General features: G+C 34.1%; 2 protein-coding genes across 3 annotated transcripts; one reads left to right on the plus strand and one right to left on the minus strand.

The window, feature by feature from the left end:
* Positions 1 to 26,784: 26,784 nt before the first annotated feature.
* On the plus strand, positions 26,785 to 31,826 carry MOL1 (Leucine-rich repeat transmembrane protein kinase family protein). 2 transcript variants are annotated; one of them, XM_088853994.1, is made up of 3 exons: positions 26,785 to 29,266; positions 29,465 to 30,244; positions 31,120 to 31,826. In XM_088853994.1, the coding sequence occupies exons 1-3, from the start codon at positions 27,613 to 27,615 to the stop codon at positions 31,437 to 31,439; spliced, it is 2,754 nt and encodes a 917-aa protein (XP_088710120.1). In that variant the 5' UTR covers positions 26,785 to 27,612; the 3' UTR covers positions 31,440 to 31,826. The 2 variants fall into 2 exon arrangements, with proteins under 2 accessions (XP_088710120.1, XP_006848766.1); XM_006848703.4 differs by having other exon boundaries at positions 26,785 to 30,244.
* Positions 31,827 to 32,056: 230 nt separating this feature from the next.
* ASP5 (aspartate aminotransferase 5) lies at positions 32,057 to 44,375 on the minus strand. Its single transcript, XM_006848702.4, has 12 exons — positions 44,148 to 44,375; positions 43,704 to 43,781; positions 43,231 to 43,317; positions 39,771 to 39,965; positions 39,576 to 39,614; positions 39,403 to 39,492; positions 38,957 to 39,065; positions 38,759 to 38,868; positions 33,733 to 33,876; positions 33,487 to 33,653; positions 32,811 to 33,075; positions 32,057 to 32,408 (listed from the first exon to the last, which is right to left on the minus strand). The coding sequence occupies exons 2-12, from the start codon at positions 43,773 to 43,775 to the stop codon at positions 32,277 to 32,279; spliced, it is 1,410 nt and encodes a 469-aa protein (XP_006848765.1). The 5' UTR covers positions 43,776 to 43,781; positions 44,148 to 44,375; the 3' UTR covers positions 32,057 to 32,276.
* Positions 44,376 to 54,450: the final 10,075 nt, after the last annotated feature.

The raw sequence follows: 54,450 nt of genomic DNA on the forward strand, positions 1-54,450 counted from the left end.
GTCTTCTTGAAAAATAGTCTATTTTTAATAAATAGTGATATTTCCGTCTAGAATCTTTATTTTATCAGTTTTATGTGTAAGTGACCTCATTGTCTCAAAAAATAATCCATTCTTTTTAAAAATAAAATGAAATAATTATTTCTGCTTATTATCATGAATTTTAGGCGCGATAAATTTTATGCGCACATGACCTCATTATCTTGAAAAATAATCTTCTTAATAAAAATTGTGATATTTTATCTATGTTAGAAATTTTGAATGCTGTAAATTAGAAAAATAAATTTATTTATTTTTCTTGTTTATTGTTAGAAATAAATGTGATATTTCTGCTTTTAGTAAAATTGTGATATTTCTTTCTACTGTTTTGAATATTTAGACATTGTAAAATTCGTGTGCAAATAACTGCCGTATTATTTAAAAATTGACATTTTTGCAATTGATTATAGTATTGTTGTGAAATGTTTATTTGCAAATTAACATCCCATAAATTGTGATAATTCTGTATTCTTGAATTTTTATAAGAGTTTTTCTATACATATTAAATTGGCAATTATGCTAGAATGCCTTTACAAACTGCTACCTTTCTAAATTTGAGCCCAAGATATTTGATTGGTTATTTTTGAAATGTTATATAGAGTGATTGTTATTAATGGTTTAAGTGAAATTCATATTAATGATTTTAGTGATATGTTGAGTACATGATATTGCTGCTTTCGAATGTTTAAAGAGATTTAGAAATAATTTAAGTATGCAAGTGGACTCATCCGGTTCGCCGGTGAGGTATAAGTGGACCTATCTGGGACGTCGGTAGGGATTAAGTGGACTCATCCGGTACGCCGGTGAGGTATAAGTGGACCTGCAGGGATTAAGTGGACCTATCTGGGACGCCGATAGGGATTAAGTGGACCCATCAGGACGCTGATGGGGTATATAGGTGACCTACTTGGGACGCCAGTAGGGTATTTTGTGAAATCCTTTGAATTATGTACTGTCGTTAAAAGTGTTATAAGCATTTCAATTACTCGGATTATACTTAATTTTGCAATTATTGAAAGTGAAATTGTTGATGCATTTCTATTAATAGATCTCATTTTGGAAAGTATTGATATCTTTCAATCATGATTATTTTTAGGGTTATGATGATCACTTACTGAGTAGCCAAACTCATCAAACTATGGTAAACATTTTTTTCAGGATAACTGCGGATTCATTTTGAGTGATAGTCAAGATCAACCTTGGAAGATACTGTTGTTGTACTAGCTTTCTTTACTTAATTTGTAAGACCTCGCCACTGTAAATTTGTCCTATCAATAGATGTATATATGTTTTGTCTGTCACATCTCAGGAATAACAGTATTGTAAATTCTTGGGGTGTGACATAGATGCTTCCTCTTATCCATCAACTTGCTGCCTGTAGAAACACATGCATGCGCATTGTCCGTAATAAACTGGACTACATGCTTATCTCCCACTTCCTCCACTATCTGATGATATAGTCGTACGTATAAGTTTGCATTCTTCTTCGTCCCTAATACTTCTTTGCTAGACAAAAAAGTTGTACCTTTTGGGAAATAGGCCAAGAAGTTTAAAAACTCCTTTTTGCTAACTTTATTCAACCAACAATCACTCATGAGAGTAATGCATGTCCTTGGCCAACTCTGTTTATATTCTTCAATCCACTTTGTAACTTCATCCACCTCTTCATCTAATATTGGCCCACTGAGCTCATATGCCGTTGGGGGTTTTACCCCAGGCTCGACTCTCTGGATTGCACTGACCATAGGTGGAAAATATGGGCTATTGGCTGCATCAAAGGGAATCCCTTTATCGTATAACCATTTACCAACATATCTCCCCAACATGTTTCTTGTACCTTTAACCATGCATTTTAAGGTCATTTGTTGTGACTTAGGCTTTGAGAGAAATGGGTCTTTACGACCATGACTTGCAATACTAACACTCCTAGGTAACCTAGAAACAATTTCTTCAACATCAGATTCTCCTTTATACATATTGCCACCAACCCCTCCATACATATTTGAGCTGGGCCCGCCATACATGCTCGAGCTGGGCCCGTCATGTATGTATGAGTTAGGCCCACCATGCATGTCTGAGCTAGACCCACTGGGCAATCTAAACCCACGTTCCCTCTGATATTGTTCATGTAAACTCAATCTTGTGACCATGTCCAGGTCATTATTATATTGCTCTTCTAGGTCATTATTATATTGTTCTTCTGTATCATTCCTGCTTGATGGCGTATATAAACTAGCTATCTCCTCATTCATCCTATGTTTGGCAATTTTTTTAACTTTGTTAGCATTAAGAATTGCCGCCATCTGTTTTTTACATTACTAGGGACACTAGTGCATGCAGAAACATCTCCCTTAAACCCTACCAAGTGCTGCTTGAACGTATGTAGCCCACTACTTATCACTCTTTGACAGTAATTACAAATAATTTTGTCTTTTTCGTTGGGATCAAGTCAGACCCCATATTGCCATGCAGGGTCTTCTGCAGATCTTGACATGATTAAACTGTTTTAAGATGTAAAAAGTTAAAAATTAACCTGACAGTTCAACAAGAAAAATAATCACCATGTGTAGTGATAATATGTTGGGGTAGTTCATGTAGTCATATTTGTTGTTATTTGTTATTGCAAAATACCTCTATTGACAATAATATTTTCGTACATATCAATTACAAACATTCAGGATAATATAATACAAAATGCAAGCTCCAAACATGGCTATAACTCAATTATCAAGAACATACGATTTTGTATTAAAAAATTAATAATAAAAACAATTCTTCACAGAGCCACCTAACATCAGTCATTTCAACTAAAAAATGCATTAACAGATTAAAAAAATACAATTTTGCACCAAAAATATAATAACATGCATTTTTTTGCATAAATAATCTATCAACATAGAATTTTTTCAACAAAAACTTTAACAAAGAAAATTTTAAATATGGTTTAATACCTCATGATAATAAGAACCCTACCACGATTTTCACATCTTTTCGGAAAATCATCATTTTTCAAAAAATTCGATCATGGAAAAAAAAAAAAAAAAAGTACAGCAAACTCAAACAATAAAAATTAAAAATTGGGTTTAATACATCACGATAATAAAAACCTTATCACAATTTTCACATCTTTTCGAAAAATCAACATTTTTCAAAAAATTCGATCATGGATAAAAATAAAAACAAAAATAAAAGTACAGCAAATTTTCAAAAAATTCGATCATGGATTACAAAAAAAAATTTGATCATGGATTAAAAAAAAAAATTAACAAATTTTCAAAAAATTCGATCATTGATTACAAAAAAAAATTCGATCATGGATTAAAAAAAAAAAATCACAAATTTTCAAAAAATTTGATCATTGATTACAAAAAAAAATTCGTTCATGGATTAAAAAAAAAAAATCACAAATTTTCAAAAAAATCGATCATGGATTACAAAAAAATTTGATCATGGATTACAAAAAATTCGGTCATGGATTACAAAAAATTCGATCATGGATTACATAAAATTCGATCATGGATTACAAAAACAAAAAAAAAACAAAAAATTCGATCATGGATTACAAAAAAAGAAAAAACAATTCGATCATGGATTACAAAAAATTCGATCATGGATTACAAAAAACTCTATCATGGGTTACAAAAAAAACAAAAAACAAAAACTTCGATCATGGATTACAAAAAAAAAAAACAAACATTTGGATCATGGATTACAAAAAAGTCGATCATGGATTACAAAAAATTCTATCATGGGTTACAAAAAAAAAAAAAAAAAAATTCTATCATGGATTAAAAAAAAAAAAAAAATTATGTTCTTCACAGAGCCATCTTACATAAGTCATTTTAACTCAAAAATCCACCTCTAAGCGAATAAATTACATCCAATTGAGTACATTTTCTGATAAACAACAATATAAGGAATCAAAACCCTAAATTTTGAACACATTATCATCAATAAATCAAATCAAATCAAATCGATTAAATTGAGCAAAAAAAAAAACACAGTTCTTTTATTCATAGACAACAGTCATTGAATCTAAAAAATGAAGCTCAAATTGAATAAATCAGATCAAATTGAATACATCTAATTATAAACAACACTATAACAATTAAAAACGCTAGAAATCTAACACATTATTTGTAATATATCATGAACAAAAAATCGAAAGGTGGAAAAAAAAAAAAAAAAAACAGCATAAATTTTTTTCCACAGACATCACTGTGTTCATTTAAAAATTCATGTTGTAATTGACCAAATTAAATAAAATTGAATATGTTCAATCATAATAGACACAATAAAGATTAAAAACCCTACAAATTGAACTCATTATTTTCAAAATATGCAGTGAAATTAATTATATGGTGGGAAAAAAAAAAACCCAAACTTCTTACCTGGTTTTGTGAACCCGAGCCTTCAATCTCCAAATAACTCTGTTTTTCTCAATGATTATCACAAATTCGTAACAGAAGGTTTTGATGAACAACTTTACGATCAAAATGCCTACAAATTTTGACAGATTCATGCCTTATTTGGCATGAAACACAAGGAAAGGCGGAAACCCTAAAAATGCAACTTTCGTGATCCAAAAACACCAAATTTCTCAACCATGTAACCCGTGAAAAAGCTGAATAAAGTTGTTTAAAGCCTGCATATTAGATCACATGCCAAAAAAAACAAGGAAAATGATCAAAAAATGACAAATTTTGAAGAATCCCGTGAAGAACACTGTGCAGTCCGTGTTCTTCACGGGACTCGCCGAGTCCATACAGTGAATTGACGAGTCACTGTACAGAATCGCCTGGTTCTCTCTAGAACCGGGCGATTCCCGGTTTTTTGAGCGATTCGAGACACCTCCTGTCGATTCCCGAGTCGAACCGGGCGAGTCCGGTTTGACTCGGCGTTTTGTTAATCACTGCTTTATATCGAATCATCTCGACTTGAGCACTATAGTTGGAAAAAACAATTAGGTTTTAAAGCTCTAAAAATAATGTATATTATACCAAATTATTTAGATCGTTAATTTTGCCTTAAAAATAAATGTTTGCAAATTCTCAAGATTTGTACTTTTTTTTAGTTTGAAATTTTATTTTCTGTATTGGAAATTGATTTTAGAGCCATCATAAATATTTTTGTCACCGGATGTACTTTTTGGACTAGGATTTGAGGTGAGGCTTTACTTTGTTTTCACAAAGCCTAGGCCTTGTAGAAACAAGAACGCTTTTTATGTTACCCCACCCACATATATAATATATGTGACCCCTAGTCTCGGCCATTTAAGAAGTAGCTGGCTAAGGTGGCATGAGTCACAATGTCACAAATTGACTTTTAACTGTTAGATCTTGATCGGATGGCTCAGAGTTTTTTATTTTTAATTTTTATTTTATAAATCATTTTAAAGCAAAATTTGGGGCATCAATAGATCTGACAGGGGCGCACATGATAAAAATAATAATAAAATATTTTTTTGGATGAAAATTTATCATAATACCCCTGAAAATTATAGGGGTATTTTAGTCATTTATTTTTAGAGAAAATTTTTATTTTTTATTTTTTACAGGTTCATCCAATTTTATAATGGGATGCCCAAAATTTCAGATACAATATTTTATAGAAACAAACTGAAAAATAAAACAGTATTTGGCGTGCCATTGGGTATGAACAACATATAACTTATATGTAGTTAAGGCCACGTAGAAACATTTCCGTTCATCCATAATTTTATTGTTATGTTGTGCAACTCTTACCGATCTGAACCGCCGATCTACCTGATTCGACCCGACACGTCCAATGGTGATGGGCGGATCTATTTCTGACTAGGGATTATTTAATTTTGATATGTGACTGACTTTGGAGAGATTGTGTGCACCACACGGCTAACATTCATTGCGGCTTATTCTTTTTTATTGGCTATGTTTGACACTATTTTTCTATGTACACTATTTTTTTCTATTTATGTTAATCGATGCGTATTAATGAAAATGGACTGTTTATATCAATAAAAAGTAAATAAGGACTACTTATATTGAAAATATCTGTATATTATAAAATAGTAAACACACATTGTGTCTTCATTTTTTTTAAAAAATAACTTGTATTGTGTATTCATATTAAATTATTGTATCATGTTAGCTTGCTAGGGGAATCACTACTCAATAGACAATGGAAACAAAAAACAATCACAAGGATCATAATTGATCTGATGCAATTATGAATTTTATCATTTTTATGTTTCTCTTTACACGTGCACGCACTACTTTTCCTACTTCTATAGAAGTATACTATCCATTTACTCCCTCAGGCAAAACACAAACTAGGTATATTATTTAGATCTCAAAATTTGAGGATGTAATATCTACAACATATAGATTAATCTCAATAAAAATAAGGACTCGGTTAGCATGTGGCCAAGCCCTCAAATGTGGAAATGCGGGCTTGGCAATAAATATATTTTTCAAATATAATTTGTTTCTAATTTTTAAAGAATATATAAACTTTAACATGATGATCATAAATATAAAAAAATAAATAAATTTTGAAAACTATAAATAATAATTATAATAAAAAACATTTGGACCATTAGTTACAATAGTTTTTAGATTAGATGGACCACCTATTTGCATCCATCTTTAAGATGGATGCCTTCTACCTCTTGACCGCATATTGTACAAATGTGGTCCAGATTGCAAGAAACAATTGTTCTAAAAGTGATATCTAAAATATACTAAAAAAAGTACAAATGCCTCAGGATTCAATAGAGGCCGTCCAATTTTTGAAGGGTTAGATCTAAGTGTCACAAAACTCAAAATTAAAACTTTTTTCTTTTGAAAATAATCCCTGCGTGATTCCCAAAATTTTAGAAAAAAATCTTCCTAATTAGCCTTTTTAGTGAGGGACTAGGTGCACAATATACTACTACGGGAGCATAATGTATGTGCTCATCATTTTTAGTTTTAGTTTCCAAGAAATGCTGCGATGGGCTGTAAAATCCCACACCCAACAACATAACGGAATCAATGGTGAGCTCACGTGAGATTAAAAACATAAATAACTAATCAGGTTACGGAGAGAGAACAAAAACAAAACCAGTTGGTTGGAGAGGAATGGGAGAGGGAGAGGGAGAAGGTGGCAAGTGTGATGAGCTAAAACAAAAGAAGGAGAGTTGGGAAGTTGTAATTCTAAAACAGTCACATCCAACAACGTGTGTGGTTTGGTAGCAAATACATTTAGGAGCCTCATTCTTCTCACTATAAATATCCACTAACCTATCCATCAACTGCATCAAATCATCTCTCTCTCTCTGATTAATAGTTGCACCTAAATAAAATAAGCATGGGTTACAGTAAAAGCAACTCCAAAGAATTTGCTTTGCTTTGTTATGTTACATCGGTAGCAATGGCATGTGCAGCTGCAGCAGCAGCAGATACCAATTCTTTTTCAGCAGGAGAGTTCAATGTCTTGCAATATGGTGCCATTGCTGATGGCGCCACGGACAACAGCAAGGAAGGTAAACGTTAAAGAGCCTTACATCACTTAATTTATAATGCACAAGAAATTAGTACAATTAATTAATGACGTGTCATAAAAAGTGAAACTTGAATTTAAATTATGAAACTAGTTTAAAATTTTATTAATAAAATAAGACATTTTCTTTAAAATTTTTATCTAGAGGAAATAATCATTTTTTTTTTTCCAATTATTTCTTAATATTTATTGCTCTCCCCACTATAATTGTAATATCAAATAAACCCTCGAGGCTAGGGAAAGTCCATGAACCATATCGGGGCACCACGGCCTACCCTCCAACCCTAAACTAAAAGAAACGAACCTCCCAACCTTTTTCACTGTCCATATTGCAACATTATTCTTTTTTCCTAATAACCCAATCATCCAAATGGAATTTGGGGTGTTATATTTAAACTATCCGTGAGGTTCATGGGTGAGAACAAACCATCAAAATGAAATGTGGGATATTACATTTAACCTGCTTGTGAGGTATGAGAGAGAGAGAGGGGTCATTAGAAGAAAAACAAAAACAAGAAAAGCGATAAATGTTATCCTTTAGACTACGAAAAATGTAGAGAAGGTTAAACATCATCTCTTTTAACTTGGCGGTAGGCTCTTCATGAACCTTGATATTTATTTGGGATTATAATTACAAGATGTAATTTATTTGGGCTCCATAGGCTCTTCATGGACCTCTTTTAACTTGTAGATGTATTTTTCCCATCGTTTTTTCATTTTGCATGACAATGGCCATTTGTATAATGGAAATGGACCTCATCCAATGCAGCAACATAGCAATGTTACATTTTGCAAATGTCAAGTTAGTTGTCTCGCAATGGTTTGAAAGTCTTGTAGGCTTTTGGTGCGGCTTGGAAGGCTGCATGCGAGTGGAAAGGGCCATCACGCCTTGTGATCCCTGAGGGAACATTCCTCGTTGGTCCAGTCCTTTTCAAAGGTCCGCCGTGTCCAAGTGCCTCTCTTATAGAATGCAATTATTTTCTTATAAAAATATCCATTCTAACCTTCTAAATGACCAAAAATGCTTCTATTTGAAAAATTTTGTATTACAATTCAATGGTATTTTAATATCAAAAAATGTTGAGCACTTTAAGGATCTACACCACCACATGGTGTAGCCTAACAAAATCCATATATATATATATATATAATTCTCTCTCAATTTTCTTTCTAATATTTACAAATTTTCAATTTTTCATATTTAATACTTACTTATAAGTGAGTGATAAAATTGGAAAATACAAAAAAAAAACAAGAAATAAAATAAATACAAATTATATTTATATAGATTTGAAATAATAGTTACTATGTACTATTAGTTATTTATACTTGAGAGTGCTAAAAAAACGTTAAATCCAGACAATTGTTGGCTGAAAATATTAATTAGAATAGACTAAAAATATATATTACTATAAAAAAAAAAAAGTAATACTTACATTATAAATACAAAAAAAAAAAAAAAAAATTTCTATGTTTTACTTTTAATGCCTACATATAAAGTTAGAGTGATGATGAATTTATTTCCCTACAGTTTTAATTTAATTCTTTTTTATTTAAGTGTGATCGATTATAATTTTTTATAATATGGACAAAATTTATTTATGTATGAATATATTTGCTCTAATTCGTATCGAAAGAAGCAATTATGTAGATTTCGATTTATCAAATTCGTTCTCTCTCCCTCAATTATTAAATAATGTCTTTTAAATACATTATTTTAATAATAAAATTTTATTCAATTATAACTATATCAGATTACGTGCAACGCATGTGCATAGCACTAGTTATAGTATGACGTAAATGTGGCTTATTATCATGAGTTCTTGACTTTCGAGTGTAGAGTATTAAGTATAAAGTATAAACATTACATAAACAAGTCCTCCGACTATTGGAAACTGTCTATAAACGTTGCATATACAAGTACTCCTGCAATTGGGTTTCGAAGTAATTGAAATCATAATCCATAGATATTTGAGATGGGATTTCACAAAGAAAGCATCACAATTTGTGATTTTCTTAACTACAATATTCAATTTCTTGGACTCAGGATTCTACACTAGTTTGGCTGGAGATTTCATCGAAGTCAAAGCAATATTTCATATTGAATGAATCGCACTTCCCAACTCCTATAAACCGATGTTCTATGTTGTAGATTCTCAATCCAAAACCCCAATGGAATGAGATTCATTACATGTAGAATCATGTATAAAATCGACGTGGAATCAAGATTTAATCTTTGTTGGAATCAAAATTTGATCTATTTGGGAATAACTACTTACAAATAATGGGTTCAAGGTTCTAAAGATGTATTAAAACGAGATTCTAAAATTAAGGAATTAAGATTCCATGGTTACGAGAAACGGTTATCAGTGAAGATTCTTTAATGGAATCGAAGAATCGGGTTTTCTTATCGGAATCGCGGGGTTGGCAAAGAGATTCCATTAACTATGATATGTACTATAATAGCTCTAAGACTTTATGTTTTCAGGCTACTTCTATTTCCTAATAAATATGAGGGAAATTTATTAAACTAAACCTATCATTTGAAGTATTAAACATCTTACCTATACTTTTTTTTATCTAATTTCTAGTTGCCCATCATAATTTTGATTCAGTTTCAAATACCCATCAAATGACATCAAAATGGATTATAAAATTTATCAAAAGGAAAAGATTATTAAGGTTGCAACCTTAAAACGTAGAATCACAGATGCACATCAAAAATCTATTGGAAATATTGTTTTAATGTCGAACAACCCTCTAATTGATCATCTTGACATCGAGATGTATGAATATGAAAAAGAAACGTTTTTGAGTCCCAGAAATAGTGCATCTTACAACACATTATCTAGACCGTCCATTTCAAGATTTTCATATATTTATAGATCTACTTGATTTTAGCCATTTTTGGAATTTAAAATTTTCTAATTAGATATGAAATAAATTTTAAGATAATCCTACGAATTTTTTACAACAAAAATACATGTCATGATAAAATTTGGAGATGCGCCTTAATTGGATTGTTTAAGGTTACAACCTTATAGAAACCCCACCCTTTATCAAAATACATCTAAGGAAAAATATTAAATAATTTAAATATTAGGTGTATTTTTATAATTTCGTTTTATATCAACCTGAAAATAGGAGCCCTAGAACTGATCATCAGGGTTATAAAAAACCCTTTATGTTTCCAACGACATAATTTGTGCTATTAAAGATAGGGTACATGGGGTTGTTGCCTTCTTGTTCTAAGCTCCTTGGTATTACGTTTACTTGCTTTTCCTTGGCGACTTGCTCTCTACTGCTTGTTTGTGCTGTACGTGTTGGTTTCCATCCTATACATCGTGCTGGTTTCCACTCGTGCGCCTCAACACATGTCAAGTTCCAAACTATTTTCAATCTTTTTCAAAAGCCCCAAGTTGAATTATAGTCAAGAAGGGCACAACCTGCATAGACTAGATAATTACATCGTATACAATTAAAGGGTGTGGTTTGTATAAGGCTGCAACCTTATTGGTAAAAGTAAGGTCGTGGAGTTTTACATCATCTATTTTAGTTGGTCGGTATTTTAAAACAATTTTATGAAAGTGAATTTTTTGAAACAATGTCAAATTTATATCATTCAAATAAAATATATATTATAGATTAATTGAAGGGAAAAATTATAGATACCTCCCTTGACCCTACTTTTAGGCATGTCACCCCTTAATACTTCATAAATCACACTCCTAACCCTAAAACTTTTATATTTTCAACTACCCCCAAAGCCATAAGTTGTTTTTGGACCAAGATACCCTCTCTCTTGGCCACATTTTCCACTCTCTCTAAGCCAATCTGATACATTCTAATTCCACACGGGCAAATTTTGGGCCGGACCAACGCATGTTGGCGGTCATGTTTTGGAATCATGGATTAAAATAGGAGGTATTTTCATTTTTTAAAAAATAACTTCTTTACTTGGGGGTTAGTTGTAAAGAAAAAAAGTTTTGAGGTTAATAATGTGTATCAAAAATATTAGAGGAGAGGATGCCTAGAAAGTAAAAATTGAGGGGTCTTAATACAACCTTATTTCTACAAATAAGGTTGTATCCTCATATGAAATCATTCCATATTTAAAAGGATAGCCCATCTGCATATTTTCTTGGAAAAATTGCATAAAACCTTCAAAATTGGACTTTCTAAGCAATTTATCGCCAACCAAAAGCAATTTTTTCCTCAAAACCATGTTTCCTAGCAAAATACCCCTCATTTGGAAAAAAAAAAAAAAACAATACTAAAATACGGTCCAGCACTTCACAGTGGCAGTCCGACGTTTGGAAGAGGCGTTCCAGCAATTAAGTCACTGATTTGGAATGGTCCAGCACTTCACCATGGCGGTCTAGCACTTCACCATAGCGGTCCGACACTTTACCATGACGGTTCGGAGTATGGAAGAGGTGGTTCGGTGTTTGGAAGAGGTCGTTCCGGCATTTTGCAAGTACGGTTCGGCATTTATTTATGGAATAATGAGCAGTCTGGCATTTGTGAGCTATGATCCGGCAAAATTGTGTCTGGAATAGGCGGCCCGGTAGTGTACAGTTCCGGTCCGGCAAAATGGATGGGTCCGGCAATATACAACTGCGGTCTGGCATTTCCTTTTATTGGTATCCAAAAATGATTTATTATGTAAGGGAAAGGTTTTTCGTAAAAAACAATAAACTTTTTGTAATGGGGGTATTTTCTATAAAATTTGAGTTTCGAAAAAACTATGCTAAGAAAAATGAGTGCGGGATGAATTACTTAGAAAGTCTATTTTTGAGAATTTTATGCAATTTTCCCAGTTTTCTTTCGAGGTGACACCTAGCTAAAAATGCTGAGCTCCTAGTCCGGACGTAGATGTTGGTGTGGTCTCATTTCGCAAATGGACCAAAGGCAGGAGCCACTTTCAACATTTTATTTTGGGGACCTTGAAGCTCAAGCTTTAACGGGCTAAAGTTTTCGGTGAAAAACTCCTTTGCTGCCTAAGTGCATTTTTTTTTGCCTAAATTATTTCCACGCTAAAGAATCATAAAAGTAGTGAAAGGAAATGCTTGTCTTGATTATGCTAATCAATTGCCAAATATCACAATCATTCTTGCTTTAAGGGTGGCAATGGGCCAGGTGGCAACGCCCTATCGGCCCAACTCTAAAAAAATTGAGGATTGAGCCCGGTTCGGGCCTAGCTCTTATTTTTTCATTTTTTTTTACTTTTTTTTTTCTAATTTTATCCTATGTGGACCGTCTGGAAATAGAGCCTGGTTAGGACAAGGGCTGGCGCTAGCCAGGCCCAACCCAAGGCCAACTTTACCAGCCCCTACTGCTCTTTCAAGCCTGATTTATTATCTGGCCTCTAATTATGCCATACCCTGAATGCCACCCTCTCCTTTGTCTCTCTTCTTGCACGTAACCATTCTCTCTCTCTCTCCATAGCCCCAAGGAATCGCTTTTTCTCTCTTGGGGCCCTATATGCCCCATCTTTTTGACCGTTTAAAGCTTTGATGGTTTTTTAAGAGGCTCCTCTCAAAAGATGCACTCCAACCACTTGATTAGTCGGTGTATGTCTTATCTATACAAGATCCAAAAGGACTAAATAATAATCAAGAAAAGATATGGCAGCTCTTTTCTTTTTTAATATTTGTGACGCTCTTTTATGGAGAAGGTTAATGGACCAGAACCCAAGAGAACTAAGAGAATTCATGCACTAAATAATGATTATTTATTTATTTATACAAGGTAGTTTATATATGGTTGCGACTTTATACTATAGAAATAATGTGCATCTCAAAAATCCAATAGATAAGAATTTTTTAAAGGTAGAAAGACTTCTAATTGATCATTTTAACCTCAAGATGTAGGGATATACAAAAAAAAAACTGTCTATTTTTCAAGATTTTCAAGTGTTTATATGTCTATTCAATCTACACTATTTAAAAAATTTAAAATTTCATAACAAGGGTTGAACATAGATTTTTAAGCCATCATAAAGTTTTCGACACCAAAACTATATCTTCTCAAAAAAATTAGGTAAGTACGTCTCACTTGTGTAATATAAAATGCGCACCTTATACAAACTATCTGAATGGCAAGTGGTGCCCAATATGGATTCTTGATTGATTATGAGAATTACATAGAAGTATTTATGTGGTCGAAGAAATCCTGAAAAGTAGTCCTAAAACCCTATTTGTAGCAGCTAAACATCAAATCCCAGACAACAATTATCATTCCACTTATGCTAAAGCTAAGAGAACTTTGGAAAGAAAGGGAGATGCAGTGTCACTAAACGTGTGCATGCACGAGCATGTTGGGAAAATTCATTACATCTTTTTTCACCTCGAGAAAGTAGGCCACAAATCTATGGCCATGCAACACTCCTCAAAAGGGAAAAAGATGGGGACCCATTATTAGATTTAGGTCCTGTTCTGGTTGTTTCCACGCACTTTCCATTATCGTCCCAGACAGGAAATGATGCCATGATTATCCATCTTGTGGTATAAAATAAGGAAAAAAGTTTATATAAGGATGCTACTTTATAATGTAGAACTACGGATCCCCCTCAAAAATCCATCAGAAAAGGTAGTTTTAATGTTGAAAAACCCTTTGATTGATCATCTCGACATCGAGATGTATGACTATGAAAAATAAAAATATTTTAAGTCTCAAAAATAGTGCATTTTACAACATATTATTTACATCGTCCATTTTCAAAATTTTCATATGTTATAGATCTACTTCATTTTAACCATTTTTAAAATTTAAAATTTTATAATTAGATATAAAAATAGATTTTGAGATAATCCTAAAAACATTTTACATCAAAATTATATACCATGATAAAATTTTAGGGTGCACCTTACCTCTACACCTACGGATGCATCCGTATGCAAACTGCACCCATAAAATAAATACTAATTGTATTTAGGACCCAGTCTTTGTGTGGCCAAGCCTGCATATGTAGAAATGCGGGCCTCTAAATAAATCTATTTTTGAGATGGATTTTAAGACTTAGGACATGTAATCTATAACATGGAGATCATGAATATGAAAATATAAATCAATTTTAAAAACAAAAAATAATAATTCTAGTAAGAAAACATTTGAACCATTAGTTTCCATTGTTTTAGATGGAACACCTACTTGCAACCATCTTTAAGATGGGATGCTTTACACTTTTTGAACAGCATATGTAGAAATGTGGTCCAGCTCGCATGAAACAATTTTTCTTGTATTTACCCCAAAAATAAAGGAAAATAGTTTGATAGGGCTGCACTTTTATCAAAATAAGTAAAACCTCACTTCATAACTCAAAATTGCAATTCAAGCATCAAAAGACATTTACATCGATCATCTCGGCTTGAACATTATAGTTGTGAAAAAAATAAAATTAGGATTTCAAGCTCTACAAAGAGTACATATTATAAAATTATTTGGACCATATATTTCACCCTATAAATAAGTGTTCACATATTCACAAGATTTGTACATTTTTTTAGTTTCAAACTTTGTTGTCGGTGATGGAAATTGATTTTGGATCCATCACGGATATTTTTGTTGTTGAAAGTGCTTTCTAAACAAGATTTGAAGTGAGACTTTATTTTGTTTTCATAAAACCTAAGCCCCATAAAAACTTCATCCAAAAATAAATACTGGGGATTTCTATGAGTGAGCCGACACATATGTACACGTGCAGCTCCTTCTAAAATTCAATCTTAAAGATGGATTTTTTATCTAAAATTTTAGAGATTCATGATGTAGGCCAAGCTGATCATGAATATGAAAAGAACAATAACTTTTTGAAATTTAAAATATATATTTTTTGAGAAATATTTTTGGTACCGTCCGTATGGTATTTGAGCCCTTGTGTTTTACCCGTGCATCTTTAAGATAGACGTTGAAGGGTGAGCGGCTCTCGTACCCACTGAGTCAGAGAAAAATTTTCCATACTTTTACGAGCGGGATGTAAAATATTATTTTAGGAGTGAATCAAAAAGCAACTAATAACATTTTTTTAGAGAACTTGACACCCCCTAATTTATGGAATAAAAATGGTAAATAAAAATGGATGCAGTTGGCATATGGACGCCTCCGTAGGTGTAGAGGTACGGTGCCCTTCAAATTTTATCATGGTATATAATTTTGATGTAAGATATTATTAGGATTATATTAAAATCTATTTTTATATCTAATTATAACATTTTAAATTTCAAAAATGGTTAAAATCAAGTAGATCTATAAACATATGAAAATCTTGAAAATGGACGGTGTAGATAATATGTTGTAAAATGAACTATCTACGAGACTTAAAATCTTTTTATTTTTTATAGTCATACATCTCGATGTCGAGATGATCAATCAAAGGGTTTTTCAACATTAAAACTACCTTTTTCCGATGGATTTTTTAGGGGCATCCGTAGTTCTACATTATAAAGTGGCATCCTTATATAAACTTTTTCCAATAGAAATTTCATGGGTAAAACTTAAAAGAACTTAAGAACTCAAAAAAGAAGAAAATTTTCCATGCTTTGACTTTGATTTATTTAAGATTTGATAGAGACATATCTCAAGATTATATAGGCTTCAACAACACATGAAAAAAATTAAGGAGATTGGGAGGAGGGTTTGTCTTTGAAAGAGGCATATGAAAGAATGTTTAGATATTAACTTTCAAAAAAAGATATGTTTAACTATTCTATTAATTAAATATTTCTATACTAATTAGAGAAAATATCTCTCTCAATAGGAAGTAATCATTATAAGGACTTCTTATTCAATTATTAGCTATACATATATGGAAGTGGCACATTACAAAAATTTGGAAACACTTAGTTTATATAAAAATTCATGCACAAATTTGAAGAGGTGTTAGGACTTGGTTTCTTGTAGGAATCTTCTATCACATAAGATAAAAAAAGCATTTTAGAAGTTTGTAGAGATATGGATCTAGCATTGGAAAAAAATATAAATATAGATATATTATGGTTACAATTGGTTTCACTTAGTTTATGTTTCATTGATATTAGAGCTTGCCATTTGAGTAAAGAAACTAATCTATTAAAATAAGGAAACGGTTTCTCTGTGGCCAGCCCACATATTATAGAAATGAGGGCTTGGCAACAAATATATTTCTTAAATATAATTTGATCCTAATTTTTAGAGAATATATAATATTTAGCATGGAGATCATGAATATGAAAAAAAATAAAATAAATAATTATTATTATTATATGAAAAAAATATTTGGACCATTAGTTACACTTGTTTTCAGATGGACCACCTATTTAGATGGATGTTTTATACATCTGGACCGCATATAGAAATGCGATCTAGCCTGCATGAAACATTTTTCCTTAAAATAAAAAGGAAAATGGATAGACGGCTTACTAATTTATGTATTTTTCTTTAAATAAATTTTAAAAAAATTGATGATTATCCTATTCCCATTCCTCAACTAGATCAACTAGATAAAATGGCTGCACCTGTGTACTTAAATAATTTGAATTTTTTGAATAAGTTTTGTAATACTTAAATAAATCCCAGTCTTAATATTGGAGTTGGCCATGAGATATGCTTTTTATTTCTTTATAAAGTATTTCTTATGCTTGGAATATTCGTAGTTTTCAACGTATTATTTTTTTTATTTTTTTTTTTTATACATGCAACGCACCTAAATCCACTAGTATATATGATTATTTACTCTTTAACTCTCTTTGATCATAAAATGCATTTATGTATTTAAAAATGATATTGATTGTAAATAGTTTATGTAGTTTAGAATTGGTGTTTTTATTATCTAGAAATTCCTCCAAAATTCGATTTCAATTTCAAAAAGATGCCTTTCAATTAAAAACATATAATGCATCGCTCATGGCTCATCACTACCTAAATTTTATCAGATAGCCACTAAGTACAAGATAGTGTATGAATCTTAATAGAACACATAGCATAGTTTATTTCTACTTCTTCGTCCACGTAACCAATTTGGGAAGTATAGAACCTTTTCTTTTTTTCAGTTTGAAATTTTGGGAACCACTAAAAATTACTAGATGATTGTTTTTATAAAGAAAAATAAATAAAATTTGAGTTTTTTAACCCTTAGATTTCACCCTACAAAAAATGGACAATTTCTTTTCAATCTTGAAACTTTATTTTTTTCAAGTACTTAGAGAGTTGCAATTAGGATATTTCTTTTTACTGAGGTTAAAAAATTAATCTTAGGTGGGGTTTTATCCGATAAAGTATATGAACAACATACTCCCGATAGAGAATAGAATATCTCTTCGCATCTTAATACTCTAAGGGCCTAAAATTTGGGTGTGTGTACATCTAACCATCACACACCAAAGGAAAATATTTTAAGGAATAACTACCAGAAAATAAATGACCAAACACCCTTGAATATTTTTTGGGAAATTTTGGCCATTTTTATTATTTGAATTATCCGTTATATGTGTTTTACGTGCTTCTCTCTACGTTGCACAAAACTTCAAAATTTGATGTTAATCAAATATATAAAAGATTATTAAAATTCTAACACTTAAATAATCGTGCTTGTCCGATGGAATTCAAATGGTAATCGGTCATGAGTGAAATATTATAAAAATACACTGATAAAAGTTGTTCAAGTGTCTAAAAACCTACAATTGATGATCTTGACCTCAAGATATGTGCATATGAATAAATCAAAAAAGGACTTCAAGTCATATAAATAATGCATCTTGTAACACATTATCTATCTAGATTGTCCATTTTCAAAAAATTGAATTGTTCATACATATGCTTGATCTACTCCATTTTCAAAATTTTAAATTTTTAATTAGGTGTGAAAATAGATTTGTAGGCTATTGTAAGGGTTTCCAACACTGGCACTACATCTTTTAGTAAGATTTAGATGTGGCCAATCGAATGGCATTAATGCGTGTTGTATTTATTTATTTATTTATTTATTTATTTATTTATTTATTTATTTATTTATTTACGAATTTAATTGACCTGATTTAGTAAGATTTACACATGGTGGATTTATTTATTTATTTATTTATGAATTTAAATGACCTGAAACCTAGAGCTTAAACACTTCTAAATTAGGCACAATTAATAAAAATATGAAAAATATTTCTTAAAAGAGAAATTCACTAAAATACCTATGAAACATTCAGGGATATATTTATTAGTTCAATTTTTATAAATTATTTGTTTTATATTTTTATTAGGTATGCCAAAGAAAAATAGATGTTGCTTGGGTGTGTTGTGTATCGCTTTTAAAAATAAAAATAAAAAAGTAAATCAGTGGGATTAAGGCCCCTACCCTTTGGTGAGAATAGAGTAAGAGACTTCATAAGACTCGTTGGTACTACTGTCAAGGCCCCAACCCATTCTCGTTTTATATCGCCTTAACCATATGTTTATTGCATATTTCACAATAGGGAAGTTTCTATGAGCAAAAATACTTTGCTTCGAATCTTAGAATGTCAAATATATATTGGTCCTAATGAAATTCAATACTACTTGAGTTGTCAATTGGGGTGGCAACGGGTCGGGACCCAAAAATATAGTGTGGGACCCGGACCCGACCAACTTGACTCAAAAATAAAAATATTTATATATTTAACTATATTTAAATATATTATATATATTGGGACCCGGACCCAATTGGATCCGGACCTAAACCCTAATAGTATTCGGGATCCAAGATTTGAATCCAGGCCTGACTCTTTTTAGATGCATACTTGGACCCGGACCGGGTCGACCCCTCGAGTCCAGGTCCATTGCCACCCCTAGTCGTCAAAGCAGCATTTGACAATAAAGGTGTCCTAGTTGATTCAATCAAATCTCATGATACGAAACAAGCAATCTAAACATATGATTGAAATGTCTTAGAAAATGTAGAATATACACTCATTGACAGCTGATGAAATATCTATATATTTGTTGCAGTCAAGAGAGGAGTGCCTAAGCAAGTTTATTTGCGTGTGTCAATGATCAACCTAATGCTTATGCCTAATAGGATTACTGTCTCATATGACTCATACTTCTATAAAGCTTATTCGAGAACGACATGTATCACATGATTCAGTTTGTAATCAATCTCTATGCATCAAGTCATGCTTTAAACAAAGCTCGTCTCAAACCTAAGATTAATCGTTGGACCATGGCTCATGCTTACAAAAGCATTTGTGATGAATGGTCAATATTGATCACTGTAGTCCTTGAACTTATCACGAGATTGCTTTCCTTTCTCGTTATTAGGGCTTCCAATGGTCTGGGCCCGGCCTCGAGCTTTCAGGCCTTTTACAGGCTTTGGAGCGGGCCACAAGGAAGGCAATATTCATGTGCCGGGCTGGGCCGGGCCTTTAACGGGATCCTGAAAACTTGCCAATGGCTCATTAAAACCAGAAATATTCTGGTCCCCCGATAAGGTTCGACCCAAATAAAAGCCCAGCCCAACACATTTAAAAGCCTTCTTTTACCTAACATAGTTTTGGGCTTTAGCAGGCCGGGCCGGTGACAGCCCTACTCGTTATCCTTTGTGTCTTCTCTCTGTTTGGTACTTGTGCTTCAACAAGATCATAACCGCAATATCAAGAAGACTATGTCTACTTTCATGTGGAGCCATTGAGGTACCAATAACATAGGGATACCTCTGCCCTTACTGTTGCCCCATGCCACCATGTATCCATAAACACGAACAAGGAGTGTTGAACCTGGAGTTGCAGGATTGTGGAATGGTAGCAACCAGTGTTCGCAAAATCAAATCGCAATTGTTAACTGGCCATGGGCTCGGAAGCAGTTTAACCGACCTAACCAGTAAACCGGTGGATTCAACCGCTCTAACCGGGCAAGTCCCGAGGGATCAAAAAAGTGTTAAAAAAAAAAAGACACAAAGAAAAACAATCTAATGAAAATCATAAAAAGAATGATTAAAACAACGCACATTCAAATGAAGTTGAAAATTAATGAAAAAATTGATTTTAACTGATCGATTTGTGCCTATGGGTATTTTTAAAAAAATTGAAAAAGATGAAAAGATATAAAAGTGAGTATTAATGACCAAAACAATTTTTAATCTTTACCATAATGTAAAGAATATTAAAAAATGCATTACAAATCAAATTCCTTATTTTTGGGAATTTGTATACATTTTTTTAAAAAAAAATTAAAATAACATTTGATCACCAAAACCGCCCAAAACCATAACAGGCCAGTAGTTGGTTCCAATCTAAGCAGGAGTTTAGCAGTTAGATCGTGCGGTTTTACGAACATTGGTAACAACAATCAAATTATCTCGAGCTCACCTCAGGCTATTGTCCATTTCAGAAGAGAGAGGTTGACTTGGTTTGATTGTCGCATTTGGAGATGGCTATGTTGGGGTATGAGACCTTTAAAGGCCTTGATAGATAGCATGTATAAACTATTACTATAGTGATATTGTACACCAGTGGGAGTGTGGTCCATGTGGGATTCGATAGGGATACTTCATAATGCCCTATCAAGTCACTCAGGATGGGCATTCTTGGATTGTGAATGGAGTCCAAAACCCTTTAGTCCTAGGCGTAAGGTACAACCATGGAGGGTTCATAGGGGCAGGGCTGGTTGAAGTCTAGGAGGTAGCCCGTCTTTTGCATGCAATTGGTGACTTATAAGGGCTGTGGCCAAACACTGAACATTACATTATATGTACATATGATGGCAACATTGATTGAATTGGGGCAAGACATGTATAAGCGGTGCAAGAGAGGTACCCTACAATATTATAATAATGTGCAATGTCCATAAGGGACATTGACTTATCTTTAGAGGGGAACCTGTAATCCACACATGTTGATGACTAGCTTTGATGGATTCGTAATGAGCCTTTACAATAAGTTGTGGGTCAAAGATAAACTATGAACCACATGAACTAACGTAGGTGGACTACATTAATAATTTCACATATTCTTAACTTGATGGATCTAATTCTCTTTAATTTATATTTATTAATGTTTTAAAAAAGTTATTAATCAAAAAAATAATTTTTAAAGTGCATTTCATATTTTATTTTTGCATCTTAAATTTATTTATCAAGAATAAAAGGTTATAAAAATTTATGAACCATTTTTAAAATAGGAAAAAAAAAAGCTTAAAAATTAAAGGGGCACACACCACTTGTATATGACTCACGTAAGGCTCAGTGGCCAAGGGTGCAAACGTGGGGTCCACTTTTAGGAAGGTATGTGAGCAGGGTGCCTTTTTTTTGAGAAACTGTGAGCTTCATTAAGATAATGAAAGGATTCCAAAGACAAAAAAACAAAAAAAAACAAAAGAAAACAAAAAAATAAAAAGAAATAAGATAAGAAAGGGAAGAAAGAAAGTCAGTCAAGATGTAACATCATTGGCCAAGCGATCCGTCGCATAGTTAAAACCATGAACAACCTAATGGAAAGTGACCTCAAGATCCCTAAGCATAAGAAGAATTTCATCCATGAGACCACATAGCCAACAAGGGGTGGAGTCCGGGCAGGAGCACCAAGAAATCACATTTGCCAAGTCATCTTCAATGTTCACCCTAGGAAAGGAATGATCCAATTTAGATACCCCTGTTTTCAACGCCCAGAGCTGCCCTGGCTTCATTAACTTCACAAGGATGAAGCCTCCCTGAATAAGTACAAATAATTGAACCCAAATGGTCTCAAAGAAGGCCTCTATGCCATCAAAATTAAGTTTGACCCATCCCATCGGTGGCGCTTTCCAAATAAAACGCATAGAAAGACGAGTATGTCTAAAGAGCAGCAGGTGAGAGTAATGGGTGAAGAAAAGATCTATGGGTACTACTTTAAGGGGAAAAAAGGAATATGCCGTACAACTGTGAGGAAGGCAGGCAAAGATCTGTTGCGGCCTTCAAAGGTTCTAAAATTCGGCTCTCTCCACAAGTTCCATAAACGGCTGCAACAGAGATCCTCCACAGCTTAACCCCAAAGGCAGAGAAAGGAAGGGTCCATATTTGTTGCAGCAAAGCATGGGTCTCCATATATCTTGGGCCAATCCAATTGGCACTAGCCATCAGCCAGTCCCACAAGACTAAACAAAAGGGCAATGGATGAAAAGATGATCAATTGATTCCTGATCCTTTTTACATAGCAAACAAATATTGGTGAGGATCATTCCCATTCTTCTCAGTCGATCAATGGTGAGAAGTCTTTTCAAGCCAAACAACCATAAAAAGGTTTACACTCTGTGGGGAACTTTACAATTCCAAAACTTAGCCACTGAAAGCCTGTTTTCGTTATAACGATCCCCATTGATCGTCTGGTAGCGAGATTTAAACAAAAAAACACCACCCACTTCCAAGGACCAGATGATCCTATCCGGCTTCCTAAGGTAAAAGAAAAAGGCATAAAGCGACACAAGTAAGATCTGAAATTGATCAGCAACAATGTCATTAACCCCCCGAGTATTGATCTTGACATTCCAAACCAGCTGCTCCCCATTGAAGGAAATCATATTGGCAAGCACCTCTTGTTTCTGCATTGATCTGCTATAGAGATCAGGATATAGAAGCTTCAGTGGATACTTGCCCAGCCATTTGGCATGTTAGAAACATCTATAGGGTCCATCACCGACTAAAATCCTTGAGTAGGCCAAAAATAATGGCCTGACTCCTTGAATCCCCCTCCACACAGGCAATAGATTGGCCAGTCTTATGTAGCGTTTTGCAATAAAGCCATCAGGGTCCCTTCCATACTTACCCAAGATAACCCTTGCCCAAAGTTGATCCCTGTTATTGAATAGCTCCACCACCATTTGATAAGCAATGATTCATTCACTGCCTTTAGCCTCTAGAAGCCTAGACATCCTTCCTTTTTTGGGAGACAAACCGAAGCCCAACTTACCAAATGGAATTTCTTGTTCGATTGCGATCCGCTCCAAAGTAAACTTTACATACGAGATTCAACCTTGTGAATGACATAAGCAGGAGCTTGAAAAAGAGAGAGATAATAAATGGGGAGGTTAGAAAGATTGGCTTTAATGAGAATAGATCTACCCACAAAATATAAGAATCTTGCTTTCCACCCATCTAATTTGAATAGAACTCTTTGAATGAGCGGATCCTACAAAGATCTGAGGTATCTCCCATTGACAAGTGGCAGGCCCATGTGCGTCGGGTGCCTTAACTCATGCCTCTCTCGCTCTACTCTCTTTCTGCATATTGTGTTCTAAAGATAACTTTATATATATATATATATATATATATATATATATATATATATATATATATATATATATATATATATATATATATATATATATATATATATATATATATATATATATAGTATGCATATGTTTTAGAAAGAGAGGATAAGTCTTCAAGATCTTTTGGAATTTTTATCTTTTAAGATGGAGAGGATATTTAGAATGAAATTTTCATCATCTAAAAGCTTACTATATTGCTGGAAATTATTGGATTAAAAGAGCATGTATTAAAGAAGAACAAATATGTGGTCCATCTAAAAACAATTGTAACTAAATGTCCAAATATTTTCTTAATATAAGTATTATTTCTAGTTTTTATTTTTATTTTGTTTTCGTATTCATGATCTCCATGTTAAAGATATATATACACCAAAAAATTGGATCAAATTATATTTAAAAAATGTATTTATTGCCAGGCCTGCATTTCTACATGTGCGGGCCATGCTAACTACGTCCATTAAGGAAACTAATGGATAAGGGTAATAGATCATTTCCTTTATCATGATGGCTGATTTAGAGAATGGAGGGTTGAGATTAAAAGCCTCTCTTTACCGAATAAATCACAATAATCTATGGTCCAAATTGAATCTTAATAAGGTAGCAGGCCCTAATTCAGAGACACCATTAGATTAAGGGTTGATCCTAACTATTGAAGCAGGCATGAGTTTAGCCTAAATGTGGCTGTATAGATCCCAGACAATGTATGTAAGGTCAAAATATAGGTTTTTTTTTATTTTATTTTTTTTTTTTTTTTGAGGGCGGGTGGGGTGGGGACGGGTGCTGGGAGGAAAGCAATCATACTAAAGATTACCAAGGTGCTCCATCAACATGCTGTTCATAAACCCCTTAAGGCTAAGGATAGAGGGGATTGTGATCGCAAGATTATTTGGACCGATACCTCCAACATTAGGGCAAAGAGGTCTCCTAAGCCGATACTAATGTTGCCTTTGTCGCCTTGTTTAAGGAACCAAAGCCTCAGATCCCTGGTTACCCTGTTTAGGGATTGAGGTATAATTTATAATGTCCACTCATTCATATGGTACAGATTGCAGGGCTCACACCATAGAGATTATGAGGTTTAACATATCAAACTTAGGTCCAACTAACAATAAAAGTGCGAGTCAATGTGATAACTTGTTAGTGTTGACCAGTGACTTATGGCTCATTTATATTCAATTTAACCCAGCCAAGTAACCAAAATGGTCTTTTGTAGAAAGTACTTCACTAGAATAAAGACTTATTTATTTCAAGGTTTATACATTAAATTAGAAAAAAGTTATATAAGGCCTAAGGTTTGTGATAAGTACAGTGCCTCACTATCTAAAAAAAAATGCAATTTTGCAGCTAAACCTTATTACATTTATCATCTCAGCCTTGATAATTATAGATCTAAAATAAATGCATTTTAAGCCATAAAAATACTATATCTTGTAGCACATTATCGAGACTGACCTTTTTCAGGTGTTCACAAAATCCACCTGATCACCATTTTTAGAACTCGAACTTCATAAATAGCGGTGGAAATAGATTTTCACACCATCATGGGGGTTTTTTATGCTGGAACTGTATTTTCTAGAGGGATTTGACATATGGCTTTGCTTTCTAACATTAAGCGTAGGCCTTATACTAGTTGCAACTTGCTTTAACAAAAAAATAGTATCCTTTAGTGCACATTTGGCAACTGATTCGGCGGGAACTTTGAAATTTAAGTTTTCTTCGAGCTGAAACTGTTGATATCTCGAAATTTTGGAATACTTGTCTGTTAACTTGTTGAAAGTTCTTGAATATAGAGATCAGGTGTCACAGTGATCTAAAAAAGCTTATGGCTTCATAAAGAAATGGATTAAAGGGCATGGTTAGAAACATAGGACTTACAAAACAAATAATTAGAGAGAGAAAAGACACACTTAGATAACTTAGAGAGAGAAATAATATGATTAGAGGGAGAAAGGAGTTAGAGAGGAAAATTTGCAAGATAAGAACTTCCTAAAAATATGACAAACGAACTTCCATTTGGGGTGGGGGATTTTGAAGCCGAAGGTTCTCATTTTTTGAGAACACAACTTCCAAAAGCCAGTACTTTTACCCTTTAACAAACAAGAAAGTGCTACAAAAAATGGAAACTTCTAATATCTAGATCTGAAATTTCTTGCTCAAACGTGCCATTAACAAAAAAAAATTTATTTTTGGGGTTAATCAATGGGGGAAGACGCCCCTACCCAGTATTCATTAATAAAAGATAGAAAAATAACAGCACACTACTTTGCAAAAAGAAATGTTTTTTTATGTGTTCTTCATTAGTGTTTACTTCCGGGATTCTGTATTCGAAGTTTAATCTTGTTCTTGTATTTGCCTATGGCACATGAATTTGAATAAATGATATAAACAAAATTTAAAATCATATGTTTTTAAGATTTAAAATTTACTCATTTTTAGATTCATGACCATTGTGGCTGAGATTATAGACTTTAAATTTTAAAAAGAGGGATTTTGGAAGGAGACCGCATTTGAACAAGTGTGAGCATTAGCAAATCCCCATCATTCAACAAAATAGAGCAACGCAAAGAATAACCGAATAACTTTTCTTGGTTAGATATTTAGGATCTGCTACTATTCTTTCTTAGTAACAAATTACTTACACAATATAGTTATTGCCAAAAGATATCATACTCCTGGGTAAAAATCCCAACTATAATTAATTTTAGGACCCAAATCTCAGAGATGTAACCCGTTGAACCCATAGATTAACCTCGGTTAAAAGAAAAAATATCTACTTGTACCCTCTTTGCACTTGAAAATAACATTATCTCGAGATTGAATAGAGACCATAAAATATTTTTAAATGATGAACACTAAGTGTTAAAAAACTCAAATTTCATTTCTTTTTTAAAAAATAATCATCCAGAAATTCTTAAATAGTTCCCAAAATTTCAGATCGAAAAAAACACTCCCAAGAAAGGCTTCTGACCAAGTGAATAGAAGTAAACTATGCTCCTATAAGAGCATAGCATATGTCCTTGTAATTATTTTCTCCCAGTATGATGGTGAGTATCACCATCATCATCATCTTTATCATCATAGCTTTTTTTCTACACGAATACTGATCCGTCATTCTGCTGTATTAATGGCCATACGCTAGTGAGTATGATGGTACATATTCTCAACCATAATTAAATCGCAACCAATACTAAGCAATACTAAGTATTTTGCCCGTTTGAGCCACTTTACACATTCAAACATAAGCAGGTAGCAACAACCCAAAATCTGTAAGTGAGAAAGAGAGAGAGAGCTAAGTGAGAAGTTCGGGTTTTCAGTCTAAGTAAGGACAGAATCGATAAGCAACCCCACTCGAACGAATCCAATTAGAGAATTGGTAGGCTCCTTGAGAAAAAGCAACTTTATAAAGGTAGGGCCTCAAGATTTCCCCCCTAGTGGCCAACAACCTTCAAATAAAATGGCCACCACTTTGGACCATCATGCTCCCAAAAGCAATAGAAAAAGTACTATTCCCATACAACTGCCAAAGAGCCTCGTTCTTTCTCTCTCTAACTTTTGCTAATTCCCATGCAACTTTAACCCACTAAAAAATAGCAAGAATGATTCCCGAGCAACGTTAATCTCAAGCTTCTAATCTTCATTTTGCTCTGACAGTGCTCACCCAAAGACCCTACATCAGAGAAGCCATTTTACTGGTATCTCCAAGTGGGTGTCGACACCTGCGTTGTTTCTAAAGATCATCTGCCAGTATTCAAGTTTCATTTATTGGGTTCCTCAAAAACTCAGGTACCTTCAATTATTAGGACAAGAACCATGGAAGAAAAGCGCAAGAGCTTCAGTTTTCCATTGGTTTTGGCTCTTCTCTCTCTCCTCAGTTGCAGCTTTGGAGATGCAGTAGTCATGGACAGGTGTTCGAAAGCTCTCTTAGGTTTAAAATCACAGTTCCTTGACAGCTCCAACAGTTTATCAGACTGGTCAGTTTCCTTCCATCGAAAGCCCCCAACCTCCATTGCTGCTTGCTCTTGGACAGGAATCAGATGCAATGATAACTCAACCCAAATAATCGGCCTGAATCTCTCTTTTAAAAACCTCTCTGGGACCATTTCCGGCAATTATATCGAGCTCTTACCTGATCTTGTGGACCTAAACCTCAGCCATAACTCATTTTCTGCCCAACTTCCAGCATCTATACTCAACCTCCCCAATCTCAAAACCCTAGACATCAGTCGAAACAATTTTAGCGGCCATTTTCCATCAAAATTATCCAAAAGCCAGCATTTAGTTGTCCTGGATGCCTTTAGTAATAGCTTTTCAGGGCCTTTGCCTCCGGATATAGCTCACTTAGACTCTCTTCAAGTGCTTAATTTGGCTGGAAGTTATTTCCAAGGTTCAATTCCACCTGAATATGGGTCATTCAGGTGCCTCCAATTTCTCCATCTTGCTGGAAACTTTCTTTCAGGCGAGATTCCAGCAGAGCTTGGCAAGCTCATAACAGTGACCCACATGGAAATTGGGTATAATTTCTTTAATGGAAGTATCCCATGGCAATTAGGTAACATGAGTGAGCTTCAGTATCTGGACATTGCAGATGCCAGGCTCTCTGGTTCAATTCCTGAGCAGCTCAGCAATCTCACCAAGTTAGAGTATCTGTTCCTCTTTCGAAATGAACTAAGTGGGGTAATTCCTTCTACTTTAGGTAATATTTCATCACTGATGTTCATCGATCTCTCTGATAACCTGTTATCGGGGCCCATTCCGGAGAGCTTCACAGGCTTGAAGAATCTCCGACTCCTAAGCTTAATGTATAATCAAATGAGTGGACATGTTCCTGAAGGAATTGCAGAGCTACCATATTTGGAAAGCCTTTTGATATGGAACAATTTTTTCACTGGAAATCTGCCCCCCAGTTTGGGTAGGAACTCAGAGCTCAAGTGGTTAGACGTTTCCACAAATGGGTTCACTGGGCAAATTCCAGAAGGCCTATGCGAAAGAGGCAAGTTGTACAAGTTAATCCTCTTCTCCAATGGCTTTACAGGTGGATTTCCCTCTTCCCTTGCAAATTGCTCTGCTCTTGTTCGTCTCCGAATAGCAGGGAATAATATCTCTGGAGAAATTCCTCTAAAATTCAGTATTCTTCCTAGTCTCAATTATGTCGATTTGTCAAGAAACAACCTAGAAGGAGAGGTCCCTGGAGACTTATCCCAAGCTCCCGACCTTGAATACTTCAATGTCTCATACAACCCTAACTTGAAGGGCACTATACCAGCAAATATCTGGTCTTCACAAGTCTTGAAAAATTTTTCAGCAGCTTTCTGTAATATCTCAGGAAAACTACCCCAATTCAGGTCATGCGGCTCAGTTTCTGTTATTGAATTGAACGGGAATAGATTATCAGGGGACATACCAGAAAGCATAGCTAATTGCAAGAGGCTTGAGACGTTAGCGCTGAGGGACAATGAACTGACAGGTTTGATTCCTCGCGAGCTTGCAAATCTTCATTTCATCAATGTAGTGGACCTGTCTCATAATGAGTTAAGTGGTTCGATTCCCCGAGAGCTCAGCAACTGCACCAATTTGGTGCTTTTCAATGTTTCTTTCAACCATCTCTCGGGTTCAGTCCCTTCAACAGGCATGTTCAGATTGATGGATACTAGTGCATTTGCAGGAAATCCATGGTTATGTGGGGGTCCTCTCCAACCTTGCCTTAAATCGCCCAGAAATCCAGAGGCATCTGGGCTCAACTTGAGGAACAAAACCTCAGAGAAAGCAACATGGACAGTGTTATTAACAATTGGGCTGGTTTTCTTCATCATAATTTCCAGTTTCGGGATCTTCTTTTTTAATAGAAGGCGAGCTCAGTGGAAGATGATTGTTTTTAGCGGACTCCCACAGTTCAAAAAGGATGATGTTTTGAAGAGCTTGAGCTATGGAAACTGTGTGGAAACAGGGTTACCACAACAAGCACCTGCTCCAGTTTGTAAAGCAGATTTGCCCACAGGAATAACAGTTGCAGTGAAGAAAGTTGAATGGGGACCAGGAAATAGGACGAGGATGACGGAATTTATAAACAGACTTGGCCATGCTAGACATAGGAACCTGATCAGATTGTTGGGTTTCTGCTCTAATAACAAAACTGCTCTTCTTCTCTATGACTACCTGCCAAATGGAAGCTTGGCTGAGAGGATGAAAATGAAGAGAGATCCTGCCATCAGCACCTGGACAGACAATTTTAGGGTTGTAATTGGGATTGCTAGGGGGCTCTGTTATCTTCACCATGACTGTTACCCAGCTATTCCCCATGGAGATTTGAGGGCAAGTAACGTACTTTTTGATGAAACTATGGAGCCCCATCTGGCCGAATTTGGCTTGAATAGGTTGTTGCATATGAACGGAGGTAGACATGCAGGAGGGTTCTCTCAAACTAATTTCATTATCACAGTCACAGGTAAGATAATACAGTTCTGTTCTGTCTTTGAGTCTTTCAGTCAATAGTTTTAGAAATTTCAAATATTTCCTAATGTTTGGGAATGACTGAGACGTCTAATTTTGCCAAATCTAACTAAAAAACCATTCATGCATTACATTACTAAATGAAACCTTTGGGAAACGACAGACGTTTTAGAAGAAAAAGAGAAAGATCATTCAACAGATAGAGACAACAAATATAATAATGCCATTTTTCCCCCAAAGACATCTCTATGATTTTACATTTTAATGTTCATGTGATTTATTAGACTACCATTGTAAATCACTAGATACCAGTGGACAAAAACTCATTTTGAGTTGGAAACACTCGTCGGATTCAATCGAACTCATTTAATTGGTGCATTCTTGGAAATTTATCAAACTACACGTAAGATTTGAACTACTTAACATCGTACGATTTTTATCTAATTACAAATATCTCATATTCTTTTGATCAAACCTCAAATAGCCCATCAGAGACACATCAAAGTGGGCTCTCACATTTATTGAATTACAATTAAGGTAAAATGTTAAATAGTTCAACTTTAAGGTATATTTTGATAAATTTTCCTTCTATAAATGAAAAACTCAGGATATGTTGAATTTTTTTTATATATTAATATTTTATGTTAATCTGATAAATAAATGGTGTCTGCCAGTGTCTTAATATTGTGGTGCGACTCAGGAGAACAAATAGGTTTAAGTCCCATTATAAAGACATAAAATTCTTCACAAAAGAATTTGAAAAGAGAATTGACTCAGTTTTGGCAGTGGCTGGGTCAGCCACCAAATTTGAGTTTTAAACACTACTTGCTTGATACGCAAACAGCTAACATTCGAATGTTTCTTCAACAGGAAAGCTGGAAACTGCAACAGAAGAGGATATTTACAGAGATATTTACAACTTTGGAAGGTTATCATTGGAAATTCTTACCAATGGGAGAACCATCGATAACACAAGTATACAGAACAGGCCCGAAGACGAAGTGCTCAAGGAGATTTACAATGAGAATCAAGGAACTATAACGGACAAAGTAGCAAAAGAAGAGGTAAGACATGTTCTTGAAGTGGCCTTGCAGTGCACGAGTAGAATCCCGTCTGATAGGCCATCCATGGAAGAAGTGCTGAAAAAGTTGTCAGGTTTAAGACCAACACAGAAAAAGCTAGTGGGTTGAGCTAGGAGTGCTACTAAGAAGTTAAAACAGCACGAGAAAGCAGAGGATCCCCTAAAATAGTGGACATGCAATGTGTGGTTCTAATTAAGCCAACAGCTAAATTTAGAGAGATTGCTCAGCTGGGTTCATTGAGTAGCGCTTGTATTCATTCTTAAAAAGGAAAGTAGTGCTTGTATTCTAATAGCATACTTCTTACCACCTGTGTAATTACCATGTGTGTAATCTTAAAAAGGAAAGTAGTGCTTGTATTCTAATAGCATACTTCTTACCACCTGTGTAATTACCATGTGTGTAACTTTAAATATACCAAGGAAGAATGTTATCTATGCATGAGGAATGTAATTTGATTTCAACTGGATAAATAGTAAATTTCAAATTTTCAGAGAAGAAGCATTGTCTGCACAAACCATAGGAGGGAGAAAGGAGAATACGACAGAACCAAAAAATAAAGGGAAAAGAAAAATGCTGAAATATTTACAGGTCAAAGATATTCATGGAAACTTCTCCCAATGTTGGTTTTAAATGATGTAATCAGGCAAGATATGTCCTAATATGAGAAAAATCCTAAAATTAGTTATTTAAGAAGATGGAGATCAAGAGAGCAAAAGACAATAACATTGCTAGACCAACTCAGAGATATTATCAAAATTTGTATTACAAAGTTCAAAAACAATGATCTCTCAATGAGAAATTATTGTGTTCTCAATAATGACCTATAAATGGAGAGTTAATGATCTTGAGTACTTCTACATGATGCTGAGACAACTTAAGAGAATGAGGAAATATATTTCCAATGTAACCACCGTTGGAAGAATCTAAACAGCCTTCAATCACCTTCTAGTTGACATTGTGATACGAGTCTATTATGGCATCTGCAAGGTACTCACATTTGGACAAAGATAGCCCAGCCAAGGATATCCTGCCATCCTTGGTCATGTAAACATGCCACTTGTTTGTCATGTTGTCACTCTGATCAGACCAACATAACCATATTAGACCAGCTGAGAGAATAAGGGCAGAAAATGCTTATCTACACAAACTAACTATACAAACACATCTGAGAACGGATATTCTTCATTTCATATATGGAAAGAATTTCTAATGGGAGACGCATACAATAAGACCATTTACATTTGGTATAAGGAAGTCACAATCACTATCCACCATTAGATGTAAAATTGGGTGGCTGGGTCCAAGATATAATTTCTCAAACTATGCGACACACTTTAAGCTGTCGGATTTTACATTCAATGTCTAAGAGTGATTCTGACCTCCTTTTACCAAAAGTGAATGTTCTTATAGTATACAATCTCTTTTTAATAATATAGAGTCCTCGTGGAATAAGAAAGTACTTTCATAAAAGGAAATTACCTGAGCTTTATTCAAACCAGTAAAGGAGAACATGCCTATCTGTTTCAGAATAAAGGACCAATCCTTCCCACTTTTATCCTTCTGAGAAAGGTTTTCAAAGAGCCTCTTTCTGACACTCTTTATCCTTCCTGCCATGAATTCCATTTCTGATTTCCATTCACTGAAGAGGGCAGGGTCTCCAACCACATTGGCAACAATCCGAGCCCCGTGAACAGGAGGATTGGAGTACATTGGCCGAGCAAGCCTTTTCAGTTGGCTCTTTACCCTAAAGTAAAGCAATGCTGACAAATTAATGTACCAAACAAAGGAAAATGTACAAAATTGCCCAGACACTTGCAAATGTATATCAGTGACCCAGAAACTTGAAATTATAAGCAGGAACCAAGATGTTCATTCTTTTTTCTTTCTTTTTTTTGTTGGATGGCTGATCGTTCCTTCTTTTTCTCTCTCTCTCTTTTTTGGACGGGTAAGACTGTTTCTCTCTCTCTCTCTTTTTTAATATCTATATTTTTGGACAGGTAGCACCTAGAAAGGTAAATTTCTTTGACACTCTGCCCTCCACTGTCTGCTACTTAAAATAATGGGGCATTCTTTTTTTTTCCTTAGAAAAGAAAGAGCCCTTTTTTCTTAAAATAAAAAAGCCAACATCAAACACCAGACTAGAAAAAGTGTGTACCTAGCTGCTGCATCTGAGGATGAGCAGATAACATTTACAGCTCCAATTCTTTCTGCATAAAGGCCCAGATTTTTGCTGTAAGACTGAGCAACAAAAAGTTCCATACCACGAGACACAAAAAGCCTGACAGATGAGGCGTCTTCATCAAGGCTTCCGCTTGCAAATCCCTGTAACATATATATATTTACTACTCAGAGTAGATAACCACATCAGTAGATAAGCCAAGGGTTCCTAGAAGCCTCCGACCTGATAAGCAACATCAAAGAATGGAATGTGGTTCTTTTCTTGAATGACATCAGCAATTATTTCCCATTGCTCCGAAGTAGGGTCAATACCAGTTGGGTTATGAGCACAGCCATGAAGCAATACAAAAGACCCATTCGGGGCAGCCTGAGGAAAATTAACCCATAATCAAGAGCATGAAAACACAGACCGAAAACAAACTCGAGCTTGAACTGTTAAAATTAATGTTTAAAAAGGAAAATGCCTTTTTTTTTTTTTTGAAGCTGGTTAACTTAAAAGGAAAATGTTAATGACTCAAAACAGTAAAACTATGTATACAATTACTTTTTTTTTACATATTTATGTCCATAATATACACACACACACACACACACACATATATATATATATATATGGGGTGCCGTTTGTATAGAGCCAAGGCTCTAAATAATCAAAGTAAAGCACACCTTCAAATAGTGTCGAGAAATGTGGTTTCAATACTGAAAATCTTTGTGATAGCCTTAAAATATATTTTCATCTTTAATTATAAAATTTAGAGCTTCAAAAATAGTGTAGATCAAACTGATCTATGAGAACTTGAAAAACTTGAAAATTGACAATCCAAAATGCGTAACAAGATGCACTATTTCCAAAACTTGAAATCCATTTTTTTCTCATGTCCATGCATCTTGATGTCGAGATGATCAATTTAAGGATATTTGGGTATCAAAACAACCTCTTTTAGTGAAATGTTTGAGGTGCACTCTAATTTAATTGTTTAGAGTCTCAGCTCTATATATATATATATATATATATATATATATATATATATATATATATATATATATATGGGTCTAAGAAGGGTGAGGACCTTAAACTTTCCCTTAACCCGTCTCATGCCCAGGTATAGGGGATGGGTTGGGATGGGTTGGGTTGGGTTGTGTTAGGTAGGCAGCCAACGTAAAACTTGCTAAAACTTATCATGGATCCTGAACATGGAGGACTAGGATTCATGTAGTCGACCCCAATTAATTGAGAAAAGGCGATGATGATGATGATGATATATATATATATATATATATATATATAGACAGAGAGAGAGAGGAAAAAGTTTATACATAGCGGCACCATTATACTATAGAAGTAAGGTGCACTTCAAAATCCACTCGAAATCAATGTTGAGAAGCTCTCCAATGGATAAATTTTTACCTCGAAATATGACATGAAAAGAAAAAAAACCAAAAAGAAAAAGGGGTTTCAAGTCCTAAAAATAGGACATCTTGGAATACATTATCTGGACCTTCCATTTTCAAAAAATTTAGATATGAGTAGGGAAAATACGATATGCTCCTATTATATGCGAATATTACAACCAAGGTCGGTCAAACCCAATTTGTACCGCATTGTAATTATATTTTTTTCATTGGTAGGGCAGTGCCCGAAGGTTTGGGGCACTTCCTAAGAGGTCCGAAGTTGCCCTGGCAGTTCATTTTTTTTTTAAGTCCAGAGAGCGGTCCAAGGTCCCCATCTCGGACTCAAATTTTAAAAGAAATAGTGGTCCGAGGATGGGGACTTTGGACCGCCCTGTTAGTTCATTTGTTTTAGTCCAAAGAGCAGTTCGATGTCCCCATCCTCGGACCGAAATTTTAAAAGAAATAGTGGTTCGAAAATGGGGACCTCGGACCACCCTGGCAGTTTATTTTTTTTAAGTCTAGAGAGCAGTCCGAAGTCCCCATCCTCAAACCTCGGACCGCCCTAGCAGTTCATTTTTTTAAAAGAAAGAAGAAGCGATCTAAGGATTTGAACCTCAGACCGCCTGGGAAGTGCCCCAAACCTACCGATGAAAAAAACAAAAACAAAAAAAAAATGTGGTCCGAGGATGGCACTCGCGAACCTAGGGGTAATTTTGTCAAAACAAATGGTTGCGTTGACCGATCTTGGTTGTAATTTTGGGGTATAAAGGGAGCAAATCGTATTTTCTTAACTTATTTAAGGTTCATATGTAATCAACTCAAGTTTTTAAGTGTTTGTTTATCTATTCCGTTTTAAGTTTCATAATTAAGGGTAAAAATTGATTTATGTGCCATCGTAAAGTTTTCTAGTACAAGAATTGCATCTTCTGAAAGGGTTTTAAGGAGCACCTTACCTTGATTGTTTAAGGTTGATCATCATCATCAGAGCCTTTTCCAACTAATTGGGTTCGCCACACAAATCCTGATCATCCATCTACTCTATTAAGGGTCATACCCTCAATAATGTCATAAGTCCCTATATCTTTTCTCACATATTTCAGGGTATTTTACTCATTTTATCTTTTTAAAAAATTAAATATTTTATTTAGGTGCGAGTTGGTTTGATGTACACACACTTCAAATTTCATGTCAATTTGATTAGTAGCAAACTTATTAAAATTAAAACACTATCAAACAACCATGACTGTAAGGCATACTCCGGAAGGTGATGAACTAGGAGCGAAATCCTGTAGAATTCGCATATATATATATATATATATATATATATATATATATATATATATATATATATATATATATATATATATATGGGATTGTATACAATGAGACCATTTACCTTTTATACAAGGTGGTCACAATTCTTTACAACCATTTGACGTGAAATTTGATAGCTTGGATGTGTCACAAAGTTCAAGAAAATTTCTTTTGAAGTTTGAGCTTGGTCAATGGAATAATTGCTGCCACCCAACTTCACATCCAACGGTCAATATTCATGTGACCACCTTGTATAAAAGGTAAATGGTCTCATTTTATACTTTCCCTATATATATATATATATATATATATATATATATATATATATATATATATATATATATATATATATATATATATATATATATATGGTAAATGCTGAGATTAGCCCATTAGCTCATATGAACCCAATGGCCCAGATTGAATTTGGGCCGATCTGACGGTCACGACCTCATTTCATGTTTAAATTTTTAATTTTTTTTCTACAAATCCAAATACTTGAAATTTTAGGCGTTCATTCTTCTCATCAAGGTGTACCTAATAAAAATATTTAAAAAAATAATTTGTAAAAAAAAAAATTGACCAAAATACCCCCGAAACATTTCAAGGGTATTTTGGTCAATTTATTTCTTGCAAATTATTTTTTTGATATTTTTATTAGATTCTCCTATATTTGCAAATTTATTTCTTGCAAATTTATTTCTTGCAAATTTCAAGTTATTTGGATTCATAAAAAAAAACTTAAAATTCAAATACAAAATGAAGTCGTGACTTTCAGATCAGCCCAGATTCAATCTAGGTCGTTGGGCTCATATGTTCATATGAGCTAGTATATATATATATATATATATATATATGAAAAAGTCTTCCCAACGCCTATGGGCGAAAATGAACAGTAATTTTGCCTACCCTCATCGCCGCCCAAAGCTCATCGTACGGTCAATCGAGTGTTTCATTTTTCATTTTTTTTTCTACAAATCAGAATGACCTGAAATTTGAAGCGTGTGTACATCTTAGTGAGACACACCTAATAAAAATATAAAAAAAATAACTCGTGAAAAAAAATTGACTAAACTACCTCTGAAACGTTTCGGGGGTATTTTGATCAATGTTTTTCATGTAAAATATTTTTTTTATATTTTTCTTAGATTTGCCTATTTTTGATGAACACGGCACTCCAAATTTTAATCGATTCCGATTCTTAGAAAAAAAAATGAACAGTGAAATACTACCGGACAATCGTGATAACTTTGAACAGTGATGAGGCTAAACGAAATCACTGTTCATTTTCGCCTCTAGGCGTCTATATATATATATATATATATGGGTTAATCTAAACTTCACAACCCTTCACATTACAAAGGTTAAAGATAGACAGAGTTGTGAGGGGTGGATTTGCTAATTTTGTTGTCTATTTTTTAAAAAAAGTTACTTTTTGTGATATCTTCATCATTAAGGGCAATTTTGTAAATATTACTACAAGACAAGGGGTGCTTTTGTCATCTCCATAAAGGGCAAAGTTAAAAATTTTACTAAAAGACAATGGCACTCTAAAAATAAAATTCCTGGACATTAACTTTCAAAATGCTATTGCACTTCTGTAAAAATTTTAAATTTACCCTTGCTTAATAGTTAAGTTACCTATTAAAATAATTTTTTAAACAAAAAGTAACGATCTTTTTTATAAATACACCCATCACAACCCCTTCCAACTTTAACCTTTGTATTTTGAGGGGTTGTTAACTCTAGACAAACCCTATATATATATATATATATTATGGTTTCATGAATTTCTGGAAAATTTTGCACTTCAGAAATAGCAACTTGTAAAGTTGTGGCTTGTCAATATTCATTTTCAAGCATCATATAACATTCAGAATATGCTTTGTAGTTTTGCTTCTTCCTTTTCCAATCCCTTCAAGAAGGAACCATAGCACGCATAATAACAATGTCTTAACTTTACAAGTCTTAGATAACACTTTATTCATGTCGCCATTTCACAAACTCTTCCCAGAGAGAGGCTAACATCCAATCTTTTAATGAAAGACTAAGAATGTCTCACTTCTTAAAGATGACCATTATCTGGAGTAAATAGGTGTTGACATCTTCTTTCCTAAGTTCCTTTAAAAACATATGAATAAAGTTTACCATGGACCTTCATATATCCTCGGATTTTATTTTGGAATTGTCTTTTCTGATTTGTTTCAAAAAGAGTGAAGCTTTCAATTAAATGATAGCAATTCCTATTTTTTCATTCTCTGTGTTTCCAAGAAAAAAAGTAAAAGGCATAGTACTATAAAATTTCAAGCAATGGTCCTTGCACAATGAATTCTATAGACATTTCAAATTGAATAGTTGTGGACTTCAAGTATGTTCTTTAGCGACATATATGCTCCAGCACCCACTTATTTGTGTTAAACCTCAACCAAAGTTCCATTTCCATTTCAAGCAACCTCGACTACTATAAATGCCTAACCCACGTTGATCAGAATAGAAGATCTGTAAACTGAAAGTTCCACTCAATTATGAAAAGTTAGCCTTACCTTTATGTCTGAAATCATCCCATCAAAGTCAAGGCCAACAGTTTTAGGGTCATAGTATCTGTACTCTGACCAAGGAACCCTAGCATCATTGAAGATGTTCTTATGATTTCCTGTTCACCAACAAATCAAATCTTCAGTCAAGAGATAGCAGAGGACCTAAGATGGCTCGAACACATGCAGAGAGTAGAAACTACAGACCCCATGTTGGAGATGATATTAGGACTTTCGCATCAGGAAAGTATCTCTGTATAAATGCTGCAGCAAGACGAAGAGACCCAGTCCCTGAAAGGCCTTGAACAGTTGCAACCTAGAAAATAAAGATGTAATTAAGCTAGATTTCTGTATTATTTTCTAATTACATACCCAGTATTGGGAAAGTATGCTAAAATCAAATAGACTACACGAAACCATAGTCCATTGGTTAATCATCATCCACTGAAATGGAGACTAGTGGAGAGCGCATGGGCCCCACCACAGTGAGACATGATGCCAACAGTAGGGGGTACTTTCTCTCTATCTCCATCCATCCATTCAATGGACAATCACGACCCAATGGAGTGCATTTCCACAGTATTTGGATTATAGTCCATTCTCCCTTCTGTGTTTGCCATTGTAAAAGAGTTTAAAAATGAACATTGACATACTCTTTCCTGCTTGATAACAGGATTGTCTGCGCCTAACAACAACTCTGCAGTGGCTCTGTTGAATGCAGCTAATCCTTCAATAGGAAGATACTACAGCAATAGCATTAAAACCATTAGCAACTTACCAGAGAGGAGAACAATTAAACAGAAACTCATCATGTATAGCTTCATACCTCTTTGTTATCTCCTCTCTCCAGCATCAGATTTTCTGCCTGGAACACAAGAAGCAAAATGTAAGTCATTATAAAATGTGGCAGTTATTTAATAATAACTTTCCCAAATAACTTTCAGTTCATACTGGTCGGGGAAATGCATCAAGCACCTTGTAAAATGGTAGTCTGGAAAAGGGATATCAGGAAAATATTGACCTTTTTAACCACATTAAGCACATAAGGCTGGAGTTCTTCAGTGCGATAAGCTCCAACTCCAAGGTTGAGCTTCATTGAATTTGTGTCTGCTTTGAATGCTTCAGAAACCCCCAGAATTGGGTCTGGAGGTGCCATTGTCACACCCTCAAAACGAGAAACATTAACTGCAACAGTCATGGTTACTCCCCCAGAGTTCTGCATAAAATACACAAACAGAATGTCAGACCTACCACAAAAGGAACTAATCACCACAAAAGGAACTAATCACCACAAAAGGAACTAATCACCAGAACTACCAAATCTAATATATAAGAACAAAGTGAAGAATAGACACAATGAACTAGATCATCAAGAATGTCTAATATGCAAGTATATCATCCTTTTTTCCTACATCCCTATTATTATTACATAATGGGTGATAGAAGTACCAACATAAGGCAATTCAAGAGATATGCACTCTTGAAATGAAGATTTCAGGGAAAAATAAGCAAAAACAGAAGCATGGTGAATAAACCCACAAGATGATATCAAGAGCCAAACATTGTTATCAAAAGAATGCAGTCTCCAAGTGAAGGCTTATGGAAATAAACAAAAAGATTGAAGGATATAAGTGTAAAGAAGTACACCTGTGGCTACACATTTTAGAAACAAAACAGAAGGTAAAAATCTTACTTCCCTTCCATAAAATATGCCTTACATGAACCTACCAAAACCATTAACTGTTCCAATCAGTAGATATGTAGACCAATAAGTAAATGAATTCCCGCCTTAAAATTCTGAGAGAGTAAAGAACAATGATAAATATAGATGCTAAGACTAACCCTCACTTAAATAAAAATTATGTTGCCATTTACCAGAGGTTATGACATGGAGAAAAGTCACCTCTAGAGTCTAGATACTAAACCACAATCGAATAAATATCTCAACTACCCCATCATATCAAACAGAAATTAAATACAACGAAGAGCCAAAAACTCAATAATTACCCCCCCTACATACAGGTCTGCTGAATAAAAATTGATCATCTAACCTTGCCCCTTTAATGGCTAGAAAATAATTCAGCTTTCGAAGTCCATGATGCCAAAGCTATTCCTTATTTGGAGAATGTCAGATATCTATTAGAAAAAAAATGAATTAATGTAACACATCCCTTAGTTGGAGATGCCAATTAATCCCTTGGAAAGTCAATGGATTCATGAGGAATGCCATGTAACATATGGGCACATACGTGGGCACATACGATTGCCAGATCCACAAGATCCGAGATATTAGTGTTTCCTACCTTCAGATGACTATCACAACAAATTCATTCCCCATGTGCAGAAACCCACATAATGGTGTGTCCAGTTTTAAAGTTAACACCCTTGTGAAGGAGCTAAAACTCAATGGGATCCATACAACAAAGCCATAGTTTTGACCAACGCACATGATGGCTAAGCAATCATTCAATGAATGGATCCCGTCCTAGAACCAGCAAGTCATAAATACATTCTCAGATGTACAAAAATCAGTTAATTCACTGTAGTTATGGCAAATATGTCATTTGACAAGTGCTACTGTGCTAGATGCACTAATTCCATCCTAATCTGCAGTTTCATAAATCCCATCATTTAGGTTTCGATTAGGATGTACTATCAAAAGGTCAACATGCACCCATCACAGATTTAATTCCATGACGAGTTAACCAGTGGACAGGTGTCAGTAGACAACAAACAATACCCCTACTAGATATACTTGAGCCAGTTGCAATTCATGCATGAGATAGGATATTCAAGCGGTAAGCATTTTCACATAGGTTCACACATCCCCCACATGAGCCTCACTTGCTTTCGACCTTATTGAGAAGTATCTTGTGCACTTGTTCATAGTATTTAAAATACTAAAGCTTACCTAGTTTTCCCTCTGAAAGACAATGAATCTAGTGCTTACACAACACTTCAGGAAATTGTGACAATGCAAGTAAAACAAACATCACAAGCAAAGAGCTATTGCTTCGTACCACTCTCTCGTGGAAAGAATCTTCCATTAAAATTTGTAAATTGAGTATCCATGATCTCTCAATAAAAATCCTCACAACATTCCACTATGCACTTAACCCTAGTTGGGACTCGATCAAAGTCACTTTTACTATTGGTTCTTACGGAAATCAACTACCTGAACTTAGCAAAAAATGAAGTACAAACTACATCCCCATCCAGATTAGAACAATAGGATGGTAAGATTCAAAGAAACAACAATGAACACCAAGAAACAAGCCATCCTATATCTAAGCGTAGCATTCAAAGCAACAACAATGAACACCAAGAAACAAGCAATCTTTTTCTAAGCATAGATATTTTGTGTATCACAAGCAAATTACAGGTCATCCAGTCAGCCCTAAATAGGTTCGAGGGAGGTCTGTCTCTTAAGCCACTTTCCCTTAGGCATTCTAAGTAGACAGATGCACATATGGAGAAGCAGACAGATACATCTAATCTCTGCACATGTTTCTAGACTCGCTAACAATTCCCCTTTAAACTCTCTAACAACGCCCCTTTAATGGAAAGGATTTATTGATCCTTTGTAGTTTTAGTTTTCATATCTCACAGTAACAGACAATAAGGATCCAAACGCGAAACAATATGCCAGTGTAAGATAAGCTATATTGTTCATTGGAAGGTTGAATTGTTGTTGCTAGAAGGTGGGCTCAGACATCTCTTGATGAATTGAAGCAATATTTTATTTTGAAATTCTGGAAACATTACATAAGATAAATACACATCGAACTCATTTATTATTATATATCGGTATTTATTAAGTGGTAAGTTAAATACAAATAAATTTTCACATCCAGAGAAACAAGTTTAAGTTGCTTTTACTCACTATTCAATCTCATTTCCATCCAAAAACTATGAAAGGAAATAAAAGCTCCACTGCAAACTACTGCAGTACTTTATCATTTTTTTTTCTTTTTTTTTCTACATATCAACACACAAAAAAATGAAAAAAAAAAAAAAAAATACTACCTGGAGGAAAAACACATAGGTTAGATACAAAGGATCCGAATAATAGAACGTAATATATATATATATATATATATATATATATATATATATAACGAGAGAGAGAGAGAGAGAGTTTCCAGTCAGTTTAAGCATTCCACTAGTTGAGGCTTCTCAAAAACCCAAATATGCTTGAAGCCTACAAAGTCCCCTACTCAAATGTTTATTGTAATTGAGCTCAACTTGCCCCACTTGGTCCTGGTTTGGCCCAACTTAACTGACTTAGATTGGCCCCAGGATGATATTTAGACAAGATGTATAGTTTCGTATTCCACATAAAAAGTTTCAAGTGATTAGGAAGGCGCATAGTTTTACTTCTTCTTGCATTAATTTATCATGTATTCTTGCAATTAATCATGATAAATTTCCCATCATTCCAAGCAATTAGCATGAACCAAGAGTTCTGGAGCAACATATACCTGTGCCCTGTAAAGAGTATTCACATTCTTCTTCTTAAATGTGTGATTGATGCTGGAGACATCAAAATTAGCAGAACAAAGCTTCCCCTGTCCAGAAAATACCCACACCATTAACATAAGGAAAACTATACAATGAGACCTTTGGTAAAAGGTGGTCACAATTAATCTTGATCATTGGATGAGAAATTGGGTGGCCGCATTTATTCTATTGACAAAGCTCAAAGCTCAAAAAGAATGTTCTCAAACTCTATGACACACTCAAGCTATTAGAAAACTACCAATTTGGAAAAAAAAAAAAAAAAAAATCTGGATGGAGGTTTTGAAATTCACATAGAAACGACTCTGAAAAGGATCAAATTTGAAATTATAATTTAAGAAATGCACAATACATGCACCCCATCTACTAGTTTGTGATCAAAAGATAAGAATAGCAAATGAAGAACAAAAGTATGGGAAACTAGACCCGAACATACCTGATAATTCGCACGAGCTACTGAACTCGTGAACGATTTTGCAGATGCCATGGAAAACATCGCAGATGCCATGTATCTCTGAACAAACAAAGAGAACTTGAATGAGCAATTATACCCACAAGCACAAGATCCAGACACAAAAATTGGAATAGATAACAACTAAGCCTAACCCCAAACCAAAAAAAGGGATTAATTTAAGAGCCACCCCTCACATCAAAACGTAATAAGAAATAAAGGAAACGAGAAGAACAAGTAACAAACTTCCAATGAATATTTTCGAGATCAGAAAGAGAGAGAGAGAGAGAGAGAGAGAGAGAGATTCAATAAAGTTCAACAAAATAGTTCATGCATGAAAAATTCATCAAAAGCACAAAAAAGTAAAAAAGAAGCTTAAATATTTTTTGTGGTGAAGAAATGAATCTGGAAAAAGAAAAGGTAACACACCTGATCTAATCCAAAAATGCGAAAACGAGAAAGGGGGGCGTTTTTGCTTCTGATTCAGGGTCTCTCTGATTAATATCAGGGAGAATGGAGAAGTGACGGTTTGTTAGAGCGCGGAGATTTCAAGACAACGAAAGGAGAACTCAAGGCTTGGTCGGTACTCGATAGAAAGTAGGCGTGGCCTTTTTGTTGCCGGGAAAGCTCAAACCTTCAACACAATGCATGAGCGACATTGGAGAGTGGTGCATCGATGCCTATATGTACAGTACACCTATCCATATGTACCAGGAAAAAAAGTCTATATATGTGAGGCACTAAAAAGTTTACATAAGGGTGAGGCTTCTTAAAAAACCGCTACAAGAGGTGGTTTCGATGCTAAAAACACCTCAAATTGATAATCTCGACCGCGAGGTGTTTTTTCAAAAAATAAAAAAATAAAATAAAAATAAAATAAAATAAAAAGAAAGAAAGAAAGAAAGAAGAAGAAGAAAGATTATACAATAGTGTAACCTATAATAAAATATTTAGACAGTCAATTTTCAAGTGGTCATAGATTTGTTTGATCTACACTATTTTTTAAGCTTTCAATTATATAATTAGAGATAAAATAAATTTTCAGGTCATCGCAAAAATTTCAGTAATGAACCATCTTTCGACATTATTTGAATGTGCACCTTACTTTGATGATTTAGGGCCTCAACCGTAACCACACCCAAAGGTTAAAAGGATTATGGCCCCACTCCTCAACTGTTCGATGTGAATGAACACTCAGGATTGTTCATGTCACGCTTGTTTAAATTTAAAAAAAAAATTCTACAAAATCTTCTTGAGTGAAATTTGGAGTGTCCCATCGACTTATTGGGGTGAACCTAGCAAACATAAAAACAAAATATTTCTCTTGAAAATAAATTACCAAAAATGCCTTTAAAGGTTTATGGGGTACTCTGATATTTTTTCAGCAAAGGAAATATTTCAGATTATTTTTAGCATTGGCCCCCCTTTTAGATGTATGCATGTTCCAAATTAATGCTGAAAAATGATTTATAGAATAAAGATTAAAAATAAAACACCCTGAGCTGTCAGATCAAGATCTAACACTCGAGAGTGAACTTATGATATTGTGACTCAAGCCATCACAGCCATCTACTTAGATCTAATAGTTGAGAGCACGGATCACATATACTTTATATGCCGTTGGGGTCATATGTAAAGCTTTCCCATTAAAATAAGTCCTACGCTTTATAAAAAAAAAAGTAAAGTCCCATCTTGAAACTCATCGAACATTACAGTTCTAACGTCAAAAAATATTTGAATAAACCATTTCGACATTGACCATTATGGTTGTGAAAACAGATTCAGATTTCAAGCGCTAAAAATAATATTCAAGTATTCCTGGATCCGCAAAATCAATACCATTTTTTGAAGCACGATTTTTATAATCAATGGTGGAAACAGATTTTAGAGCCATCACAGGTATTTCCATTTCTCAAAGTAGTTTTTGGACGAGGTTTCAAGGTGATGCTTTCCTATTTTTTTGTTTTTTCATATGGTTTGAGCCTTATAGGAAATGCATCCTATGTTATACTATGTTATGTTATACATATTATATTAGGAAAATTGTTTCATGCGGACTGGACCACATGACTACACATGCAATCCAAAAGGTGTAAAGCATCCATTTTAAAGATGGATGCAAGTAGGTGTTCCATCTAAAAACAATGGAAACTATCGGTCCAAATGTTTTCTGACTAGAATTATTATTTCTAGCTTTTAAAATTTATTTATTTTTCATATTCATGATCTCCATGTTAGAAATTACATGTCTTTAAAAATTAAATTAAAAAATCCATCTCAAAAATAAATTTATTAATAAGCCTCCATTTCTACATATGCGGGTTTGGCCCCATAGAAACCAGGTCCATTATATTATGCTCATATGTGAGCAAACTATCAAACTGCTCCTCTGGATAAAAATTCAGCTAGAGTATTTTCTTAAGGACTACCAATTTTCGAGATGTCAAGTGATACCAGAATTATTATTTTATCTTATAAAATATCTAATTAATTTCATATTGTCCTAGAATGAAATTTTATTTCACAATTTTTGTTTTAATAGATGAAATTTTATATAGAAAGTTAAATTTCTAAAAATTTAAAATATAAATAGAATAATTTCAAAAAATCAAGCATTATTGCTAATTAACAAGCAAAGTTATTTTTTTTTTATAACATCTCGTAAATGGGTGCTATATCTAAGAGGGCAAGTATACACTGTGAACCCGTAGGAGCACTTATTACTATTTTTTCACTCTCAATCTAACATTACTCCCGCAGGAGCATAAAGCTCACTTTTTATATATAACATCTTGTAAATGGGTGTTATATCTAAGAGGGCAAGTATACATTATAAACCCATAGGAGCACTTATTACTATTTTTCACTCCCAACCTAACATTAGTCCTGCAGGAGTATAAAGCTCACTAGCCGTTTTTGGTGAAAATTCTCAAATCGCTACTTGGGCAGATTTTTCGGATCAAAATTTTTTGATCCACTTAAAATCACCATACGAGTATTTCCTGGCAAAATTGGGGTGGTCAAATACAATTGTTTAGAAACTCGGAGTCCATTTTTTAAAAAACCTAATCATTGAGTTGTTTTTTAAGTGGATCCCAAAATTTTAGATTCACAAAGTACTTTTAAATAGCATTAAAAGTTAAGAAGGTAAGAGCAAGAATCACCATATGATTATTTTTAAAATAAATTAGGCAATCAAATATAAGCGTTTGGAAACTCAAAATCTATTTTTTCCCCCAAAATACTCATTTGGTTATTATAAAGTGCATTCAAATTTTAGACCACAAACATACTCATAAATGGATGTTATATCTGAACAGGTAAGTGCACAATGTTATCCCGCAAAAGTACACTATTCTATTTTTTTTATCCTCAACAAAATATTATCTGCTGTGAGTATACTATGCTCCCATGGGAGCACAAAGTCCACGTGCACCCTCAGGTGAAAAAGCTACCTAGGAATATTTTTTGGATTTAAAATCATGGGATTATACAATAATCAGCAAATGATTACTTAGAAACAAAACACACGTCTTTGTGTTATTTAAAACTCATATTTGACAACTCAAAAATTGAATGGTATCTATTTAATCTCTACTCTCTCTCAAACACTCATTTAATTTATCTTGACTTATTTAAAAAGTAAGTAAAGACTATTAATTAATTTACTCATTAAAATGATTAATAACGCATCTTAATCAATGCGATTTGAGTTTTGGTTGTCTCCCTATAAGGAGCGCACTTGCTTGCTTTAAGGCCACAATAGTTAGGGCGAGAGGGTGCAGTATAGATTATGCTTCGTGAGGGGAAATGATTGAGGCGAAAGTTGGGGATGACGATGGTTTTGTACCATCTTTTATGCATTAACATGAAATCTTTATCAAAACTTTTAGGCCAGTTTTGGGTATCAGATAATCTATTACAGAAAAACCAATGGTTTAAAAAATGGATCGGTGATTCGGATCGGGTTTTTAAAAAATTGATCCGGATCGGCGAATCGGCCATCTGGATCGGGAATCGAGTGAATCGATCAGAATAAAGCTTAAAAAAAATCCGAAAAAATTATTAAAATTCATTATAAATATTGTTTTTTAGGAATTCAATAAGAAATGAGGGTACTCTATTAAGAATTTTCATGTTTTTGAATGAATATGCGAATATTGATATGTTCTTTCCCTGCATGAACCGCCATTCAGCATTTAATTTACATCACACGAAAGGATAAACATATAATTATCATGGAATAAGTACATCAACATACATGGACTACAATAAAGCATAAAATGAGTAACATATGATCTAAAAATAAAATGATAGACGACGTTATTGTTCTTTTTGGTCACGCTGGTGCCATTGATTGAATTCGTTTAACAATTCATTGATTCGATCTAAAAACGAATCATTGATATTAGCAGGCGTCTGACTATTCCCAAATCCCTGAGTGTTAGTGTTTTGTTGTGTTCCCGATCTAAAATCCCCGAAGATTGTCCATCCTTCATGCTCACCTGCACTGTCGTGCTCATCCCTACACTGTTGCTGTTGGGACTCAATATGTGAATAATATGGCTGAGATAGGGTGGCCTCAGAATCATCATCTCTCTCATTTTCTCTTTGAATAATATGGATTAAAAAAAAAATAACAAATTTTCAAAAAAATCGATCATGGATTAAAAAAAAAAATCACAAATTTTCAAAAAATTCTATCATGGATTACAAAAAAAAATTCGATCATGGATTAAAAAAAAAAAAAATCACAAATTTTCCAAAAATTCTATCATGGATTACAAAAAAAAATTCGATCATGGATTAAAAAAAAAAAATCACAAATTTTCAAAAAATTCAATCATGGATTACAAAAAATTCGATCATGGATTACATAAAATTCGATCATGGATTACAAAAAACAACAAAAAAAAAAAAACAAAAAATTCAATCGTGGATTACAAAAAAAGAAAAAAACAATTCGATCATGGACTACAAAAAATTCAATCATGGATTACAAAAAACTCTATCATGGGTTACAAAAAAAGCAAAAAACAAAAAATTCAATCATGGATTACAAAAAAAAAAACAAACGTTTCGATCATGGATTACAAAAAAAAAACAAACATTTCAATCATGTATTACAAAACATTCGATCATGGATTACAAAAAATTCTATCATGGGTTACAAAAAAAAAACAAAAAAACAAAAAATTCGATCATGGATTACAAGAAAAAAAAAAGAACATTTCGATCATGGATTACAAAAAATTCGATCATGGATTACAAAAAATTCTATCATGGGTTACAAAAAAACAAAAAATTCGATCATGGATTACAAAAAAACAAAAACAATTCGATCATGGATTACAAAAAAATCGATCAAGTATTACAAAAAAATCTACCATGGATTACGAAAAAAAAAAAAAAAAAAAAAATCCGTTCGGGACTCGCCGATTCACTGTTCGGACTCGCCGATTCCGATTCACTGTACAGAATCGTCTGGTTCTCTCTAGAACCGGACAATTTCCAATTTTTTAACCAATACGATCCACTTTTTGCAATTTTCGAGTCGAACAGGGCGAGTCCGGTTCGACTCGGCATTTTTTAAAACACTGAGAAAAACATATTACAAGAAAATATGAGATTTATCGTCTTTAGTTAAAATAGAAATAAATTATACAAGATTTACACAAAATTTCCCCAAAATGCGTGAAGGGAAACATATTGCAAGAAAATATGATATTTATCGTCGTTAGTTAAAATAAAATAAATTACACAAGATTTCCCCAAAATACGTGAAGTCTATTACGTCCAACATGACTGTAAAATCCATTACACGGTTTACGAGTAATCTAACCTCTCTTGCCAAAAAAATTATGCTAATGTATCTTGCCAAAAAAAAATCTCTCCCTATCGTGTCAACCTCTATTGTTCCGCCATTCTCCTTCTCTCCTGCAAACATCCATTTCTACTTTCTCTCTCTAAACTCCACTTATAAGTTTTTTCACATCCTGCACACATCTATTTCTACACTATCCTGAGCATATCTATTTCTACACTCTCACACATCCCTTGAAGCAATTTTAGGTACAGTGCCGGTAAGAAAGCGCTTCGCTATATGCTTTTCTCTCATGCCTTTTTTCGTTCGTGGTTCGATATTATGGTGCCCTATGAATAGAGGAACCACACCAATCCATCTCAAACTTGGTGGTTAAGCTCTACTGTGGTGACGATACTGTGGGGGAGGTCCAGTGGAAAAATAGCTCGACGCACTCTTTGATCAATGATTCACTAGCCACTAGATCGATGAAGAATTTCCTCATCAATCCAAAAGGGATTTGGATTGATGGGTTGTTGCAGAAGATTTCTAAGATCTCCTCATTAGAAGAAAACTAGATCTTAATATCAATTTGAGATACCCCTTTCTTCTGATCCTCTATTCTGTGTTGCTTTGCTTTCTTCTGATCCTCAATTTGAGGAGTTCTTCTCTCCCATTAGCTAGTTTTCTCTCTCTCTTTCTTGGTTTTCTGTCACTATACTGAACTAATTTAATCTCTCTACAAGCTCTATGACGTAGTGATCCCCATTAAAGCTAATTTGCTTATGTTGCTTCTGTTGTTGAATTTGGTTCATTGCTCTATCTTTCTAGAATGACGATGGTGTTATTATTTGAAAATCTTTTTGGAATGGTGTGATGATAACTTTAATTCTGCATTTCAATGGAATTTTGTGACAAAAAATAAAAAAATGATAGTTTATAGGCAAATTGTGATGATGTTCTAGGCCAGTCGGTTGGAAAACCCAAGGTATCAGGGCATAGAGAACAAATCGAAAAGGGTTATAGGTTATCCCTTGATGAGGTCAGAGCTTATGCTTGGATGAATTAGCTGAGGGACTGTGTGACCCTCTTGTGTGATGGTGGGCCAATAGAGACATGGGCCAAAACCTCATCCATGATCCATCACACGACATGCATATCGATAAATCATTTGGGAATGTAAAATCCATTACATGGTTTACGAGTAATCTAACCTCTCTTGTTAAAAAAATTATGCTAATGTATCTTGCCAAAAAAAAATCTCTCCCTATCGTGTGAACCTCTATTCTTCCGCCATTCTCCTTCTCTCCTGCAAACATCCATTTCTACTTTCTCTCTCTAAACTCCACTTATAAGTGTTTTCACATCCTGCACACATCTATTTCTACACTATCCTGAGCATATCTATTTCTACACTCTCACACATCCCTTGAAGCAATTTTAGGTACAGTGCCGGTAAGAAAGCGCTTCACTATATGCTTTTCTCTCATGCCTTTTTTCGTTCATGGTTCGATATTCTGGTGCCCTATGAATAGAGGAACCACACCAATCCATCCCAAACTTGGTGGTTAAACTTTACTGTGGTGACGATACTGTGGGGGAGGTCCAGTGGAAAAATAGCTCGACGCACTCTTTGATCAATGATTCACTAGCCACTAGATCGATGAAGAATTTCCTCATCAATCCAAAAGGGATTTGGATTGATGGGTTGTTGCAGAAGATTTCTAAGATCTCCTCATTAGAAGAAGACTAAACCTTAATATCAATTTGAGATACCCCTTTCTTCTGATCCTCTATTCTGTGTTGCTTTGCTTTCTTCTGATCCTCAATTTGAGGAGTTCTTCTCTCCCATTAGCTAGTTTTTTCTCTCTCTTTCTTGGTTTTTTGTCACTATACTGAACTAATTTAATCTTTTTACAAGCTCTATGACGTAGTGATCCCCATTAAAGCTAATTTGCTTATGTTGCTTCTGCTGTTGAATATGGTTCATTTCTCTCTCTTTCTAGAATGACGATGGTGTTATTATTAGAAAATCTTTTTGGACCGGTGTGATGATAACTTTAATTCTGCATTTCAATGGAATTTTGTGACAAAAAATAAAAAAATAATAGTTTATAGGCAAATTGTGATGATGTTCTAGGCCAGTCGGTTGGAAAACCCAAGGTATCTGGGCATAGAGAACAAATCGAAAAGGGTTATAGGTTATCCCTTGATGAGGTCAGAGCTTATGCTTGGATGAATTAGCTGAGGGACTGTGTGACCCTTGTGTGTGATGATGGGCCAATAGAGACATGGGCCAAAACCTCATCCATGATCCATCACACGACATGCATATCGATAAATCATTTGGGAAAGTCAGATATCCCGCTTTTAGGGTGAAGCGTATGCATGTGCGAAAGATACCCCTATGCGTCATAGAGCTGTTGCCGTATAAGGTCTTATTGACATTGACTCGCTTCTAGGGGAGGACATGAAATGAGATTACGACCCCTTGGCTCATCGGCCAGACTTTGATGACTAGCTAATGAGCCCCTGCTTAGACTGTGGGTCATGAAAAACACTAGGTTGGTCTAATAAAGCAAGTGTGGTCCGTAGTCTATAGTTGAAGGTGGAGTGCCCCATGATTGTTAATTCAATTCCTAAACCATATGGATCCATTTCCCATCATATTAATTTACTTATGTTTGTTTTATGATAGAAATTGTTTTAGAATTATTATTTGAATTTTTATAAATCTTTTGATACTTTATTTATAATTTTTGGACTTATAAAAATAAAGTTATTGATTTTACAAAAGTATAAAATTCAAATAATATTTTAAAAATTAATTTGTTAAATATCATGGGGGCCATAGTGTGCATAGGCCCACCATGTACCATGTGGGTAAGGCCCACACATGGATGGCATGCCCCACCTCTTGGTTGTTTGCTTTGTTGTCAAGTTATTCAAATTTAGGAAACGTATCTTGTGGCATGTAATCTAATATTAGATATGGAAAAGATTGACCACATCTTATCCTAAATATTGAAAGCATATCTTTACTTGTCATATCTTTGAATAGTATGATAAAGAATATGCTATTTTATGGAATGAATAATATTTAAATAAGATCCAATTTATTTAAATATATTGATGGGAAAATAGTTTAAAGAAATGGAGTTAATGTTAATGTTGATGGCCCATTTATGGAATGGATGACTGAGATCTCTCACCCTACAAATCACCTTGACCAACGGTCCATATTAAATCTCAAGAAAGAGGCAAATTATGAGAAACCCTAAACCTAATTTTTTTCTATAAATAGCGGTGCACCATCTCCCTATTCTCTACACTTTTCTACCTCCACAACTCTCTCTCTCATCTCTCTCCCATAGGGGCATACCCCACTCTCTCTCTCTCCAACTGTATCTCTTGCCCCAACCCTAGATCTCCCACTTTCTCTCTCATGCTTTAAAAATATTAAGGGTTGAGAAATTAGGGATAAGCCAAGTAAGTTTTGAGGGTTAGAGTTTGTAGAGATTTAAAGATGAATACTCAGTTTAGTCGAAATTTGTTTTTCCGGTTCAAGATTGAAGCTAAACTGTTGATCACGCGCCATCGGATGTTGTTGACTCGGTGTGGGGTGTAATAAGTCCGATTTTGGTGATCTCCGACACTCTTTTTTTTTGTTTCTTGCTATATTAATTATATTAGTTTTATATTCCCAAACATAATAATTGTCGATATTTTCTTTGTTTAAAAAAATTGGTTTAATAGCATCAAGGTTTTTAACATATTGGATTTGTTAGTTTTATTTTCTTTGAAGCAATAATTATTGTAATAAGACCACTTGTTAGTGATCTTTGCCAAAAGAAAAGAAAATAGGTGAAAAGAAGAAAAAAAAAAAAAAAATTCCCCGGCACAATTAGTCTTTCTTTCATTGATATCAAAGCTATTGAACCTTGATGTCATTAGTTATCTTTTTCTCTTTACTGAGTCTAGATCAAGCTTGGGAATTAGATATATAAAAGCTAATGACCTTTGTAGTCAAGTAATACACCCACAGTTAAGAATTATTATAATACTCAAACACCGAAAAGGCACTCTGCATAATGAGCATTGTGGGCTATTTTGGAGCAGTGATATGAAGAAGATAATGATGTATTTTCTATTGCATACTTTAGTAATATTGTGTGTCTTTGAGAGTAGGATCTACCTATAAAATTTCAGTAGGAGATCTTAAAGGAATTGAAAGTTATGGACTCATTAATAAAAGGTGTCAGTGCTTACCTCGTAAAATCCAGCAACTATCTACTAAGTTTCGTAATTTTTCCCACCAATGATATGACTTTATTTTTTGGTAAAATTTTACTGTGACTAATAAAATTGAGTCTAATTTCAAACAAAAAAGGTTTTATCAAGAAATTCCTTGTGGTTTGAAAGATATGATTTATTTATTAAAGGGTGCACAAGTGCTGTTTTCTACAACAAAAATTATTTATATGACTTGAAAGTCAAGATTTTATTTCTATTCTTAACAGAATGTTTTATGTCTCACACTAAGTTTTTAGACTTTCATTCTAAGTCTAGTTTCTAATAAAATTTATTTGAGAGAGAGATATATATATGGGAAGAGAGGAATAAAAATTTTGGATTGAAGATAGGTCATCTTGAATTTTCTGTAATTTGGTATGTCCTTCATTGAAGACATAAATAGTAATATTTATCAAGCCAACTTAATAGAGTGATATAAGGCTTATAGAAATATACATGTTAATGTTATGTGTCTACTTTCAAACAAAATTAGTTTGAAAGGGAAACTCCATGATGATAGAGAGAAAAAACAATTTTACTAGATAGTGTTCATCCTGAAATTTTGTAGTATGATTTATTTTGTGACGTGAATGTCACTTATTTATTTGTCTGATGAAAAGTATTATTTGGGATTCA

Source organism: Amborella trichopoda, chromosome 12 (genome assembly GCF_054954075.1).
Source record: "Amborella trichopoda isolate Santa Cruz 75 chromosome 12, AtrichopodaSantaCruz75HAP2 v2.0, whole genome shotgun sequence".
In the NCBI taxonomy this organism is placed as follows: Eukaryota; Viridiplantae; Streptophyta; class Magnoliopsida; order Amborellales; family Amborellaceae; genus Amborella; species Amborella trichopoda.

Excerpts from the sequence above, each read along its gene's own strand:
- ASP5 (XM_006848702.4), bottom strand. The coding sequence starts at position 43,775 with ATGGCATCTGCGATGTTTTCCATGGCATCTGCAAAATCGTTCACGAGT. Across the intron at positions 39,966-43,230 it reads ATACTCTTTACAGGGCACAG|AACTCTGGGGGAGTAACCAT; the intron begins GTATATGTTGCT and ends TATTTTATGCAG. Across the intron at positions 39,066-39,402 it reads CTGTTATCAAGCAGGAAAGA|GTTGCAACTGTTCAAGGCCT; the intron begins GTATGTCAATGT and ends TTTATTTTCTAG.
- MOL1 (XM_006848703.4), top strand. The coding sequence starts at position 27,613 with ATGGAAGAAAAGCGCAAGAGCTTCAGTTTTCCATTGGTTTTGGCTCTT. Across the intron at positions 30,245-31,119 it reads TTTCATTATCACAGTCACAG|GAAAGCTGGAAACTGCAACA; the intron begins GTAAGATAATAC and ends TTTCTTCAACAG.